The 72,089-nt window shown below is 31.2% G+C and overlaps 3 protein-coding genes across 4 annotated transcripts; 2 read left to right on the forward strand and 1 right to left on the reverse strand.

Moving 5' to 3' along the window:
- Positions 1-21,422: 21,422 nt before the first annotated feature.
- On the reverse strand, positions 21,423-34,433 carry LOC107438505 (astacin-like metalloprotease toxin 5). The gene is made up of 6 exons (XM_043047742.3): positions 34,267-34,433; positions 29,555-29,628; positions 27,680-27,755; positions 25,916-26,030; positions 22,600-22,775; positions 21,423-21,706 (listed from the first exon to the last, which is right to left on the reverse strand). The coding sequence occupies exons 1-6, from the start codon at positions 34,334-34,336 to the stop codon at positions 21,480-21,482; spliced, it is 738 nt and encodes a 245-aa protein (XP_042903676.1). The 5' UTR covers positions 34,337-34,433; the 3' UTR covers positions 21,423-21,479.
- A 4,471-nt stretch (positions 34,434-38,904) lies between these two features.
- Positions 38,905-45,674, forward strand: LOC122273782 (uncharacterized). 2 transcript variants are annotated; one of them, XM_087169411.1, is made up of 4 exons: positions 38,905-39,181; positions 40,797-41,141; positions 42,570-42,778; positions 45,449-45,674. In XM_087169411.1, exons 1-4 carry the CDS (start codon positions 38,989-38,991, stop codon positions 45,659-45,661), a joined length of 960 nt encoding a protein of 319 aa, XP_087025537.1. In that variant the 5' UTR covers positions 38,905-38,988; the 3' UTR covers positions 45,662-45,674. The 2 variants fall into 2 exon arrangements, with proteins under 2 accessions (XP_087025537.1, XP_087025538.1); XM_087169412.1 differs by having other exon boundaries at positions 42,570-42,803; positions 45,449-45,556.
- Positions 45,675-61,014: 15,340 nt separating this feature from the next.
- On the forward strand, positions 61,015-67,230 carry LOC147806542 (uncharacterized). Its single transcript, XM_087169413.1, has one exon. It carries the CDS (start codon positions 65,320-65,322, stop codon positions 67,135-67,137), a length of 1,818 nt encoding a protein of 605 aa, XP_087025539.1. The 5' UTR covers positions 61,015-65,319; the 3' UTR covers positions 67,138-67,230.
- The last annotated feature ends 4,859 nt before the right edge of the window (positions 67,231-72,089 follow it).

Consider the following 72,089-nt stretch of genomic DNA (forward strand, 5'->3'; position numbering starts at 1 on the left):
ATTATTTTTTTAAATTGTGGTGATTATTTACAAAATGCGAAGAAGGAAATAATTTGTGTGACATCCCCTCCCTCCAACAAAATGCGCAAATAACACCCATAATATTAGAATAAAAAATTATTACATGTTTAATTAAAAAAATTATATTTTTTTTGGAAACACAGTTCTTTTGTTATTTTTAAATTACTAACATATATGTTTGTTATATTGAAGTTATCTTACAGAAAGTTATTAGTGCCAGACAGTTTTGTTGCAAATAGCTTGAAAAAATTCTGCCACAGGGGTGGTCATTATATTATCTTTGTGCAATGTGTATGTTTTAAAAAAAATCATAATTCTTAAGCAATATTTCCATACACACTGAAATGATTGCTTGAGTGTTAGGAATTATCATTGTATATATAGTTTTTAATTTTAAAAATGTTTAACTTAGAATTTTTTTCTTTTCATTTTTTATAATATTGTAATTGCTTTATTCATGTATATATATGAAATATGTAAATGTTCAAAAGTATGTTTAATTTTGCATTATATGGATAATGACCAAGTGTATCAAAACAATGTTTCCATGCACAGACATGATTGCTTGAATGCAATGGATTATCATTGTATATATAGCTTTTAATTTAAAAAAATCATAAACTTAGAATTTCTTTATTTTCATTTTTTGTTTTTTTTGAAATTGTAATTGCTGTCTTCGTGTATATATCTGAAATATGTAACTGTTCAAAAGTATTTTTAATTTTGCTTTATATAGATAATGCCGAACAATTTTGCAATTGTTAAGTTTCTATTGACTGATGAGGTTGCAGTTCTGCCAGTGACCTGGTTGTCAACAAAGGGATGTGTGTGGGCCTCCTTTAAAAGCGTATGAAGTAATGAAACTTGTTATGAAGCTAACTAAACCTTCTCCAGATTGGATTTGCCATGAAGCAAAACTTTTGGGTGAATATGGTAATAACTTATTACTTAAAGAATTTTTTTTTTTGTCCAAATGCAAATTTTAACTGGTATGTATACACCAGTTAAGACACGATGTTTGTATATAATTAAATAGGATGTGATGAACTATGTATAATTTTTGTTATTTAATTGCTAATTTGTTCTTCTCAGATACGACCTCAGAGTGCTGCACACTTCACTATTTTATTATTTACTTCCTTGCTCTTTTCTTACTTTTTTCCCCCCTTTGGTTTTTTCCTGTGTTACCCTGAGTGTTCAATATTGTTATTGTTATGAAGTTTTTTAACTCAGAATTTTACAGTGCATCACTGGATCTAGCCCAGATCTAGATGTAAAGTTTGAATATGCATTCATTCAATTTGATACAATTGTTCTTAACCAATTTTGGAATGTTAAAGCCTATTCATATTATCTAAACCTGTTACCAGACCCAATACTAGCCCCAGACCACTGTTAAAACTCCCATTTCTAAACAAAATAATTTGGAAGTTAAAAATAGTATATTTTACAAATCTTTCCCAACAAAATTTTCATTTATTTCATATATTTACCGATTTGATTAAATAAATCAAAATGACATAAGAAGTATAAAACATTTTTATTTATGAGTTGATTTTAATGTGATAAAAAAGAAATATATATATGTGTACATATGCACACATATTTTATAAAAAAATTATAAAATAAGTGAAGAGAAGAAAAAAAATCATAAAATTAAGAAGAAAAAAATAGCTGTCACTTTTTACTATTTGTTTTCTTAAGAAAAAATTGTATTCCTTAAGTAAAATTTTTTATGAGTTAGTATTTAACAATAATTACAAAAGCATATGAGCTATCACTCAAATAATGCGCCCTTATTTACAATGCATCAATTCATAAAAATTTGCTTAATTATTTTGTTCATTGTCTGACTCATGGCATTTGTAGAAGAAAAAAATTTAACTTTTTAAATTTGAAACATAATTATCTGATATATATAAGCAAGCAAGGTATGTAATATAGAATGTGATGAAATCTACCTTCGTTTCCTATCATAACAGGGTGCCTAGCATTTTTAAAAAGTGCTTATTTTTGATTTTCAAATTGTGCCCTTATTTACATCAATTCATAAAAATTTGCTTAATTATTTTGTTCATTGTCTAACTCATGGCATTTGTAGAAGAAGAAAATTTAACTTTTTAAATTTGAAACATAATTATCTGATATATATAAGCAGGCAAGGTATGTAATAAAATGTGATGAAATCTACCTTCGTTTTCTAACATAACAGGGTGCCTAGCATTTTTAAAAAGTGCTTAAAGGTGCTTATTTTTTATTTTCATATTTTAAAAGCCATTTAAGGTGTTTTTATTTTATTGTGGGTTTGTAAAAAGTGCTTAATTTTCTATCTTTTAAAAAGAAATTTTTTAGTGTAGCGATTGTTGTGGTAAATTACAAAAACAAAAAAACGTGATATTCACGATTTTCTTTGCAATATTTAATCGAAACTAGTTTAAGTTTTCAAAAATGTGTCTGTATTTTTTTGGAAAGTGATAAAAAATATTTTTTGAGTGCTCACTTTTTGTTGAAAAATTTGATTATGCATGCTGTATAAATATTATTACTGTATCCTTAAATGATAAAGTACGATTGGATAATTTTAAGAAGCAAAAATATGGAGAACAGTTACAGCAAAAATGTTTAAACTAATATGCCAATAAATTAACCACTGGTCTTTTTATTTTCACCAGCACACATTTTAGAATTTTTTTTTCTTCTTAGCATAAATTAAAAGGATTTTTATGCTCTTTCTGGTAGACTCCTCCATAATTCCTTCTATTTTTATCAATCAAATCAAGCTTTTTGCTTTTAACCAGATTATAAAAAAGATTAATGTGTACTTTATAGTGGCAAAATAGTGCATCATATCATTCTGTATGCAATTAAAAAGTTAACATTTAACTTTTTTACACATTTTTTACTTTAACTCATTTCTGTAAACAAACTAAACTACAGAAACAAAATTTAAAATTTTGACTATTTTTATTTAAAAAAAATTTCTGCTGGAGAATTGAGGGGTAAAAAAAATCTGTTAAGGAAAGAATAGGTAGTTTTCTTGAATGTCATTAATAAATATTTAATTTCAATCATTTCTAAAACTTATGCTATGCCATTGCTCTATTTTTAGGTGCTGTGAGGAGAAATCCTTCGATCCAAGACATAGCAACAGACCATGAACTTGAAAAGTTTATGAAAAACGGCATGCAAAAAGCAAGAAATGTTTCTTCATTAAAAAATTTTAAATTGTAAATTTTACTTTTTTGTAAATAAACTATTTATATATGATTGTTTCGATTTATACCCTTATTTATTAAACATTCTTTTCAATAAGCGTGAAAATGTAAAAAAAATTCAGTTTCAGAAATGATCCTTTTTTTCTAATTTAAATTAAAACTCATAATAATAATTTAAACTTTTCTTAAAGTTAATTTAACTTTTTATTTTTATTTTAGAAAATGAATCATTGATGTTTTACAAATTTTTTTTTCATAATTCAAGAAATTCAGAATCTTGAAATATTTTCATATTATTCCTTCAACCTTCATTTTTCAAATACAACCAGTTCTTTTCTTCCAATAAAAATTTTTATGCCGTAATTGTAATTACGTTTCTAATTTAAAACACTCTTTCTGAATATTACAATCACCTTGGAAAAAAATGTATTTTAATAAAATTTTACTAAATTCAATATTTTATAAAATTTACAACTTTAACAAATTTCTTAAGGCAGCAATCAAAGCAAAAAATTATTTAAAGTATACAAATATTTCAAATTAGAATTCTGAAATAATTTGTCAAATAAAGTTAATCAGATATTATGAGTATATTTTACATATATCCTTACATTTTGCTATTAATATTCTCAAAACTTACGTGAAATACAATCTAAATATACTCATAATATAAGATAAATCAATTTAATAAGAAATTCTCAATTAAAAATTTGTATCGTTTTATAATAAATAATACAAATTTAGTAAATAAGCATTTTTTAAATACTTTAGTAAACAAAAATGAAATATATCTCTCAGACATTCAGGGTTGTCTCTGAGATATCTAAAAGAATATCCTTGGGATATCCAGAAACTAAATATAACAGACATCTGAACGATGTTGGAGAGATATCAATGTTTAATTTAAGATATCCCTTGGATAAATATGATAGGCCAAAGATATCTGTCGGATGTCTCTTGGATGTGCAGCAGACATCAATATCCAAATATCTGCTAGACATCACACAGATGCGACCCCTGGATTTCTGTTGGATATTCAGACGTCTCAGGGATCTCTGATGGATATGGCAATATCCAGTTTCTTTATCCAAGAGATATTTCAAAGATGTGTTGTGGATATTTGTGGCTGTGTGGGTAGCCACCGATATCCAAACACGTCTGTTACCTATCCAAATATCCAGTGGATATTCGGATATGTTCCAGACTTCTTACAGATATCTAAACACATCTAAGTCCATGAATTGGATATTTTAGACGTCTCCGAGATGTCATTTTTGGATATCTGGAGGATAGGGTAATTTGGTTATTATAGAGATATCCAGGCATATCAAAGTCCTAGATATGGACATTTTGGATATTTGATATGGATAAGTTTAAGACATTGATCACTGGATGTCTGTAGAATGCTTAAGAGACGTTTCAAATTGTACTCAATAGCTGAAGCAGATCCAGTTTTCGATATTTCAGTTTTTGGATTTAGATAATCTTTTATTTACAATTCTAAACTCTGATATAATTTTCTTTTTCTGATGCAGATTTTTTATTCTGAATTAAAACGGAATTTTTAATTTTTAAATATTCTTAGATAATTATAATTCTAATCGTACTCAGCAAACATTGAAACCGGATACCAAATACGAAACCGCAGAATTCAGTTTAAGCGTGCGTCTTCTTTTCATTCTACAATCTTTTTTTGATATAAAAATCATTTATTGTTGAAGTAAGTAAGAGTTTTTGTATTGAAATATTTGTTTTCTTCCTATTGCTTATATTGTCATTTTTATTTTTCCTATTTGCATTTTACATATCTCTGAAATGTATGAACTTGGATATAAGTCAGACATTCATGTAAAACTTAGCGACATCCCTTAGATATTCGAATTTCCATGTCAGTTAGCTTACAAATTATTGTGTGTAACATTTCATTCACTGGCAAGTATGCCCAAAATTAAAAAACGTATTCATTCTAAAGTTTACAAGAAAATTAATGCATCATTGAATGATACTGATGTAGCTAGGCCGTCTGAGTCTTCAAAATCGGTCAGTGAATTTCAATCGCCAGCAACACCACTTGAAATAAATAATAAATCTATTTGTGTACTACCTTCATTTAATTCTAATGTAACTGACGCGATCGAAATAGGTTCATCCTCAATAAATTCAACTTTAAATAACATCAATAAAGATAATCAAGAAGATCACCCATCGAATTTAAAAAATTATTTGGCAGTATGGGCTATTGCTGAAAATGTGCCTCAATCTACGATCACGAATTTGTTAAAAGTTTTAAAGAAATATCCTTGTGGTTCAGACTTGCCTTTAGATGCCCGTGCGCTGCTTCAAACACCTCGATGTGTAAGAGTAGAAAATATATCTAATGATGTGTACCATCATTTTGGAATTGAAGTAGGAATTATGTTTATTTTATCTAAGATAAACTCTAAAAATGTATTAGATCCTGATCTAAAACTACTTGTAAACGTTGATGGTTTGCCTTTAGCGAAAAGTTCAGGTAGTCAGTTATGGCCAGTTTTGGGATCATTAAGTTACAACTTGAATGCACCTTGTGTGTTTCCCCATAGGTATATTCAATTCAAATCAGAAACCTGAAAATCCAAATCTGTTTTTAAACAAGTTTGTCGATGAAATGAACAAATTAATTAAGAATGGTATTGTGGATGATGGGAAACATTATAAAATTGATCTGAAGGGAATGATTTGCGATGCCCGACCTTTTATATTGTGCATTAAAGGCCATTCTGGTTATTTCAGCTGCAACAAATGTTTTCAGGAAGGATTATATTTTAAAAAGAAAGTTTGTTGTCCTGAAGTAGATTTTGTTGAAAGGACTGATTCAGATTTCAGAAACAGACTTGCTGGTGATAGCCATCATAAATGTGACTCTGAATTGTTGAATATTGATAAGTTTCTCCCTGTATCTTAAGTCCTATTCGAATACATGCATCTTGTTTGTTTAGGGGTTATGAAAAAGCTCATAAAATTATGGCTAAAATGTGATGTTAAATATCGACTCTCAAACAGTCAGTCAGAGGCAATCTCTGTCAAACTTTTGGGTTTTACTTCAAGCATTAGTAATGATTTTGTTAGAAGGCCAAGGGCGCTAAGAGATTTCGAACGCTGGAAAGCTACGGAACTCAGACAATTTTTGCTTTTCACTGGGTCAATAGTTTTAAAAGGCAGCTTACGAAATGACCTGTACATGCACTTTTTACTATTACATTGTTCGATAAAGGTTTTTATAACTAACTCTAATATTGCCATGATGAATTTCGCTCATTCTTGACTGCTATGTTTCGTTAAAGGTTTTCCATTTTTATATGGAAAAGAGCGCATGTCTTACAATATTCATTGCTTACTCCATCTTTGTAAAGATGTGAAAAACTTTGGCCCTTTAGATCAATTCAGCTCTTTTTAATTTGAAGATTATATGAAAGAGTTTAAAAACATAAGCAGAAAAACCTTTGCAGCAAAAAAATTTGTTTTGTGAACAATCAGGTTACCAAAGAACTATCTAAGTATGATGATAAAATATGTTTAATTAAACAACATTTTAATGGGATAACTTTGATGAATTGTCATGGCTTACAATATGAAGAATTACTGCTTGAAAAATTTTCTTTAAAGATTTCATTTCCTAATAATGTATGCTTATTAAAAGATAAATCTATTTGTTTAATCAAAAATATTATTAAAAAATCAGATGGTAGTGTAAATATTGTAGTCACCAAATTTCTTAGCTGTGTTGATGTTTATGAATATCCTGCTAAATCTTCACAGTTCAATATATTTTTGGCTCAGAATCATTCCTCTTTATTTTATGCGTCTGTGAATCATATTTTATGTAAGTGCCTTGCCTTAAAAGAAAATGATAATTGCGGCATATTTCCTTTGTATTATGAATATTAATTACATTTTAATTAGATTTCAGCTTCTTACCTATATTTCATAATAGGTACATATTTATTATTTTTCATACTTTTTTTTTTATCTTATTGCTAATAAAAGCGGACCGTTTAGTTCTTGTATGAATTCTCACAATGCACTTAATCTTTCTCTTGTGAACACACTTAATGTGAACTAATTTTCCTCTTCTCTCTAAAAGGCTTATTAATATAAATAGCCCCTTTTTCCTAGATTTTGCAGTTCAGATTGACAAGTCTAAATACATAAATTTTTTTCACTCTGTAGAATTGAAAGTTTTAACATAGAATTCCTTTTTTCCTCACAAAATCATTCCTTTAATATTAGAGTTGAATTCTGTTCAATATATATAAATATATTTATTTCAGGCAATTATTATATATATATTGTAATATTAGCAATATATTATAAATATTTTGAGTCATATAATCGTATAATTGAGAATGGAGGGGTAAAAAAATCTGTTAAGAGAATAGGTATTTTTCTTGAATGTCATTAATAAATATTTAATTTTAATCATTTCTAAAACCTATTCTAATGCCATTGCTCTGTTTTTAGGTGCTGTGAGGAGAAATCCTTCTATACAAGATAAAGCAACTGACCATGATATTGAAAAATCTATAAAAAACTGGTTGCGGCATACAAAAGCTAGAAATGTTTCATCATTAAAAAATTTGAAATTGTGAATATTCTTTTTTATAAATAAACTATATTTTTTGTAAATAAACTATTTATATATGATTGTTTAGATATATACCCTTATTTATTTAACATCCTTTTCAAAAAGCGTGAAAATGTAAAAACATTTCAGTATCAGAAATGTTCCTTTTTTTCTAATTTAAATGAAAACTCGTAATACTAATTAAAACATTTCTTAAAGTTCATTTAACTTTTTTTTTTTTAATTTTAGAAAATGAATCATTGATTTCTTACAAATTTTTTTTCATAATTGAAAAAATTCAGAATCTTGAAATATTTTCTTATTATTCCTTCAACTATTCAGTTTTCAAATACAACCAGTTCATATCTTCCAATAAAAATGTTTATGCCGTAATTGTAATTACGTTTCTAATTTAAAACACTCATTCTGAATATTTCAATCACAGTGGAAAAAAAAATTTCGAATAAAATTTTACTAAATTCAGTATTTTATAAAATGTACTGTTTAAACAAATTTCTTAAACTAGCAATCAAAGCAAAAACTAATTTAAAGTATACAAATATTTCAAATTAGAATTCTGAAACAATTTGTCAAATAAATGTATTATGAGTATATTCTACATATATCATAACATTTAGCAATTAATATTCTCAAAATTTACATGATATACAATCTAAATACACTCATAATACAACATAAATTCTATTTAATAAGAAATGCTTAATTAAAAATTTGTATCGTTTAATAATAAATAATACAAATTTAGTAAAGAAGCATTTTTTAAATACTTTACTAAACAAAAATGAAATATGTCTCTCAGACATTCAGGGTTGTCTCTGAGATATCTAAAAGAATATACTTGGGATATCCAGAAACTAAATATAATAGACATCTAAACGATGTGAGAGAGATATCAATGTTTAACTTGGGATATCCCTTGGGTAACTGTGGTAGGTCTTAGATATCTGTCAGATGTCTCTTGGATATGCAGCAGACATCAATATCCAAATATCTGCTAGACATCACACAGATGCGACCCCTGGATTTCTGTTGGATATTTCATGGATATTCAGACGTCTTGGGGATCTCTGATGGATATGGCAATATCCAGTTTTTTTTATCCAAGAGATCTCTAAGATGTGTTGTGGATATTTGTGGTTGTGTGGATCCAAGTGAAACACACCAAATCTTAAAAGTAGCCTAACTTAAGGCGGGGATTTTGTTACTCGTTTCTCTCTCGAGCTTATGATGACGTAGGATCTGTTTATCCAATGAGATTGCTTAAAAAAATAACAATTTAATACTTAGAAAGCCACAAGCAACTTTTTATATAGTATAAGATTACATATTTCTTAAACATCTCAAAACGTGTTTCTGCTGTCAAGGTTATTTTGAAGCATTGAAAACGAGCTCCCAAAAACGACGAGCACCGAATTTTTCTTCAAGAAGAGATTGTTTCGATTATCGAAGAATTAGAAGGAAAACGTGAATTGATTTCGGGGCAATTGGATCGCTGGTGCTCTAAACAGCATGAGTACCAGTGGTTACATTCGTTCTGGGGAGGAAATTAAAAAAAAAGTGGAAAGATTTAAAATCTTTCGCAAAAACAAAAGCTGCTATGATCCAACAGTACAATAACGGCACAGGAGGAGGTCCTCCTAATGGGGAGTTCTTAAATGATCTTGAATTAAGAGTAATTGCTCTGTCGGGGCAGACAACAATACAAGGTGTCGGTTTCGACAGTGCTAGAGAGTTTTAAGCAAAGTCCGTGGTAAGTACCTTGCGTTTTTAAATTAATTTTTACAGAATAATTGTATGTGCCGAGTAACTTTGAAATTATCCAGAAATGTAAGTTATTTAACACTAGAACGCCGGATGGTGTCATTTCGACACCTGACGATTTAAATTTAACCGCAGAATTCGGATTTTCTTGGGTTTCTTTGTGACTTTTACTGATTCTTTATTTAGATTTTGCATGCCTAATTAAAAGTAATTTATTTTAATTAAAAATTATTTATCGATGATTTTACCTAGAACGCCGGCTTGGTGTCAATATGACACGTCAACAGTTTCGATTCGTCTATAGAAAAGGTTCTTTCGTTTTTACTTTTGTTAGTCAACAAATTCAGTGAAACATTTTTTTTTTGGAACGCTGCCAAATTAATTTTGACCTTGATCGCTCAGATCTACTTCGGATTTTGTTCGCGAAGGTAATGTGTCTGTCGTTTCTTGTCCAGAAATTAAGATTCCGTTTTTCATCATCTCTTTTGTTTTTTATCAAATACATTTTATAAAGTCTTTCAAACGGGGACTGACTCATGAAGAAATAACAGCGCTTCTCAGAGAATTATCTGACAATGAATCCGATGGTGGTGAGTTGTCGGATATGGATGAAGAATATGTAATGAAAATTTCGTTCGGCGAGAAGAATTTGACTCTGAAAGCGAAGAGGATATCGATGAAAATTATAATTCTCAAATTAATGACACATTTATTTCCCGCGATGGCTCGCAGTGGAAACAATGCATTCCTGGGAATACAGTAGGCAGATTTTCCCGCCAAAATATTTTGAAGGAGACCAGTGGAACAACAAGCTATGCAAAGAGAAACATTGACAGCGAGTGTGTTTTGAGTGCTTGGCTGCTTTTAGTTGGTCCCTCTCAAGAGAAGAACTTTTAGCATACATTTCCATTTTGTAGAAAACTCGAGGAATCTCAGGAGCTAGAAATCTAGAACTACAATCATTACGTATGGTCCTCCTCATGGGGCTTGAATTTTAGCAAAGAAACGATGCCTAGAGACAGATTTTGGGAAATTTCAAGATATCTAAGATTTGATTTGAAATTGACACGCCGTGATAGATTGGAACAAGATAAATTTGCCATGATCTCGGAAGTTTGGAATCGTTTTATCGAAAACTGTGTTACGTGCTACAAACCAGGTCAGAATATAACGATAGATGAACAATTGTTTCCTAGTAAAACTCGATGACCTTTTACTCAATAAATAGCATCAAAACCTGACAAATATGGGCAAAAATTCTGGCTTGCTGCTGACGTGGGAACTAAATATATTCTAAATGCATTTCCTTACTTGGGAAAGAATGAAGAACGAGATAAAAATCAGAGACTATCTGAATATGTAGTTTTGAAACTTATTGAACCCTTTCAAAATGTGGGACGAAATGTGACTGTTGATAACTTTTTTACGTCTCTGGAATTAGCAAAGAAGCAAAAGGAAAAACGAACTACTTTAGTTGGTACGATGAATAAAGCCAGACGCGAGATTCTAGATTGTATAAAAACTGGAAGGGAAGAGTTATATTCAACAAAAATATTAAAAAAATGAAGAATCTGGATCAACACTTACTGCTTATCAGTGTCATTGTAATGAGTTCTATGCATGCCAGCATTGATATTGCAAATAACTCAAAGAAAACTCCAGAAACCATAAAATTTTATAAAGAAACAAAATATGGCGTAGATATAGTAGATCAGATGTGCAGGCAATATTCAGTCAAAGCTGGGTCAAGGAGATGGCCTGTCCATACTTTTTATAATACTTTAGACTTCGCAGCAATAAATGCCTGGATTATTTTCAAAGATGTAACAGGGAAGAAATTATCGAGACGCAGTTTTATTCAAAGTTTAGCTGAAGAATTAAGAATAGATTGCAATAAAAAACCCATTGAAAGAAAGCGAAAGATTGAAAAAGAATGCGAAGGTGTAATTCCCCCCAAGCGTAAAAAGTGTGAAATAAAAAAATGCAATGGTAATGTTACGAGCAAAATATGTTCCTCTTGTAATAGGATGGTATAGGGAAAATGCACAAAGAACATAACTTATCAGTGCATAGACTGCGATTAAGTAAGTAGTTTAGCTTACAAGATGTGTTATTTGTGGTATCAAGAAGCAAAATTTATATTTTATATAACTGTCAAAACTATTTGTTGCCTTGTTATAAATAATCCATGTTACTGTAATGATTTTTTTCAAATCGAGAATAATAATCTACAAGGTAAATATGTTGGCATTATTAATTTTATATATAAATATTATTACCAAATGAAAAGAGCATTTTATTAAAAAAATATTTTGTTGAATTTCCTCTAGTGTCAAAATGACACCGACCGGTATTCTAGGGGTAGAAGAATAGCCGACGTTCTAGTGTTAAAGTATGTTCGTAGGCACTATGATCGAAATAATATTTTCCCAATAGTATTTAAATAATATTTTTCAAAGTAACTCTTTTTTTTTTCGTTTTCTTTTTCCACATTAAATCTTCAAAGAATAAAAAATTGTTCATTTTGATGGTTTTATTAAATAAACGTTGATAGTTTCACAAAATTTGAAACTACATCAGTGTTTTTATAACAGTATCTCTAGCAGACGCCACAGTTTTAAGAATCATAGTCAATTTAAAATGTACTAATGCTTGTTAACCTTAAATATTATTATTTATTATAAAGTAATTTATGTTAAAAATAATGGTGCAGTAGTTAAATTTTTCTCTGTCGAAGACTTTGTAATAATTAATTTTTTTCTTAATAGGAAAAAGCATCTAAAAAAACAGCAATTGATGTGGCTGGCACATTAATGGACTATGATAATGGATGTAGACGGCAGTAGAGAGCATGGTAATACTATATTTTCATGTTACCTCTAATTTAAGTTTTCAAAACCTTGTTCTTTATTCTTCTGACAAAAATATTCTTAATCTAATTTTTTTTCAATTTATAAGGAACAGTAATTTTAAAAACCAAGGTTTGCTGATTTAAATCAACTGATTTTTTTTTATATATATTGATTAAAAAAGTTAAAAAACAATTCAATTCGTTAGTCAAGGGTTTGTTTTTCAGCAAGATAACGATCCAAAACATTCATCGAAATTGTGTAGAAACTACATTGCATCAAAAGAAAAGTACTGAAATACATGGATTGGCCCCCTCAATCCCTTGATATTAATCCTATTGAGCTATTGTGGGATGAACTCGATAAAAATGTTACAAAAATGAGATGTACCAATCAAAACAAGCTTTGGGAATCTTTACTTAGTTGCTGGAACCAGATATCAGCTAGAAATATACAAAAACTAATAGAAAGAATGCCAAAAATATGTGCTGCTGTGATGAAAGAGGATATTTCGAAGAATACAAGATAGGACGAAATTCATAAGTTATGCATAAAATTATAGTTCTTACCACATAAGCGTACCTACATTTCTCAAAATAAAGTTAATTTAATGTAATTTTCAGTTTAAAAGAAGTCATTTTTAATTGTTATTTGTTTATTTTTAAAAATTCAAGAGTGAGTCTAAACTTTTGACCGGTAGTGTATATATATATAAATGTCAATACCTTAAAATATCTATGCAATTTAGTTATTGATGAAGAAAAAATCGAATTCAAGAGATAAAATGTGTGACTACTTTATTTCTTTTAGATTTAGAAGATGTAGAGAATTTTTCTGATTACCCTAACATACCTCTTTCAAGCAGTTTTGATTTAAATCAGGTATGGTAGGCATAAAATGCATTTGTGTTAAAAATTGTATTGTTTATCTATTGTCTAAAATATTGTAAACATCTTATATTATCCATTTACATTTCATTTAGATTCAAACCATTTTTCTAGAAAGATTGAGAAGGAAAAGAACTTAAATTTAATAATAAAATTTAATCTCCACAAATTTTTTTTAAAATAAAGACAGAAAACTTGTAACCAATTCATGAGTAATCAATTTGGATTTGTAAATTGTTTTCAAAACAAGAGTAATTTTTGGCAGGGGGGGGGGGGACTGTATAACATTGTTTATTAAGTGCATAAAAATAAAGTAATCTATCAAAAAAATATAAGAAATGACTATAAAAAAAATTAAGACTTCTTAGATTTCGAGTGTCACTTATTATTTTTGGTAAATTTTGCATGGATTAAAATAGCTTTCATCATTTATCTGAACAATGAACTATGGAAACATTTTCTTTGGGTGTATTACATTTAATTGTGTTGTTTGCTAAACTTGTTTAGATTTTTATTTTAGATAAGGTAGACAGTTTTATACAATTTTAATATCTTTTAAACAAAATATATTTTTGTTTATTAGTAAAATTTACATAATGCTTTTCAAAAATAAACGTTTCAACTTTACTATTTCCTAATTATTTACTACATATCGTTACAAAAATTATTACAGTATATTATGTATTTCTTTAAGGGAAACTGGGCCCAATCTAGAATAAAAAGTAGCACTCCCAGAGTCATCCAGTACCGGCAACGGAAAAGAAAGCCGCAGGAAGTGCAGGATGATGAGATGTTGAAAATTGGCATAAAATTTCAATCGGAAAATAACCAGCAGTTAGAAAGAATAAACAAGCAGTTGGAGAAAATGCAAAATGAACTGAATCTCAAAAATGTTTTACAACTAAAAAAGTTGCAGCTATTATGTAAGGTGCACACAACATAGATGAAGCTTCATTGAATTTAAGTGTTGAGAAATAATAATAAAAAATTATGAATGTGAGTGCTAGATTGATTTAAATTTTTCTGCACAGTTTATTGTGAGTAATGAGTTTTAATAACATGCATTATACAGTGTTTGGAAAAACATTTTGTTTTGCAACGAATTTGACTCATGAGTTTAAGAAATTGATATATTATAAGCAAAATAATACTTTAACCGCCAAGATTCTACAAATATCTCTTAAGCCAGTTCCTTTCCACACCGCAAAAAGACTACTAAAAATCTCTCTTCGAACAACATTTGAGGCAAAACTCCAAGAAGCAAATAAAAATAAGGACTGGTTGGAACAAGGAATTAAAGATATTCCGTCACGGCCAAGAGAAATATCTGTGGCCCTTTTTCACCTTGCCACTGGCCATGACTGTTTATCAAAACACCTGTATAGAATCAAAATCTTTTCAAGCTTCTTTTGTCCGTTATGTAACCTACAAGAAGAAATGGACGCTAACGATCTGAGACGTTGCCCTGCACTTCCTCCTGGGCCCTAGTGGGAACGTTATTGGCTGGCGAGATGCATTATTACAGACCTATAGACTCTTTCCTTTCGTAGCTCTAGTTCCCGTTTTTTGTTCTTTATGTTGTTCTGAGCTACAAATTTGTCTTTCATGTCTGCCATTGGAAAAAAAAAATAATAATTTAAAGTTTTTTCATGCATAGATATATTTATTAAGTCCCAATTTTTTTCTTCTTCTAAAAAAAAGCTAATATTTGATTGGTTTTTCATGTCAATTTTTTTCTTCCTGATTATGTATAAATTATTCCAATTCTTTCATTCATAAATTATGTTAATAGAATTTATATACTATGAAAATATCATTTTTACAGCTTCTGAACGCAATAAAATTTTTTTGTTTAAACATAAATTTTTATTTATTAAATTAATTCAAATTGATATTACACTATACCATGCATATATTTTTGCACTTTCATTTTGTTAGCTTTTTTGCCCTGTGGCAGAAAGAATTTTCTTTTGACAAGCAAATAAATTTAGTTTTCTTTTCTGCAGAAATTTACATACTATAAAATTTGAATCATGCATTTAGTTAATGACTTTTTGGTGAGCACAATTGTGCACAATTTACGTCAATATTATTGGAAATCGATACATTTCGATTGTATTTTCAGCAGCTATTTATGATTATCAAATAGTTTTTAAATATCAAGTTATATTTATAACAATATAGGAAACTATTTTTTTTACTTTTAGCATAATGTGCAAGCAATGCAAATTATGAATTTTGAAAATTAATCTCAAGTTGGCTAACAGTTATTAACATCTATTTGCTGTGACAGAAAGACCAAAAGTTTAATGGGAAAAACTATTTCTTTTAAAAAAGTTTTAATAATATGTAAATGATAAACAGAATGTAACAGATAAACAGGATTAAAACGTATGCAACCAATAAATAGAATTAGTAAAATTTTCAACTATTTGAAAATTAGATGGTCTTTATAAATCTATCTTCTTTGGAAATTAAATTTATACATGAATCAATTTTTGTCCCATCTTGTTTTTGAAGATTCGAAAAAAAGTTCCTACTTTATTTCACAGTTAGGGACAATAATTAAAGAGCCGTGGAAGCCTTCCTCTCTTCCTTTTTTTTAATCAAATCTTAGAGATCTCGTTTCTTTTTCTACATTTTATCTGTCTTTCAACAACTGTTTAGCCATTAGGATAATTGAAAAGGAAAATCTCTAATTTTGAATAAGCTTTTCAAGGACTTAATTTTGTCATTCCGTCAAACTTATTATTGGAAGTTAATAATCACGTGCATACAATTTTATTATCTTATTGATTCTTATTCCACATCTGCTTTATATTCCAAAATTTATTTATTATCAGTTAATTTATTATTTATCAGTTAATTTATTTAAAAAAAAGTCTATAACGTGACGGAATGACACAAAAAATTTAACTCTTATTTTCTAAATTAAACTTAAGACTATTTTTTAAATGCTTAAATATTGCATTATATGCATAATTTTATCAAAATATTACGAATGAAAGATAAAAAAGAAGAAAAAAAGAAAATAGAAATGTAAGTGTCTTTCAATAAAGCAATTCAGCACAAATGTGAACAATTCACTTGTCAGCCATGTGGTTACTTTAAAATTCTGACAGAATCAAAAAACTATCAAAAATAAAACAGAAACATGTAAACTTTCACTATTTTTGAACATATTTTTAAATTAAAATATGCAATTTTTTTTAAAAAAAATTTCATTTAGAAATTGACAGTTTCACGGAATTGTCCGTCATCCAAGTTTAACTTATCTGCATTCCATTTTCAATGATTTCATTGAAATTGTAAAAATTAAGATTTGCAATTTTTTTTCCATGTATAGTTAAAAAAAAAAAAGGGTAAATCCCTAAACATGGATAAGACTACATTTAAAAATTAAAAGTGTGCACTAATAATACAAGACACTACAAAAACGTTTTTACAAATATTTTTAATCAAATCTAAGGCATGAAAACAAAATAATTTCACAAATTTATAGCGATTCTTTCTCGAATTGCTTCCCCTTTCCTCTTCAAAATTATCCTGGAGTTAGGTGGATCGATCTAGGGGATCAGGAATTTCCAGATCATACGGCTCGTCTGGTAGAGGAACACTATGATCCAAACAAATGTTATGCAACACGCTTCCTGCCATTACTATCTTACAGACTTTTTGTGGTGTGTACTGTAAGATGCCACCACTAAGATCAATGAGTTTAAACCTTCCTTTTAAGCACCCGATAGTCTGTTCCACTACGGATCTATCTTCCATATTTATTCTTTACCATATTCAAATGAAAAATAAATAAAATATCATTCTTGCATTTACTCTCTTCTTAACCTAGAAGTATTAATGTGAAGTATATGATTTGCAATTTAACATTAACAATCAAAAGTCAGGTACTTACACTTTGGATATTCATCGAAAATTTATTATTTCGATTTAAAAAAACATTCCAGTCCGGTTGATTGGGCTTGGTTACGTAAACTTGCGTCCCATCAATAACACCGATAATGTTCGGAATGCCACATTTTTCAAAGAATTTCCTCTTTGCTACAGAAGTTGCTCTGGCACCTTGTGGAAATTTGATGAAATTCTCTACAAGTGTCATCATGGCTGTAATTAAAATCCTCAAATATCCTTGAAACACTGGCCTGAGACATTAAAGTAAATGCACTCTCTGCAATTAAATTTTGGAATCCTCCAGACCCTAAAAGACGCAGAGAGGCAAAAACCTAGCATAGAAAAAGAATAAAATAATACATGTGCCTGCTGTTTGTACGATTAGCTTTAGCTTCGTACTCAGTTCTTAAATTTAGTTGATTAAAAGTAAAAATTCTTAAATTAAAAATATTATCCAGCTTGTTTTAAGCTTTATTTTTTATGAAAACAGTGTAAATAATTTATTTTAAATATACAGGGTTATTCATAATTCCCTCCGCCTGTAAACGCCATTTTTCTTAACTACAACTGGCTTCAGTGGTACATGTTACTGCCATCTACCGGCAACTGCTTAAATTAAAACTTGAATACTTTCGGAATAATTTCATATGTTCTTTTTTGCCATATTCGTCTTCGTTTTTTTACTATGACGCTTCGAAATCCCGGAGGGAATTATGAATAACCCTGTATAATAAACTTGCTTTCATAATGAATTTCCTCACGAGAGCCACTTTATCTTAATAGGATCTTGTAAAATGTAAACTCGAAGCTCGTACACAAATATGGGTAATGATGTCAGACAAACTGACCAAACAGACTAGAAACCTGTTGCATTTTGTGTATAACTTGTGACACCAATTTGAGCAAAGGAACAACTGGTGTAATCAGTTTTTAACTTGGAACAGTTTGTGCAAGTACGAATATTGGACTGTACCCATAAATTAAAAGGTTAGTTGGAAAAAGAGTTTTCTATTTGAATCAAAAACTTTAAATCCGCAAAATCTAAAATCGATATTCTTATTGCATAGACCCTATTGATTATTCTTATTGCAAATATAAATTACTATATACATAAGAAAGTGGAAACAAATAGTGCATAAAATAGTTCAATAAGCAATTTCAAATTTATAATTAAAAAAAATTAATGAAATATTATATATACACACTAATTTAATATGCACCCAAATAAGTAGACTTTAAAGGAACTACATTATAACATCAATACCTACATTAGATTCCCATAATAAAAAATTATTAAGAAGCAATAATAGAGTCGCAACATCAGTCAACACTATAGCTAATAGTACAGATACTATCGTTAACGAATAAACAACTTGGTTATTTTTTTCCCCATTGTTTTTAGCATAATTCTGAAGAGCTAGCATCCAAGTGACACAAAATCGAAGAGCGTCTGAATAAAAATTAGGGAAAATCTTGCAAAATAGTCCGGATGGAAGTCCAATGGAAACTTGAGTAATTTTAATTGGTCCATTAAATAGATCGAGGGAAAAATATGATTCTCACACATAGTAAAACGAAAACACTAAAATGTTAATTCATGCATACTTGAACTAAAAATAGATTAAAAGACAGGATGTGAATATTAAAGTGTGATGAAGCTTTTAATTCCGAATAATAGATTAAGAAGAAGATTTAGATAAAGAAATAATATAAAAATATTAGTTGAAGCTTTTTATGTTGCGCTCACAGACACGTACATATACAGGGTGCGTAGCCAAATTATTCAACAAAAAATAAGCACCTTTTAAGAACTTAAAGAAATATAATTTAATTAGGCAAGGTTAGAAAGTTTTTGACAATTGACGGTTTTATATTGTTTTAAACGTCATGTCATGTCAAAAAAAAAAAACCTTTTGGCATAGTTTTTGAATCATTGTTTTGAAATTAAGAATCATGCAAAACAAATGGCGTTTTCATGCGCTACGGACTGACAAAACGGCGAAATAGATTGGGGTGGAATTAATTGTGAAAACGTTGAATAGAACAATGTGAACTGCGTCTTTTTGCATAATTCGAAGCGAAAATCAACATGGTAAATCTGATATTCAAAAAGAGAAAATTAAGCACTTTTTAAAAACACCCAATGAAAAAAGTATCTTTAAGGGCTTTTAAAAAACGAAAATAAGTACCTTTAAGCACTTTTTAAAAACGCTACGCACCCTGTATTTATATAATATGTGTGTGCGTGTGTATTAGTATACAGGATGATAATGATTGTACTATGAGAAATAAAATCGTCATAACTTCGAAACTGTTTGCCTGATCAAGTTCAAACTTCGTGGGGTTGACCGCAGGGCATGACGGGAATTAGTATGCGCAGGCAACGGCCATTTGCAAGTGGAAATGTCACGATACAGTGTGCCTGAGCGCATATCGCTTGTGAACGAATCGCAAGTTTAGATAACTGGTTGCGTTTGTTATGTCGGCTCAAGAACAAGTCTTAAAACATCGAAAAGACACGAGCTGTGTTTGAAACCAGCCCAATTGATTGATTAAATGTAGGGTTTAATGGCACAAAGTCCAAAGAAGGACATGCTGCGCCAAACAAACGGTTTTAAAATAAAGGTAAATGTATATTAGAAATTTTCCTCATTAAAAGTCACACGGAATTTATAAAACTACATACAACGTGACAGAGGTATTCAAAAGTGAGTAAAATCAGATAAAATGTAAATGTAGTAAAGTATTATAAAACAGTTGCATTTAAAGCTGAATAAAATCAGATAAAATTGTGAATAGGATAAAACAGTTATATACAGTATAAAAGACCAATTGCGCGTAGAAACGCAAAAATGTTAGGATGATGCGAGTCACCTAACAAATCCCGCAGAGTTAAAATAGATAAATCATCTAAAATATAAATACTATAAAACAAGATGAAACAGGTTCAAAACGTGAATAAAATCAGATAAAAGTGTAGATAGGACGAAGCAGTTATATACAGTATAAAATATAATTTGCGCGTATGAACGCAAAAATGTTTGGAGGATTTGTTAGGAGACACCCATCATCCTGAGATAAAATAGAACTAGCAAAAATGGTAAGACGATAAAAGTTAAAACATGGGCAAATATTTAAAATATGATGAGTGAGTGTAGTAAATATTTGGCGCAGGAGCTATATCGCGCCTAAAACTAGGTTTAAAAAATCATATAACTTAGACATCATATCATATAACACCTTATCAAAATCATATAACACCTTATATAACTCCAAACACAAGGTTGAGTTCGATTGGTTGGTTGGTTGGATTTTATTGGCGCAAGAGCCAGAAGGTTGAGTTCGAAGAAACTTGGTTAAAATCAAAACCAAGGTGATTTGGCTAAAATCAATATAACTAGGTGAAAACTGATCAATTTATTAAAATTTGAACGAAGTCGAATTATAAAATCCGATGTCTTTGAGGTAAGGTATTAAGTTAGGATGAGGTGTGATTCCAAGTAAAATTGCTAAAGTTGGGAAGTCACAGTTAAAATACTGTCGTCTTCTAAATTTAAATTTCGAGACTGTAAGATACTCTGGGGAGGTGGCTCTCCCAACAGTAAATATAGATGCGTCAAACGAGTGTGGCCGATTAGGAGACGGGTTAGTTTAACGTCTGCGTGACGCGTACGTAATGCAGGTTAATGGTTAGTATTTGGTTTAACTGAGTGCAGTTTGTTATTGATTTTAAGGTCCTAATGTTGTGAATGAGAAACTGCCGAATGTTATGCTTTATGTATGAGAAAGGTCCGGATACAGTTAAAACAGTGGTGGCAGATCCTACATACAAATCGTTCCCTGGTATAACTACGTGATTCGGTACCCAACAGAATAACCGTTATTGTGGAGAGTAATCAGCAAATGATTAATGAAACATAAAATTATATGAGTATTACTGCCAAAATTTTCCAATTGGCGCAAAACGCTCATACTGACGGAATATATGCTATACTTATGTAGATCGCATAGAAATTAGCAGCAGTGCAAAGAGAATGGCAACAGCTTCAGCAGTGAAGAGGGAACAAATATCTGGAATCTTGTAATTATCATCAGCGATAATGACACCGCTACGTACGGTAAGACCAAAGAGAGTATGACTAATTACAATACATTAAGATACAAGATAGAAATTTATTGCCAACACACATCAAGAACCATTATATTGACAACATAATCAGCACTGATACAATTTAGAGATCCGTAGAATGTCGTCTTTACTCAAGGCAAACTTATCATTGACGTCAACTATTTTTCGACCATCTTTGGCGGTCATGGTCTTTAATCCATCGTAATGGCTCTTGCTGAAGACAGTTTCTCCATATAACATAACAGAATCGAAATCAAATGGAGACAACAGTTGGTTCTGCTTTGGTCTCAATTTAACAAACTGGTCCTCCATTCCTACGGAAGAAAAAAAACCTTAAATTAATAACTTCCAGATATATTATTCAAAAGACAGTTTTTCCAAATAACATAACAGAATGGAAATAAAATAGAGACAACAGTTAGTTCTGCTTGGGTCTCCATTTAACAAACTGATCCTCTATTCCAACGAAAACAACGGTTGCCAGCAATGTTTCACTATGTTAGCATCAAAATGCACGTTAATACCTGAAAGATATTTTGCCCTATCTCTGAACAAGCTGTAATGAGTGATAAAAATGTTTGGCGTAAGGGCGACCATTTAGCTATCCACACCTAAAAATCTTTAGTGATTTTTTCCTAGTTATTTTTATTAAAGACAGAGTTTGAACCTCTTGTGATGCTAAATTTAATCATTCTTAATCTAATGTTAAATAAATTAAACTAATTATTTAATATTTATTACATTTTATAAAGAGGCAAAGATAAATATTTTATTCTCTTCTTAACAATCAATGTAACTGCCAACTTATTAATTTAATACAAATGTATAACTCATTAATGCACTGTCGCGAATAAACCGAACATCCAAATCTATTTACAACCCTTTATTCTTTAAGTTACTTTATTTATCTTACCACAAAAATGTTTCAATTACAGGGCTATATTAATTCTTACACTTTTTTTTTTGATAATTAAGCTATAGTCAAATTATTTCAAATTTAATTGTACACACTTTCGATAAATCGAAAGCTATGGATCTCTTCCCATGTTCTTAGCAGTCCGTTGGGAACAATTCAATCACTTGTAATTTTGAATTCTTAACGTGAGGACTGGGGAGGATTTCACCCCATCGAAATTTACTGAAAACAATTTTTCCTAAGAATTAATTTGCATAAAAAAGGAGAGGGAAGAAAGGTGTAATTTCGAACCTTTTTGAATGTTTTCGTAGTGAATGTTCAAGTAATCGTCTCTATCTGATCGAGAATGTTCATGGAAGAATCCAACTGTGTGACCCATCTCGTGAAGTAGCGTTCCCATCTTGAAACATCCTGCTCCTAAAGACAGAGGCTGTTCACCTAGAGTTTTTCCAACATGAGAGTAGCACCTAAATACAATAAATAAACTTAATTTCCCTTTTTTTTTATAATTCCTACACTATTAGTTCACACTCTCTCTATATATCTTGTTCAAACTTTCAATCGTTAATAAAATACTTTAATTCATCCACTAAAGATCAAATAAATTTTTTTAAAACTTGTAGTGAATGACACTTGATGTTAATACACTTTCTTTAAAATATTAATTCATTAATTAATTTTAATTAATTAATTTTAAATGGAAGAAAATTTTTTGATTATTTCATAAAAAGTAACTAATATAAAATTTTTCTTTGTTGATTTAAGTAGGAATTAACTTTTTTTTTTTTTTATATTGCTTGTTATATATCGTACTGACATAATAAAATTTAAATCAATACATCGACAATGTGTACAAAGTACGAGTTAGTTATTATTTAGGCTATACCGTACTTCCCACCAGGTAAAAGTAATGTAAAAGGGTAAAAGTTGATTTAAATCATTGAGTAAAAAATTATCTATAAGATAAAATGTAACATTTTTGTGAGGAGTATCTTAAATTAAAACCTGTAAATTCATGGTTGAAATACCGTTGTCTAAGTTGATTGTATTTAAAGCACTGGGTCAAAATATATTTCACTGTTAAAATATTTGGGCATCTTGAACATATGGGAATAAATGTTTGTGGGTGAAACGTGTGTCCAATTCGTAATCTATAATTTTCTAGGCGCATTATTGGTTTAAAAGGGACAATTGGTGGTTGATTTTAAACAGTTTATTAATTGCACTTTGCCAGCCATGTTTTAGCTAATATACTATTTATAACATTTTTAATATCTGCATGTCAGTGGTCGGTTTGAAACGTTTAGACAGAAAAAAAAGGCTCTCAATCTTACAGATATATAGAGATATATTCGAAATGTTTAGAGTAAATTTAACGTCCATGACAATTCTGGTCATTGAGCTGGAATTTAACTAGTAATTAAAAGTGAATTCAAAAGTAATTAGTTTTTTTTAAAAATTAATTAGTTTACACAGTATAATTTTAAGTTTAATGATAGGAACTTTGCAACTGTATATTTTTTAAAAAAAATTGTAAATACAATTGTTTAATGTATGATACTTTTGTTATAAATAATGTATAAATTATTATTAGTCTCTCAGGCGTTAAACGTCAGATTAATTTAAAATATTAACAAAAATAAAGTAGTAACATTTAATGCAATCTCCAAATTGCTTTAGAGTCCGATATCCTCCTTTGGATCTTGTTTCATAAGACTTTACATTCAATCAAATTTAGAGTCCGAATAAAAATAAATCATTAAATTCTAGATCAACGGCCCGAATCGAATCGAATGGGACATTAAATTCATGTAATTGTTAAAAAGCGGCGTTTTTATCTTACGTTATTTTTCGTTAAATTTTGACATAGTGAGTTGCTGTTAGTCAAGAATGCCTTTAAGAAGACGAAGAAGCCTTTATCAACAGCTCACTGACTTTGAAGGCGGTCGTGTAATACGGCTTCGAGAAGGTGGATTTTCTTTCCGCAATATTGCAGAATGAGTGGATGGGAGAAACCTCTGTGCATGATTTAATTTTATTTTATAACCGTCGTTGAACACCCGACCAAATTTTTCTGGTTTACGACTACTAATGTTCAACTCAGTAACCTTGTAATTTTGAAGCTAATCCAGAAGACAAGGAAACTCCTGGATCAAGTATTGAAAGAAATTTGCTTTCCTGGAGGAATATTTGATGGAACTAACCAGCAGTGGTCAAGAAAAAGAATTGTTTCAAGATCAGATTTTGGGCGGCCACGTGGCATTACTCACAGGGAAGACCGCGTGGATTTGATATTTGTTCAATGTCAAAAGACAAATCATGTTCACTGCGCAATCATTGTCAAAAGATGAATTGTTTTTTTTATATATATTCTTTACACATATGATTCTCCAATAGACAGACAAGACTACAATAGCATAACTGCTCTCTATGCTGATGAAACCGTTTCATTGCTAAGGAAAATGCATAAGAAATGCTTTAGTTTGCTTAAACGAAGATTACCTTCAAGTTGAATTATGAGTATGTATCAAGCATTATTTCTTACGAAGCGAACTGGAGTGGTCTCGATCTTCACAGTATAAATGCTATGACGTGGATTTGATATTTGCTCTTTGTTCACTGCGCAATCATTGTCAAAAGATGAATTGTTTTTCATATACATTCTTTTTCAATAGACAGACAAGACTATAATTAGGACAGAGAAAGCAAAAATTGCTTTTGAAAAATGCAGTGTTAGTTAAAGTTATTAAACTATGTTAGTGCATCCATCTCAAAATGCAGAATTATCTTTGACGTGCGATTCTTCAGATCGGGCTATTGGATGATTCTAAGCCAGAAAGAGGGCGATGAGTTCAAACCTTTGGCATTTTTTTGGCGTAAGCTTACCCCAAGTTAACAGCGTTATAGTGTGCATGATCGTGAATTATTGGCTATTTACGCGTCTGTTCGGCAATTCGCTTACTTGTTGGAAGGTCGCGAGTTTTCAATTTATACCGATCATAAATCTTTAATTTACCCATTTACTCAAAAGTATGAGAAATGTTCCCAGAATCAAATTCGACATCTTGATTGGATGGGGCAGTTTTCGACGGATGTGCGTTACATAGCGGGTTCACTTAACGTTGCGGCAGATGGTTTATCCAGAGTATCCGAGATAGAAATGCCCACCCTGTTGCTTGTATTTAATGCACTGGGTTAAAATATGTTTCCGTGTGTCCTCTTGAACACACGGAAGCTGGTTCATCAAGTAATAAATGTTTGTGGGTGAAACGAAATTCAACGAAGGATTCTTGAGATGTAGTAAAATGTCTCATGTGCTAAATATTAAAGAGTTGAGAGAATTTACAACAAAGATAGCAACTTACACAACAAGGATTGGTGAATATGATAAAACTCATATTCATCAATCCTTTGGGGGAGTTATGCAACGGGAGAAAGATTGTGAGAACTATGACTCAGAAAAATATCACATAAATCGATAACTGAGAAAAATAATAAATCTATAACTCAGAAAAAAAAAGTGTTACATACTGAAGAGGAGAGTTATTTTTTTTCAGCACATTCCTCAATTACCATACACTAGTAGAATTTCTTATTTATTCCTTACCCTCTTCCGGCGAAAATCTTGACGTATTGTCTCTCGTCAGTTCTTGGAACAAATCGAATACAAGTCTTGTCTGCATAGTGTTTCATGGCTTCTTTAATTTGAGGTTCCTTTTCCTCTGTAAATAAATTAATACATTCCTCCTCTCACAAACAAGACTTAATTGTACACAATTTCCCGGTATTAGTGAAATGTAAGATAAGACTTTCAGCTTATTATGGTAAATTGTTATTGTACCGATCGTGAAACGAGTATATGTTTGAGAAATAAAAGAAACATCGTGACTTTCAGGAGGCAAGTGGGGTTTAATGGCACAAGAGTGTCGCCACAAACCATTGGTTGCAGCAATTATCATCATTTAGTACTTATTTTTACGAGGGAACAGCTTGCCAATTGGCTCCGTTTTAAGGGAAATTTTTTGTATGTATGATTCTTGATGTAGTAAATTTAGTTAAAAGTTATTCATTCCGACACTACGAATAAATAATTCGAAACTTCACATAAAACACATATTATCCTAGTTACCATATTCCGTATTATTTTTGCTTATTTTCGGGGGGCAGTTTTGCTTAACTTCGGTAGTTTACCGAAGCTGCGGTTAGCCACGTGGGAGAAGGGTCCCAATGTTAGATCCCTTAAGTTACCATTGCAGAGATGCCAACTTGCTCCGGACAGCAAATATATACGTATTTTAAAGAGGTAACTTATCAATTGTGATTCTCGGTTTAATAAATTCAATTTAGTAGATTTTTATCCACAAACTATTTATAAATAGCTCGTACGCTTATATATATCACAACTTTATAGTACTTAAGTCATGCTATACTTTTTAAAAGACAAGCAAAAATAGTCAAACATTCGCAAAATTTACTTAGTAGTTATTCACCGTTTTTTTTAATTATTTTGGCGTGTTCGGAGCAGTTGGCATCTCAGCCATTGTTCAGGCGCTGCCTCAATTATAATGCATCGCCCGTCACATGCGTATTAGTCTTAGCCTCGATATTTTGTACATATTTTCTTGTCCTTTATTAACTCTTATGTATATAGTTTTCACGATACCTTGTACATAACCAGTTTTTCATGTCTTATTTTTTAACCGGAATTATCTTAACTGTCTACTTCATGTTCAATTCTATTGGCTGTTTCATTCACGTGACACCTCAGGTTTGGCCTACCTGATCTTTAGGATAGTACTAGCGTACGTCTCCCCATTTTATTTTCTCCTTTACATTTTCATCTCGATTACATATATATTAATATAGCTTTTAATTATCCGACCCATAATACCGGAGAATCGTTAAGTGCCGCCTTTGGCGGCAGAAGCCGAAATCTTCGTGAATCCTAGTTACCTCCTTATGAAAGTACGAATGAGTTTAAGTTAATTAAGTTTGTAAAATTAACAATAATCTTAAACGTTTCAGCATTGAAATCTCGAACCATTTTATGAAATCTTTTACAGAAAGCCGAGCTGTTGGTATTCCTGTATGGGGTATCTTCTTCCTCCAAATCGCCAATCACCAAAAAGGGCTTGCTGCACTCAATCATTAAAAAGTTAATGCGTTTGCTAAAATGACCATAGACATACCTAGTTTCGTAAAAACAATTGTTTCTTACATTTTTGTATTCATATACGCATTCGAGCGAGTCATCGGTTCTCTCTGCCTCTCGCCAATATCTCGACTAAACAAAATATCTCGCCAATATGAAACTAAAGAAAATATTGCGAAAACTGTGTGCTTTTGTTCTAAGAGGAAAAGCTGTACGTACTTAGTGCTGGATCGATGATATAGGGTATTTTTCCATTTGGCCAAACTCTGTGTTTTTCTACGACAGCATTCCTATCCTATGTATTAAAAAAAAAAGCTTTAAACATAAGCTAGTTAGCTTTTATCATCTAAAAATATATTCTTAAATTTGTAAACAATTTGCTCCCCTTAATCTTTCCCTATTTATTTTTTCCTTTACACTTTAAACAAAAATATTATAGGATGAATTTCGATAAACTGTAGTGTTGCTACAACTCTCTTTCCTTTTTATGAGTATCAGTCAGCCTATTTCTGTCCAAACTGTTTGAGATAGCCTCTCTGTGAATAAATTAAGCAGTCTTGGTCTGCCAATTTTTGGGAAGGAGAAGAAACCTGGGAAGAGGGGCAGGGCAGAGGTGAGAAAGACAGGGCTAAGACCTGGTTAGATGAGTGGAAGGTGATCAGAAAAAGAAGAGGTTTTTGGTAGAAATTCTGAAGAAAAATATACATCTATCCTGAAACAATTGCTGCAACTGGACTGAACAATTGATATATGTATCCAGAGAATAATAACCTGATACCTACAAATAGTTTATCAGCTCCTCAAGATTTTAAGCCAAGTCTAGCACATGTGCAAGATAAGTGACTTTAAATTCAATTGACTCCAGCAGTGATTCATTTTCTTTAAATGTTCTTCAAATCTGTTTGTCACATGTTGATTTAGTTTAGTATAATTTGTTATGACCTTATTTTATTATGCCTCATGGTCAAATTTATTTTTATGAGTAAATCTTGATAATTGAGTTAATCATCATTAAAATAGCTTAAGTAAATTATCTCCCTTGTAATCATTATTTCTAGACAGATTTTGTAATCTTACTTTATTTGCATGTGTTGGTGATGATTTGGGATAAGCCTTAGTTGTAAAATGCATTAGTACTAAATTTAGCAATTATCCCACTACACTTTACCCAAATTGTCACCACAAAACACTGCAGTTAGTTCTCGTTTAAAGAACTACAGTATGTCTTTTTTGGTGCTTTATTCATCAGTAAGTCATGCTGTCAAAAATTGCCGTTGGGTTACATTGAAATAAGTCACCACTTCTCTAAAAAATTTCATAATTAAGTTGTTGTTGTTACTAATTCCCATCTGGTTTGACGGAGTCAGACCAGATCAATAAATTCGTTGACATTTAGGAAGTCCGAAACTAAAAGGGGAGAGGAATGAATGTCGTTCCAGTCCAGCCCTAAACAGTTCAAGATATGCTCAGGTGATGCCTGATTTTGTTGGCATTTAGGGCAAAGAGGAAAGATCTTTTGATTGGCAGAAAATGTGAGACTTTTCCGGTGTCCATTGGCCAGTCGGGATAAGCAAGTGTTGCTCTGCCTGTCACCAGGAAGAGATAGAGATAGTCTTGGTCTTTTTGCTTTATACCAGTAGTGGATAGGAGGAAGCAGCCACTTTTGTTTGTTCTGGGCCTTTTGCCTTGCTAAAAGTTCAAGGTATCATAATTAAGTAGAAGAGTTTATCGATATAAGATTCGCAGAAGTATTTACTCGCTTCGTTTTGTTCAAGGACTTCCTGCAACCTAAGAACTTTTCGTAAAAAACATAGTCTTAAAATCGAATATCATATATCAGAGTGTACTAAATATGAATTTAATATAGGAGGATAATCATGCGAGTATATCAGCTCAGTGCGTGAATGCAACTCTTAAAATTAGTGAAAACTAAACAAGTTTTTTAACCACGGATGGCGATAAACAGAAGAGAGAGGAAAATGTCACTGCATTTGAAGTGACAGTCAATTCACAAAGAATTAAAACAAATTTGCATCGCAATACGTAAACGAATAGCAATAAATTGGAGAAAAAAATGTGGATAACTTTACTTACAGTATGAGGGTCGAATCCAGCTATATCGCCTTCAAAAAGATCAGGATTTTGCATAGCTTCATCCCCAGCTACGTCTGAAAGCAATACGCTCGGTAAATTGTGTGCATACAAATAAAATTTATAACGTAACATTAAAATTTAACCGTGTAAACAATAAGGGTTTACATTACAATTAAGAGTAGAAACACATTTTGAGTATTTAAAAAGTTACTAACCATCCCCTATTTTTTTGATGATCTTTATATGAATCATTGAAAAAATGTATTTTATTAATCATAATATAAACGAATCGATTCGAGCCATTGAACCAATTAAGGTCGTTGAATTTCTTGTAACTTAATAATCATTCGAACGTAAGTCGATATTTTTAGAAATTATTTATTGTAGAGTGCGCTAAAAAAATGGATTACCCTGAATAACTTCTGACTTAATGATCAGATCTTCACGTTCTAGGACTCAATCTTAAGGGGGGTCAGGACCCTTAAAACTCTAAAAAAAAAAATCGATTTTTCAAGAATCATTTTTTTTTATTCCTTGCATTATTCTGCGCATTTTCATATCTTACATTTCGAAATCTTTCAATTGGTTCAAAAGTTATAAGGGTTAGAAGACAAGTCACTCACCAACAATTGTTTTAGTGGGCGTGGTCGCGAATTGCTTCATTTTGGGCTTATCTTATAGTTTCTAATAATAATCTGAGATTTAAAGTGTCTACAACTCAACTCTGCTCCAACCCTTTGCAGATTTTATTTGTTTATATTCGAATTGCATGCGTTTTTTAATCTTAGATTAATATTTGTACATTCGTCTATTAGCTTTCATTTTAGTCAAAAATCTAGTTTCGGTTTGATTTATTTATTATAAATAATCATGAATAATCCTCGTAGATCTGGTCAGAGACCAAAAAAGAGAAGATTTCGTGGAAATCAATTTCGGCAAAGTGTAAAAGTTGGCAGTTGCAATGTTTTTATTGAAAAAGAGGATTTTAAAAGTGCTTCTAAGAAAAAGCTTTCGATGTCATGTTCCAGTTTCAAGGATATCGAAACTGAAACTAGAGACTTTTGATGGTTATCGCCTTATTGATGTTGCTTCCTTGATAAGTTTTTTCAATAATGTGGCTGCTTGTGGAATTTGTCATGCTTCCTTGAAAATGACTGAGAAATCCCAGTGTGGATTGTTGTCTTCTTTTGAAATAACATGTCAAGCATGTCAGAAAAGGGATGTTTTTAAAAGCTGCAAACTGATAGGAGTGAATAAGAACATTCCAGAAGTAAACAGAAGATCTGTTTTTGCAATGCGGTGCATTGGTGGTGGACTTTCAAGTCTGCAGACATTTTGTTCTGTGATGTGTTTGCCCAAGCCCATAACTCAGAAATCTTATGATAAAATTAATTCAAAAATATTGGAAGTATCAAAAGAAGTTGCTTTGTCATCCATGGAACAGGCAGTTAACGAGGAAAAGTCTATCAGAAAATCCAAACAGCCTAACCGTCAGTGGAGACGGCACCTGGAAAACCAGAGGTCATACGTCTTTAATAGGCGTAAGTACCCTGGTAGGCGGCGAGACAGGAAAAGCTGTTGACATAGAAGTAATGTCGACATTCTGCAAAGGTTCTGCTTCGTACAAGGGTCCAAAGTTTGGCTTGAGATATCATAAGTGGCTATCTTCTCATAAAACAGTGTGCCAGAAAAATCATGCCGGCTCTTCTGGAAAAATGGAGGTTGACGGCATGAAGAGGATTTTCCAAAGATCTGAAGAAAAATATGACGTCAAGTATGAAACATACATTGGCGATGGTGATTGTAAAACTTTCCAGGCTATTTGTGAGGCAAAGCCATATGGAAAAGATGTTTCGATAACCAAAGTGGAGTGTGTGGGACACATACAGAAGAGAATGGGCACTCGTTTGCGAAAACTCAAAACTTCATATGGCAAAAAAAGGCTTTCAGATGGTAAGACGGTAGGTGGTCGGGGAAGACTGACAGATGTAACAATAAATAGAATTACAAGTTATTATGGCAATGCAATTCGCCAAAACAGCAATAACTCAATCAACATGCGAACAGCGATTTGGGCCATATGGGCTCATACTTGCAGCACGGATAAAGAGCCGATGCACTGGTTTTGTCCGAAAGGCGAAAATAGTTGGTGCAGCTATAATAAAGCTGTGCATAACAACAAAGTGCATGAGTATAAGCACCCAATGCTGGTTGCTAAAGTTGTTATGGAGGCAATAAAGCCAATATTTAAGGATCTGTCTCATCCGTCTCTTTTGAAAAGATGTTTGGGGGGTAAGACCCAAAACCCAAATGAGTCGTTAAACTCACTCATATGGAAGTTTTGCCCTAAATTTGCTAGTGCTGGCAAAAATGTTGCCGAAATAGCTGCATATATGGGTGTTTGTGTTTTTAACGATGGAAAAAAGTCTTTGATGTCTATTATGAAACTGTTGGAGCTACAAATCAACAAAAAAGCAAAGCAAAACTTTCATGCTCAAGATAAACTCCGCATAACAAAAGCTGAAAAGCGAGCTAGTGAACAGTCTATTGTAGCTCGTAGAGTGAAACGACAAAAAAAGATTTGTGAAAATGAGAGAATGAAAAAAAGTGAAGGGGGGGGGGATATGTATATTTCTGGTGGCTTTTAATTTTTAAATGTTTTTTTTTATATTGATTTTATTATAAAATAATAAAATGTAAGAAATTTATTCCTTTATATCTATGTCTTTGAGGTTACTTAGGATTTCTAGATAAACATAAAAATGGATATTGTTATAATAATCAAAATATTGTTATAATATATAATATTTTAAAACATCATCTTTTAGATTTTTATAAATCTCAAAAATCTATCATTTAGGTTGGTTTGGTTTTTGTATCAATCATTTCTAAAGTTTGAAAAGTTGATTACTATTTGACTCGATGCTCGTTATGTGACAAGTCGTTGTGAAATGTTACTTTATTTTGTTTATAAGTCAAATTTAGTTAATGTATTACTGTTTAAGTTGTATGTAGGCATTGTAAAATGATTTATTTTATTTATTTAGGCATTTTTAGAAAAATATATTGAGTGGTATTTGAAAAAAACAAATTTTTAACTTTAAAGTCATTTTTCTCAAAATGTGCAAGTTGAACTTGTGCGCACTGCGTACAAAGAACTAATTGATAGAATTGTACGAAATTTTAGGAAAAGTTTTATGATATGGTTTGCTACAACTGGTACCTACTATAAAAACCATTACTCTCTTAAAATTTTTTTAAATAATTGTGTAATGTGCCAAAAATATAGAAATTTGAAAAACTTAAACTTTTTTAATTTTTAGAAAATTAAAATATATGTATATCAAAATAATATTAGGTAACACAGGTTTAGGGTAATTATAACTTTAATTTAAAATTAGTTTGACATTATTTTGATGATATTTGACTCGTACGCTTTGCGCACAATGAAACTCACTTTTTCGAAAATAAAAAAATTTCACTATATTAAAAAAAGTCTGTAATTTGTTTTATGAATGATTTTTTTGAATTTAGCTATTTAATTATATTGATAATAGTGCTAGTAAATGATAAAAGAAATTTCATAGCTTTAGGATAAATTCAATGATAGTTACAGTGTGTCGAAAATATGGTATTTCATTGTATCGTTTAAGGCGTTAAAGGGTCCTGACCCCCCTTAAGGGCTCGAAGGGGCTAATAATCGAAGGGGCTTCAAATATGCTAATTAATAAAAGAAGACCGCATTTTAAGTTACGAAATCAGACAAAAACGTACTGATCAAACTGGGGACCATATTTCTCAGACGGCGACTACTTCCTTAATTTTAAGGGTCGGAAATCCGAATCCGTGGAAAAAAGGAATGTTTATTCAGGCAAAGTACGTTTTTGTGTCTGATTTCGTAACTTAAAATATCGTCGGCACTTATTATTAGCATATTTGAGGAAATTCCTTCGAGCCGTTAAGATTGAGTCCTTGAACGTGAAGATCTGATGATTAGACCAAATGTTATTTAGGGTGGTTCATTTTTTTTTTTTTTTTTTGCACATTATACCTAGTTTAATTTGAGGTTGAATTAAAGGTACTTTTAATTATAATTATTTATAATAATACTATTATTATAACAAATAATAACAAAATATAATGTATCAATTAAATAAATTTACTATATTCCCTCAGAGGCTTAGTATTTTGACAAAAATATAACCAAAATATAACTAGTTCAAAGTATTATTTATATATTTTAATATCACCATACAATAAGTGTAAATATTGAAATTTGAAAGCAATTTTAGAACTACTTAAGTCTTAATGATTTTGTGAAATAATATGAAGTGGGGAAAGTTTATTTCCTTAAACTTTAAATCAAAACCCTTATATATTAATGAATTTTTTAAAATATAACTAATTTCAATCAAATAATTAAGTTAAACTAAATTCTGGCTCAACGGCATGAATTGAATCAATTAATAAATTCATATAATTACACATGGGCCGTATTTTTTACCTACGCTTAGATAATGTGATACCTTGAAATTTGTGGTAAAACAAATATTTAATTGCACTTCACAAAACAAAATCCAGTAAGTGAGTGAAATCAATATTTGTAATTCAATGATTTAAATGGCTTAATTTCTGATAAAAAAAAGAGAAAGAAAAAATTCCACTGTTCTAATATAAAAGTAAATGCAAGTTTGCTAACTGTAAATATTTACCATCAATACTCCTGCCGTAGCATGTCGAAGCAAGTCCGATAATAAGGAAAATATATTTTAGAACCACCATTGTACACAGAAGAGATTGCCTGAAGATAAACCCCAATATGCACAAAACTAGTCTCAAGACAGAGGCTTTTTATGATTCCCCGTCGTAAAAAATTGCCGATAACAAGGATCCTATCACCTGTTCGGTAACAGAAGTTTTATTTCCCATCATTATCAGTATTAATTTAAATACTTTCTAGACTTGTTTCAGGAATAACTAATAGAACGAAATGGAAAGAATGACGCGACGATAAAAATTTAACGGACGCACTAGACTATGCTCAGATAAATCACAAAAATGTAACGAATTATTCAGCGATTTAATTTTCTGACAGAGAAATATCCAATATATACTCAATTGAAATACTCAATAACTTAAATTACGAAGAAAAATAAATTACTACTTAAAATTGTTTTCTTCTATAATAAACTAAAAACCGTCAGCTACATTGCTAAACATTGTAGAGTATTTATTACCACTGAATTGAATAGAATTGGGTACAGCTATTTTTGGGTGACGCGAAGATAAAAATATACGCGAATTGACGAAAAAGAATGATGCGAAGATAAAAATTCAACTGAAAAAAAACTAGACTATGCTTAGATAAATTACAAAAATGTAAGGAATTATTCAGCGATATAATTTGTTTACAGAGAAATATCCAATTACTCATTAACTTAAATTATGAAGAAAATAAATAAAATAAATAATGACTCTTTAAAATCGTTTTCTTCAATAAATTAAAAATCGTCTGCGACATTACTAAACATTGTAGTGCAGGGATGAGCAATCACGCGGCCCGTTAAACATGTTTATGCGGCCCGTCAAGCATTTCTAAAATTGAATTTATTTTATCGACTTTCTCCAATCGTATTGTTATAAAATTAATTTTAATAAAATGGTAGTACATACTATCCAGAAACAATTTTTTGTGACGAGTTACTCACTTGTCGGCGACTTGTTCAAACATGCAATACGAACGCGCCGTGTCTGCGTGATTTTTTGTGACGAGATACACACTTGTCGGCAACTTGTTCAAACATGCAATACGAACGCACTGCGTCTGTGCTTGTTTGTGTTTGCATCTGTGGCGGCAGCACTTGCAACCACCTCTGTGTTGTAGCGCCACCTATAGACTGGCTTGCCGCAGTTAGAAAGTGAGGCTGAAGAGGAAACACTTGCATGTGAACACTATCAGTTAAAAACACTCAACCGGCCAATTCCTGGCGAGTGACACACGTTGTCATGTCTGAAAGTTGTAAGTCGTTGATATTGCAAATAATGCTAGAAATGTATAATTATAATGTGTAAACCTGTTAATTATAAATAAATGTGTGTTCCGTCATAAATACATTTTATTGATTCATTCGAGACACTCGACACTTCTGTCACACAATCAGTCTGACTGGTAAGCTGTTAACTAGCAATTTTGGCAATTCTTGTGTTTCTTGCAAGGCATGAGTGCAATATTAGTGCAATCTATAATAGCATGTCGGAAAAGCAAACAAAAAAACGGAAGGTTGCGGATGGAGAGATGATAAAAGAATGTCTGACTGCTGTTGCAGAAACAGTATTTCCTGATAAGATAAATATTATCAAGTTTCACCATTGCAAGGAGAATTGAAGACTTGTCCGAGAACATAGCAACAACGCTTCGTGAACGCATTGCAAAATTCGAATACTGTTCTTTTGCGATATTAGCGATCCAGCACAACTGGCAATATTTTTACGTGGTATTGACACCAAATTTAATATTACCGAAGAATTGTGTTCATTCAAAAATTATTGCATTTATTAAAAAATTAAAATTTAGGTTAAATAGGATTACATTTCCATATTTTTTTCCTATTGTTAAATTTCATAAAAGTCCGATTAAATTTAGATTTATAGAGCGTGGTACGAATTGTTATAATTCTGAAATAAGTAAAAGGTTTTTTAGTTTTCTAAAAATTATTTTGCTTAAAATTAAAAAGAGAAAAATATTGTTATACATAGTAATGTTGAAGTTTTGGATTATATTAATAATAATGATACTTCCAGCATTAATACTTTTGATTTCGAAAATTTGTATACAAGTATACCACATGGAAAGATTATTGAGATTTGTGTCGGCACTCACCGGGAATCAGAAATTCCATGATTCTGTTTCTAACAGGAGACTATGAATAATTTCGATTTCGTATCATGGATTATTTGTGAACTATACTGTGTAAGAACAAACTTGATTTCGTAAATATGGAAAAACTTAATAACAAAAAGGGGAGCGTCAGAGCTCAACTAGCTTGTCTCGAAACTTTGTTGGGTAAACCAGATGATGAATATAATGAAATTGACTTGGAACCAAAACTAAATAATATTGAAAAAAATTAAATCATCCGTTTGCATATTATGTGACAACTACTGTGACTTTGTTGAGAATGAAGCTGCAATGGATAAAGTAGAAGATTTGTTGGATATCGACTCCAGAATAGAAACATTAGAAGTAAGAATTAAAAACCTCATTAAAAATTGTAAAACAACTATTGCTATAAATAATACAAAAGATGATAAACAAGCTTCTATGTCAAGTTGCAGTAATTATCGTATTCCTAAAGTGCCTATTCCAACATTTTAAGGTCATTACTTAGAATTCGCAACATTCAAAAATCAATTTAATAGTGTTATTGGAAACAACAATATACATTATCTTTGTGTTTCGCTAAAGGAAGAAGCAAAGCTTTTGGAAACAAAAGATGATACATTTGCGTTCAATGCGTAACCATTTTGGCAGGAAAATGAGTCGGAGATTTTTAACAATTGAAGAGGCTCATGATAATTTAATGCCCTTGAGCAATGAATTTGATGACAGTGACCCTAAAATGGTAATATTGCAGCCTGATCTAGACGTAGTCACTGATGATGAAGACATTCATGACGCCTGCATAGCATTGAATGTGGACATGCTATATTTGATGAAAATGAATGAATGATCTGCTCGTTGGAATGATAATAGAGTAGTATTTGATTAGTACCAATTTTGAAGACACGAGCAGAAAGTATATATACCATGTGTTGTTTCTCATAAGAATGGAGTAGACTTGTTTGACAATCTCATGGAAACACAGTGTTCGTCTCTAGAAGGAAAAAAATGGTATTGGCCATTATGCATAAATGCATTTGAGATATCATTTGCAGCACGGAATCTTTCAAAACTTTTTATGCCTGAACAAACTCTAGAAATCCGCGAATTTCATCGGCACATTACAGTAGCTTACTTAACTTACTTAATATTGAGTGTACCTCGAAATATTGCAGGAAGGGACGGCTTAGAGGTTCAACCAAGAAACCCAGACTACTTGAAATTAGAAAATGAACAAATATTAATAAAAAAATCTTAATGGAAAACACCGTTGTCAGCTTAAAAATTGTACAAAAGAACCTAAAACTCTGTGTCAAAAATGTAATTTAGGACTTAGCGTTGAATGTTTTCTGACATTTCATGTTAACTAAGAGGCTTGATCGCAAAACATTTAGTAGTGGATTGTGTAGCAGTCAGGCACAAGCCTAAGCAGCTAGGCATAAGCCTCACCTTGTCTGGTGAATGAGGTAAAAGCGTCAGTTTTTTTATCTATTCACCAGCATTATCAAGAGGAGAGGTGGTTTTGAAGATGGTACGCTGTGTTCCATGCTGGCTGTCGTTGCATTCTTAATTTAATATTAATTTAACCTTAATCGGAATAAACATGTTGTAAATATAATTTTATCACTCATTGCTTATTTTTATTCAATATAAAATTATGTCGTTAATTTATATATACATACAAGTTTCTCCACACCTTAACAATGGTTAATCGGACAGATTGTACCATCGTCCTATATATAGGGCAGCTTGTAAATATTAAACCATTAAAATTTTGGAGAGTTTTTTGAATGTTATGTTTTACATGATGTTCCATTAGTATGTGATAGAATTTTCTTCAAAATATATATATATATATTTTTAAATGTGGTAAAATATGAGTTAAAAGAAACCGAAAATATTAATGAAATATTAGAGAAATTTTGGAAAAGTGAAACAGTTGATGAGGGAATTAAGGAAACTAAGAAAAAATATGTGAGTAACATTTTGTCAAAAATCATACAAGAACGGATTCAGGCAGCTATAAGGTTAAAATGCCAATGAGAGAAAAAAGTAATTCTCAATTAGGCGAATCTAAAGACAACGCTCCTCGGAGATTAAACTGGCTGTATAAACGTTTAGTGAAAGAACCAACCCATGCAGCAGGAAGGGGCAAATAAACGTTAAAAATGCGTTCGTTTGGTATAAGGTTTTGGACTTAACGTCAAAATTACGTCAATTTCACGTGATGATTTTCACCGTTTCTTCATTCGTTAAAACGTATGCGTTAAAATGACGGTATTTTAAAGCAATCAATTTTCCCTTTAAATATTTCGTTAAAACTTCGTACTAAAAATACGTTATTTTAACGTGCTTATTTTACACATTTTTCGACAGTTTTTTAAAGTCGTTTTATTAACGAAAAATTGAGGTTTTGTTGCATAGCTATATTTACGTTAATTTTTTGGGATAATACACGTAAATGCATAATTAAGTTCCAAGAAAGTTATTTAGTGCACTCAAAATAAAACAGATATGCAAAAGATAATACAAAATTTGTTTTATGTATAAATAGATGTATCACTACGCTGTCGTGGAATTTGAAGATGAGTATTCCACAATGGATATAGTTGCAATTTTTTGGCTAATAGGGGATGGGAAAAGAACCTATTGGCCAAGAAAGGGTTGTTCCATGCATCAAAAGAGAAACACACCTCCCAGTCAGGATTGGGAGGTGTGCAAGGTCAAAAGAGTATTGAGCCGAGCTAGTAAGTCTTACTTTTTCTAGACTGTACTATACATTTTACTTTTATTCTTTGTGTGAAATTCCTTGAAGCCTAAAATTTTAATTAAATTTGTATTTAAATTTTAATTAACTTAAATATTCGTTGTCTGCTATTTCAGGAATTGAATGTTCGGTTAAGCTAGGAATAAAATAAAGATTTTTTTTAAAATCTGTGATGAAAATTTTTAAAAAATCAAGGCAAATTAATCTGAAATGCTTGTAATGGAACCACCATTTCATGAAAAATCATTATAATATTAGATTTTTTTAAAATTTTCTTATAGCCAAAACCTGCAACATATTTGGAGAATAACATTAATTTTTACAATAACAGTTAGTACGCGACATGTCTTGAAAACTAAGTTGATTGATGAAGCATGTATTCCTTACCCTGTATTTGTCACAAGACTTTATTTAACTGCTCAGATAAAATAATATAGTTTATATTAATTATTTAGAGAATGAAGGAAAATGACAATGTGTAAAATCATTCCAAAAGGCTAATAATAATGGTGTTAAATAAACTTTACAAAAAATTATCATTTTATTCCATGATATCAAATTTCAATGGCAGTTACATTAAATTGTCGCATTTAACGAAAATTAATGGTAGATTTTTAGTACATACGCAGAAATCGGAAATGAATATACCTTCCCACAAATTTTCCTTTTTGTTTATTTCAATAATATTCTGATAAACTACATTGTTAAATAGAAAGTGTAAAACTTTAATAATATACCAAAAAATTATTAATAAATAAAAAAGATATACAGCACAAGAAAAAAAATAGAAACAAAGCCTCAAAATATTTCGTAAATAAATATTGAATGAAAAAATCCGTGTTTCGTAAGGTCACTAACTATTAAATTTGGATTTCGATAGAGTGACCGCGGGCATTTCAACATTTAAAGAATTACTTATTACACTAAATTAACTTTAAATATCAGAGAAACAATTAATTCTTTTAAATTTGTTGACTTTAAATAAAAGTTTTCGTTACTTTATCAGCACACACACATATTATATATATATATATATATATATTTATTATAGTTAAGCAGGGTTGAAATATATATTTCAACTCCTATCTAAGCTTCACAATAGAATGAAATATAGTTAATATTCTTACCATTCCAATCTTAAATGTTTGTATCATGTACGACAATTATGACTTCATGATATTTTTTTAAAGCAACTTCTACTTAAATTTTATTTTTAAGAGAAATAAATGGTACCCCTTACATTTTTAGTAATATTAAAACATTTTGCTAAACAAAGATCTTTTCCATTAGTTTGTTTTGACGATAAATCATAATTAAGGAATTGGATACTTCAGTCAAAGCATAAAATATCTTTAAACTCTTGGAATTAAAGCATTATTTTTAAGGTAGTTTACTGTTTTATTTAACTTGATTTCTTTTTTTATTCGGTTTCAAACTTAGTTTAGTGCAGCGTAATAATTGTTAATTTTATTTGCTTATCCAGTTATGAAATACACATATCTTTAGCTTACGATGATAATAAGTCTTAAAACTATGACACTCATTAATTTTGAAGGAATTACTGTAATTGAAAGAATATTTAATTTTATTTGCAGTATCCTATGCGGAAGCTCGGCGTATGCTAATAAAGCTAGAAGAGACCTCAGACTATGTGCCTAGTGAGGAAGGTAGCAGAGGAAAGAAAAAGCGGTGTATCCCAGTTGATTCATCATCTGATGACGAGCTGCCTGCTGGGAAGAGGAGGCAGCAGAATTTGAGGCCGGAAGGCAACTCTCTGCTAGAGTGTATGCCTCCTCGACCTCCTAGCAGGCTCTTTGAGGATGATCCTCAGCTGGATATTTCCGCCACCTCTGCCACATCAGAAGTAATAAACCTAATTCCAGTGACGGAAAATTCAGCATTGTCTGAGTATGCTTTGGTTAGCCGGCAAGAATTCGAAGGTAAGCAAACCGAATTTATTTTCAAATGTTTCTCTTTTTTTTAAATTGAGAGCCCTATGCCATAGCTGCCAACTCTACTGGATTTTCCAGTAGACTACTGGATTTTGCCAGTTTCTTCTGGTCTACTGGTTTAATTGAAATTCTCCTGGTTTTTGTATATTTTTGGAAATTCCCAAAAATTGAGGAAGATTCCTGAAAAAATCCCTATTGAAATAGAATTTTTGTACAGATTATTGCTTGTTTGCTAGAATATATTTAAATAAGTATTACTATAGTAGAATGTCTTTAAATAGTATATTGAAGCGAACCTAATTTATAAAAATCAGTTCGAAATTTTTTTTCGTTCTAAAATGTTCAGTTCTCATATTCAAATTAATTTAAAAAAATTCTTTAAACTATCTTTGAATTAAATGCATATTAATATTAGAAATTATGGGAAAAAATAATGCATAACATTTCAAATATGTTTAATGTCAATCATAACTGGAAAATGTTCCAGATTTTCTATTCCAGATTTTCTATAAAAATCCCCAAAATTTCCCTTGGAAATCAGAATATTAAAAATAAATTATAGTGTACCTTTCAAAATTACCTTTTTACATGTTTCTTTTTCAGTTTTTATATTTAAACATTTGGCTTTCAACTATTTTATGTTTTTTATTTCTAATAACAGATTATGAACAGTTATAGCAGAAAATAAAAAGAAAGAATACCAAGTACAACAAAAAATGCTGAAACAGGAAACAGAGTTCATAAATCTACAGGGTATCTGCGCACCTGGAAAGTCTTGAATTTCAGTATTGAGCAAAATTTGTCATGATTTTAAATATTTAACAAAAAAAAAAAAAAAAATCATGAAAAGTCATGATTTAGGTCACTGAAAATCTTATTTTTAAAATGGAATGTAACCTCCCACCTATTCATCTTTCAGCTATTTTATTATTTCAACTCTTTCATTACTCTGTTTTTGAAATTTAAAATCTATAAATAAAAAGATCCAGAGTATAACAGTTTTGGTTATACCTATTATTTCAATGAATGTTATAATACTTTTTTAAGTTTATTGTTGTTATTTTGTCGGAGAAAATAGTAACTTTGTTCAGTCATGAAAAATTCTTGGAATTAATTTAAAATGGCATTCTTCCAGGACTGTTTTATATGTATATTTGCTGCTTATTGCTAATGCTCTTCAAAAAAAGTATTTCCATTGATGTCCTTTTGAAATTTTTCAAGGTTATAGGATCTAATTAGGAACAGTTAGTTCCCTTTTTGAGATCCGAGAATAATTGTGAATTATGACTAAAAAATTTCGCGATATTATCATTGGTTTTTAAGTTAGGATTACAATAAATTTTCTTGAACACAGTTGCTACATATACTTCATAATTTTTAGTTTTTATCTTGATATGAATCATTTTATTATTCCAGCATTTAAAATGGAGCATTTTTCGATGCTAAATCGGGTTCTTGTTGGCCAACAAAACATCGAGGCAATGCTGACAGACGTTAAACGTCAAACAGGCGCCCCATCTAGAGAGCCACTGCCAGAGGGAGCGCCTCAGTTGCCCCTAAAAACTGAGGCAGAAATATTTGGACTTGAGCAGTGGCTCTTGGATAAAATGAACAGATCCTCTCTCGTAAGTAAATAATTTACCTTACACTGTAAGTTTAATTTGTATAGAGAATTTACATTTTCTACAAGAGTAAATATGCAATTTTTTGTAACATTTATTATGTATTTTTATAGGGTCAGTTAACAAAAGTAAAGGTTAAATAATTTTTTTTCTTCAAAAAAAGAAATTAGAAATTTATTTTAATGAACCATTTGAGTAATTATATATATATATATATATTAGATCCTTATAGAAGTACAGTAAAACCTCGCTGCAACAATATTTTGCGGACCAAATAAGAATATTGTTGTAGAGGGATATATTGTTATATCAAGGGCCCACATAATTCTGGGACGCAATAAGATTTTTTGAAATTTAATGTTATATATTCATTAACTATAAATATATTTACATATTATCGAAAAAATTAACTTGCAAAGTGTTTATTACGGTTAAGCGTTAAAAACAATGTATAAGTTAATGATATACGTGATATTAATGAATTTTTTTACGTTAAAAATAAGTACTATCTCGCTCGGCTTGTCATCTTCTATAGTCTTATCTTGTGGAATTCATGTTGCAAAAATCCTGAGACTACCTTTTAAGTGAATATATTGAAGCCGCAAACTAAATGTAAATAATTCCAGCTTGACATCGTTTTAATAGTGGTTGCCATGAAAATGCAGATGTATATAACTGAAAACTTAAAGTTTGTTAAATTTTCACTTAATTCTTAATTTGCATTCTCAAAAGTCTAAAATAATTTTAAATATCCCAATGTTGCAAATTTTTATTTGCAGAATGCTAATGCAATTTTGCTAATTGAAAAGTATTAATTTTACACATTTCTAAATTTTTGAAATTTTAATTTCTTGAAAAAAAATTATTTGATTTAAATCAATGATTTTTTTATAAAAAATATTAGTTGATCTCGTCGGAGCAGAAATCTTGCAGCATGAAAGATTTATGACCTCCACATATCTGACTTAGCAGATAATGTTTCATTTCTGATTCATAGGAGGAGGAAACAGGATAATCTCCTGAATGAGTGATATGAGACAATTTTTTGTCCTTTTGAAATTTTCTCCTAAAATGTATTGTAAAGACTGCAAATAGGGAAAATTTAATTTACATGTTCATAGATTTTTCTGAGATGCTCAAAAACTAATTCAATTTTTGGTAGCAAACTTTTTTTGTTGGCCTTATGTTTCCAAATTTTGCCTTGTCTATGTCAGTCTTGAAAAAACTCTCCTTACTATCCATCTGTTGCAGTGACTATTTACGAGATTTAATTATTTCGTGTAGAGGTGTGAGGTTACTGCTTGAGACAAGTTTTGACTTTGTCCAGCTAGAGAATGGGAATTAAGGAAGAGAATCCATCTTCTTTGCTGTCCTCTTTGAAAGAAAATAATAAATTTTATTTCCATATCAGTAGTTGGCTTTTGAATTTGTGACAAGGTCAGCTCTTTCTATAGAGAAACTATGGTTAATTTTTTCTGAAATATTCAAAAACTAATCTAATTTTTCTTACAATATTTCTACTACAATAATAGTCTGTGTAGTATGGTATACTACATATTAAGTAAAATCAATTGTTAATTCTAATTTAATTATCTAATCATCTAATTTATTTAATCATCATCATTCATCTAATTTAATAATCATTTGTTAATTGTTAATTTGTTAATAATGTATTAAACGCTTAAATAATTGTAACTGTTAAATTTGTGATAAACTTTTAATTGTATGTTTTTTTAATTTCTTCTTTTTACACTTGTAATTAATGTTATTTATTTATCAGTATTCAATAATTCTTTGCAATGTATTTCATGTAATATTTAAGTTTTAAGCCTCAATTTGTTTTGTAACCTTGGGAAAGTAATCTTTCTCTGCATTTATGTTCTTCCTTTAAAAGAAGATTCCTCCTTTTGTTACTTGCTGACAGCAAGATGTATGTCCAGTCAGCAAACCCCTATTGTTGGATCGAGAAGGAGTGACACCAAGTCCCCTTTCCCACGTTTCGGCTTGCATCAAATGCAAAGCGCCCCGTTTGATCTTATGATGGCACCAAGAATGTTCCAGAACATTCCACAAAATTCTTTACCAGGTGTGTCACCACTTTAGACAACCCCGCTTCATGTTTGGCATGGAGCTTAACAATTAATTTCGCCAGTTGGCCAATATTTGCAGCTCTGTGATTTGCCCCTCTGATCCTTCTCCAACCAACCGAGGCGTTATTCGCAAAAGTTTAATTTTTTTTTGGCGAGAGTTTTCTCCCCTATCTTCATAACGAAGAAATAGTCAGTAGCAGTTGTTTTTCTCTCAATTGTGTTTTTTTTTTGGTTTTCGGCTTAGGCCGATTTTTTGTGTTGGCATGTTTGCCAAGCATTTTTACCTTTTTATAAATGTTATCTTATAAATAAACTATGTTTTTCAGCATCCTTAACTATGAGTCTGGTGAGTAATTTTACAGTATAAGTTGTTTTCTCTTCCTTTTTTTTCAGCATGCTCCATTGTCGCGCTTACCTGAAAATTTGTACCCACTTCCAATGTACGCCATTATCACCATTTCGGCCTTTACATAATTAATATCTAAATTTTATTTAATCTTAAGTTGACTTAATGTTAGTCACCCCCCTTTTTGATTTAGCCACACCACAGTATGTAAAATATATTTGTCAATCTTTATTTCAGATGAGTCATTTGGCCTTGATTGGCGGCAAAGACGTTGAGAAAGCTACACGGAATTTAATGGGGCGCATCTTCTCAAAAGATGTTGCCCCGTTATTAAATTGGGCTGGGAGAGGAGGGAAGATGGCTCTCCTGATTAACCCCTTGGGGACGGGTGATTCAGAAAAGCATTCGTACAAAATCAGAATCAAGTTGCAATTAAATAAAAAACGGTAACTTAAATGTAGTCGTTGCTAATTTGACAGACTTACTTTGCTTTTATTTTAATTATTGTTAGTTTAATCATATATATAATCAATGTTAATTCAAAGCATAACTAAATAGTTTTATTTTGAACAAAGTAATGGTGAATTAAATAAATCAAAAAAGTTATAACTCCGCCCACAAATAAACTGCTAAAGAAATACTTTGATTACCAGTTTTATCTTCTTACCCTGATTGATACGGGTGTTTGCTGTCACATATTTGTGACAGTCGGCGCGAAAGGGTTAAGGATGTTGTTGTTGGTAAGTTCCACTTACGATATTATGTATTGACTTTATATTATAGCTTCGAAAATAGTTGTTGGGGGCTTATTTTGTTTTTATTTAATTTATAAAAGATAATTTTGATAATTCATTATATCTAGATATATATTCAGATTTTAATAGACTATCTCATTTTATGAAGGCTCTTCCGTGTTGTTTTTTTTTTACATGACATGGAAAATCTGTCAAAAATTGTCGTCATCTAGGAAAAGTTCTTTTTTTTTTTTTTCATTGGAACACGTTAAATATTCAATCATGTACAACATTTGGATTATATAGTACTATATTTACTAATACTAATGAATAAAAATCTAACAAAAATAATTGAAACTATTAATTGGTTTTTCAACAAGGTACTCTTAGTATTTAGAGAACAATACTATATTAACTACTTAGTTTATATTGCTGGTAAGTCTGTACTCTTTTATGCCACAATTGAGACGGATTTTTTTGATTAACTAAAACTGTCACCTCATATAATAGTATTTTTTATTCAAGGTTAGGCAGCCCTTAGAAGATTTTTGATCTAAAAAATTCCTACAAAATTTTTGTGTTAAAGGAGTTACTTTACAAAATTTTTCCTTGTTAAAAATATTTTGTTTGTCAACTTATTTATTTATTTGTTTGAATTTCCTTAGTTTGTAAGTAGGAACTTAAATTTAATTATTACTATTTAAATATATTTTGATTTCTATTATTTAAACAGACATGCTCATTCATTCAACAGTTGTGTAAAATGAAATAATTTTCTTTTGTTTTAATGGTTAACAATTTAATTTATAGATTTTGCCCATCACTTATAAATGATTTTTAAAAAGCTATAGGATGATTCAAATACTTGATAGCCTTGCTATTAAATCCAAATAGTAAATTTTGTATAAATTAATTTTTTTTATTGCTTTAGTTCTCAAGCACTTTAAAAACTATTTTGCCCAATCCACAAATGTTATGGGATATGCATGTGTGTATGAATACTCTCTCTCACACTCTTGATGTCTCTAAAACCTGTTATAATGAATTCTTTTTGAAATAAATATTTTTTTGGGAAAAATTGCAATGTATGATTATTGTAAACCAAAAATTTTCTATTTAATGCATAATTATTTTTGTATTACTTTTGGAAATCAAATTATCATTGTTGTACTTAGAGTCATTATAATTACATATATATTTGTTAGAAGTTATTCTTTATATTTTAAAACTATTATTTTTAGGGTAGTATGTTAGAATATATTTTTATTTGTTTTAGAACATATTTCGTTCTAAACTTGTTCTCTCAAACGCTTTATCGTCCCTTCAAATTTGATATATCAAGAGTATATTGCAAATATACTCTTGATATGTATGAGTCTTTTTAACGATATGAGTATGAAATTTTTAGCATGTTTTACATCTAAAAAGAGCCGGCCGAGCGGTTAGCTTGCCTTACTGCGAAGCCAATGGCTGCAGGTTCGAATCCCGCTCTGGGCATGGATGTTTCTCTCTCTGAGTTGTCTTCTGATGTATGAATGTGGCCCACCCTATGAACGGGTATTTGTGGCAGTGTGGCGTGGGTAATGTTGCTCGCTTCCATGACTTTGGTTCATAGGTGCCCACTGGGTAACAATAAATGAGCAACACTTCAGGCATCTTAGGCAAAGAACGAAAGTTCAGTGCCTGTTGTTATCTAAAAAAAAAAAAAAAAAAAACTAATTGTTTAGTAAGATAAAATAATGGGGATAAGTAGTAAGTTTCCCTTTTGGATGAGATCTTTGTGTCCTTGGCATGTATGTTTGTGTCTTGATTTTCAAACAGGTTTTAAAAAAAAAAAAAAAATTAAGCTTTGAAACTAAATGGATCTCAGAACTGCATTAAACATAGTGCTTATAGAAATGTTAAGAGAAAAATTTTTAATAATGTAAATGTAAAAAACTTATTGCATGACGAGTCATCTTAATAATCATAAGAATCATTAAAAAACTCCTCAAAATGATATAGCGATTGAATCTAAAATTATAAGTGCCTATAAAGTCCATAGAATTGGCTAGTTTTTTTTAAATAATATCTAAGTGTTTTGAGCATTTTGATTTTTTTCCAGGTGCTGCTCTGCATTACAGTGCTAAGGAGCAGGCCAACACAATCAGCAGGGTGGAAGAAGCCATCAAGATATGGTTGAAGACGGCCAAATGTAGACTGCCAAAAACTAATGATGTATATAAAATGCAAAATAATGATGTAAATAAAATGTATAAATAAAAAATGTATATAAAAATTATTTTGTTTATATTAATAGAGTAATTCTTATGTAAGATTTATTTCAGTATTTAAAAAAGTCTTAGTTGATGGACTGCTTAACTAGTTGTGAGAACTTTTTTATTTTTAAACCTTAAATCAAGGTAAATCTGAAATTTTTTTTTATTATAAACATTTAAAATTCTCTTGGTACCTAAGCAAAACATGGTGAAAGTAGCAACATAGCTGTAAACTGCCGAATTGAGTAAAATGAAGACTTGCATCAAATGAAATATATACTTTTTTCTTTTAGTTTAATATTTTTAATTGGTATGAATGATAAACATTAAATTATAACTCTGTAGGAGTCTATAAAATCAAAATTGAGTGGTTTTTCTGCATAACAAATGCTAAATGCTGCAAATTTTTTGATGTGAAGTAATTTAATTAAGTTACCCTGGAAGCACTTTAAGGAATTAGTTATTCAGTTTAAAATATTGTGAATTTTCCAATTTTAGTAGTGTGTAAAGAGAAAACTACGTAAACTAATGTAAAGAGAAAACTATGGGCATATTATCATGTGACGTAGAGAAAATTTATTAATTTTCTGGAATTTCTTTTGTAGGTACAAAAACAAATAAAATGTATATGCGATACAAATGGAAATGTGATTGATATTAGCAACAGTAAGTAAAAAATATATGATTGATGTTAGCAGCAGTAAGTGAAAAATGTTTATATAATGGTAATTACTTATCATTTATAATGGTAACTACTGATAATTTAATATTACCTGCTACATGGTATAAATCTCCATGTAGCAGGTAGTATTAAAATGATATAAATCTCCATCGTTAAGAAAGCGTTAAAACCACGTTTAGCTTCATGGAACTAAAACGTAAATAAATCGTCAATAATATGTAATGAAATTTACGATGGTAATAATAAACGTTAAAAAAACGTGAATATTCATGGTGAAAAAGACGGATCTTATAAAACTGAAAATTCACGTTAAAAACTTAGTTAAAATAGCGTAAAAAATACGATAAAAAAGAAACAAACTTCGCTAAATTAACGTCAAAGATTGGTATCAAAAATCACCATAGTCAAACTAGAGGCATAAAAAAGGGTCATTTTTGCGTTAAAAATAACCCAAATTTTAACGTTTATTTAACGGATTCGAGACTACCACTTGAAACGTAAATAAAACGTTCGGTGGAAACGTTTTTTTGCTTTTAACCTTGTGGCATTATAACGTTATTTTCACGCAATTAATACTTATCTCTGTTGCATGGGAATTATGTTAGAACTGTATAAAAACTTTATGGCTGAGTATTAAGGTATCTGATCACATTTTTCGTCGCAAAAATCGACAAAAATATCGATGTTCTCTTTTTTGCATTTTCATATGAAGTCAACTTTTAGCTTTCGAAATCCATTTGAATTTTGTTTCTATCTTCAATAGAACCGAAGTTACGGCTGTTTTACGAAACCTTTCAGGTGAAATATTAAAACCGGAAGTAAGATTTTACTGACCAGAAGTTCATTACTTCATCTGGTTTCGTTTTGGTTTCTGTCTGACACAGCCGAGATTTACGTATAATTGAATACTATCTTCTTTAAATAAGACTTGTTTATTACTTTTTTAAGGAATGGCAACTTATTTATTTAGTATTTATAAGAATTAAATCTGGCAACGGAAGAATAATCAATTAATCAGATCCTTGTTTATCTTTATACTTGCGATTGCGTTTCAATTTTTCCTCGACATATTTTTATCGTTCGTCTATCATTTTTCTCTCCAATTATGGGAAAATCAGTTGCAAGAAAACGGAAACGTCAATTTCGTGGAAACCAGTTCACAAAACAAAAGGAGGAAGTGTCCAATCTTGAAAACTCCGTAAGTTATGAAAAAATAAGTAAAAATCTGGCTGATCATAATGCTGAAGAAAATAAAATTATCGGCAATAGAATAATTGATCTTGAAATTTTGAACAATGTGTTCAATGAGATTTGCTGCCCTGAGTGTTTTTCTTCAGGACTCTATTTCGCCGAAGACTCTAGGTATGGACTGTGTTCCCATTTTGCTTTGAAATGACAAGAATGTGCATTTGTGAAAGTGTTTATTTCTTCCAAAAAATCTGTATCTGCTAAAGAGATAAACAGCAGACTGGCATATGGAAGGATTGCAATCTGCTAAAAAATTGTGTGCAACTTTAAACATACCTCCACCTCTCCATCGCAATGCATATTTGATGCAACAACAAGAACTACATGATGCTGTTGCAATAGTTACACAGCGTTCAATGTCAAATGCTGCAAAAGAAGTGGACTCTGACTCCGCAGTTCCATTATTTGAGTGTGGAATCTCTGTTGACGGAACGTGGCACAAACGAGGCTATTCTTCGCTAAATGGACGCGTCAGTGCTTTGTCAATAACAACCGGCAGGGTTGTTGACGTTGAAGTAACGTCTTCCTATTGTAGAACGTGTAAAAAAATGGAAGAGATGCCCCAAAATTTAGTTTTGGAAACCATGGAAGCTGATCACATATGCCAACAAAATTATTCTGGATCAGCTTCAAATATGGAAGCTGCTGGGGCTCAGTGAATTTTTAAACGCTCAGAAAGCTTGAGGAGTCTCAAATATATTGAGTATTATGGGGATGGGGACTCCAAAGGCTTTCTGCAGGTAAAAGACGTTTATGGACCTGGTACGGTTACAAAAATGGAATGCATCGGTCATGTCCAGAAGCGAGAGGGCTCAAGTCTGCAGAGGATGAAAAGCAAGACTTCCGAACTATCCGGTCGAGGAAAGTTAACAGACAGCTTCATTGACAGGCTGCAAAACTATTACGGAATAGCTATCCGAAGCAATGTTGGAAACCTTAATAGCATGCAGCAAAATGTTATTGCTGCACTATTTCACTGTGCATCGAGCAAAGACAAGCCGATGCATGGTCAATGTCCTAAGGGCGAGGATAGTTGGTGTTTTCACCAAAGAGCACTCCATGAAGGTAAACAACCAAAAGAAAGGTATGCTGGTCTTCCCCAAAATGTACTGAATACAGTAAAGCCAGTATACTTGGATCTTTGTAAAAGAGAACTTTTAAAGAAGTGCCTTCATGGAAAGACTCAAAATGCCAACGAATCTTTTAACGACATGATTTGGCAGCGAGTGCCTAAAGAAGTGTTTGTGGGCCTAAAAACTTTCCGCATCGGTGTTTACGATGCAGTTATTCAATTCAACGAAAGGTTTTCAGGCTGCAGTCAAGTTCTCAAAGAGTTGAATGTTGAAGACGTTGGGACATTCACCAGGCAAAGGTATCAGCATCTTGCTAGAACCAGAATATCGTCTTCTGTTCGCCAATCTGTTGGCAGTGTTAAACAGCGGGGTAAAATTTTAAGAGCAAAAAGGAAGAGAAAGTTTGCTTCTTCCGAAAGCAAAGAATGGGGTTACTTATAAATGAGGAGCATTTTAAAGCTTTTGACTTTTTGAACATTTATCTTTTTATATAAATTTTTATTTATAGTATTCTGATGGATTTTGTTGATATGTATATTTTGCGTATGTTTAGGTGCTGTTTAACTTTTTTTCCACATATTAAATCATATTGAATGCACTTGACATACATATTACAACGCTAACATTACCTGTATATATTTTATTCTTTCTTTCTTTCAAAGGAATGTTATTATTATTTATGTTTTTGTGTTCTCGTGATGCTTATTTTATTATGAGGAGAAGAATTATTCTAAAATTATTATTGTGATACGGGATTCAGAATCATTTCACGTTAAAACTATTAAAAAAACATCAATTTGTCTTTGAGTTGCAATGTTTTTTAAAGAGGCCTCTAATTCTGTCAAATTTTTGTCGTTAGTAACAAATTTGAAAGCTACATTAAAAAATTTTTGAAAGGTTGTATTAAGAAAAAAAAATGATATTCCAAGTAGTAAAAAAGTTTTAATTTTGATAACTAAGCAGTTTAATCTAATTTCTTTCTATGAAATAGTAAAAATGTTCAAGTAAAATATGTTTTTGTGTTTTTCTCAAATTGGCTTTTACAGATTTTTCAACCGTCGCATAACCTAAAAAACTTTTCAATCAATTCTCTTGAAATTTTTATTATATACTCAAGTAGAATGGTTTCAGGCAATGATCCTTGCTTATGGATGTGGATTGATTTTTTGGAATTTTATTAGAAGTATCGTAAAAATTAGTTTAAATTTGCAACGTTTTCACCCGATGCTTTGTTAAAATTACTGAAATTTTTTAAAATATTAATTTGCAGACTTGTGACTGTGTCATTCCCTGCAGTAATGGTTTCTAAACATTTTAAAGTTTACAGAATTGAAATACATCAATTTACTTTTGAGTTGTGATGTTTTGCATACACATGAAATTTTGGCACTTTTTCACTTTTAAATTCAAAAATTATCATCAGAATAATAATTTTCGCAATTTATTATAAGTCTTAAAAGCTATTGCATTAAATAAGCCAAAAAAAGTTTACTTCAATTGAAAATTCCAAAAAATTTGTGTCGAAGGCTATCAGATACCTTAAAGTTAGGTCTCATGGAAGAAGTGATCGAATCTGAAGAGCCAAAAATGACCCACTACATTCCCCATCAAGGTGTGTACCGTCCTGAGAAGAGCTCAACTGCTCTCCGAGTTGTGTTTGATGCCTCGTCAGCGATTCTAGGAAAAAAAGGTACCGGAAAAAAAAGGTACGGAAAAAAGGTACCTGGAGAAAGGTACGGAAAAAAAGGTCCCTGTGTAGGGAAAATTCTGTAGGGGAAAATATTTGAAATGAGAAGATTAGATTGAAGCGCTTTTTGCTGTTCCGTGCATGGTTTTTTTTTTGTCTTCGTGTCGCGCGTTTTCAAAGTCAATAAACATCCAACACATAAATCCTAGCAACTTCCCCGATTGGCTACTTTAAGCCTCACATTAGCAACTTCTTCACAAAATATAATTTAAAATAGAAAATAACACATTTTTCACTTAAAAAAAAAGTAAAACATTATTGAAAAATTTAAATAGTATCTTCCCGCTTTAAAAAATAATCAAAGAAGAATAAATAAAATTTTAAAAAAAAGCGTAATACAACCAGCCCATAAGTCCCCCCCCCCCCTACCTCAATGATCTAATCTGAATTATTACAGATAAAAAGAATATTCGTTAAAAAAGCGAGAAGCATTCATGCTGCCCAGAGAGCGAGAGGGGGAATATCCCTACAGATTTTCCCTATGGAGGTACCTTTTTTTCCGTCTACCCTCGTCAGCTACTTCAACTGGATATTCTTCAAACTCTCAGCTTTCGTACGGTGGAATTGTTCAAGAAGAACAATTTTCAATTTTATGTCGTTTTCGAACTTATCGATTCGTTGTATAGCGGATATTAAGTAGATGTATAGACAAATTTTAGTGGATGAATCACAACCAGATCTTTTGATAAATTCAAGGAAAAATAGTGTAGATGATCCTGTTAAAGTTTACAAACTGAAAACTGTCACACATGGTACAAGTTTTGCTCCATTCCTGGCAACACAAACTTTAACACGTTCAAGGCCAGGTTAACCCACCGGAGTAAAAACTGGTAACAATAAATTTCATTTTATAGTTTTTTTCCGGGAATAATAAAAATCCATAACTTATAACATATTGTTTTTAATGGATGCAATTTTTATATTGAATTGATTCTTCGTCGTGATAAATTTCCTTACAGTGAATTGTTATTGTTGAGAATAGATTAACTCCTCCCGAATATTATCTAATATTGAAATAGTTCTTCTACCAGTATTTTCTCTTTTCCCAGCGTGAACGTGTTAAAGTTTAACCCATGCCACAAGTCAGAACTATTATCTTATCAACTAGATGAAGAAGTGAGATGCCCGCTCCGCGGGCAGGTACTTTGCTTAAACTCCTATCAAGTCAAGTCCAGTGAACGTGTTAAAGCAACTGGTCAATGACGAAGGTGAAAAATTCCCTGTAACAGCACCTGTCGTGATGTCCGACTATCTATATATATATATATATATATATATATATATATATATATATATATATATATATATATATATATATATATATATATATATATATATATATATATATATAAAAAGTAATTTGGAAACTTGTAGTTCCAATTTTTTTAATGTATTTGTATATAATAATTTGTTTTATATCTATTGTTTTATATTTAACATAAATGATATTTTTATAATACTTATAACTGAGATTTGAAAGAAATTCACTAAGCGTTTTTATTATAAGGAATCCAGAAAAAAAGAAATTCTTTTCAGGAGTATAAACTTTTTGCAATTGTATTTGTTCTTAAAATTTCAATTAACAAAATTACAGTTTTATTTAGAATTTAGCGAACTTCTGGAATGGCATTTTAAAAAAAACTGAGGCTTACGTATTCTTCAGGATGTAGATATAAGAGTATTTGTATGCTTAATATATTTATTTCCAGATTGCGGCTACCCCCATATATTGGGGGTCAGAAATCCGAATCCACTGTAAAAAGGTATGTTAATTCAGGGAAAACACGTTTTTGTGTCTGATTTCATAACTTAAAATATCGTCTGCACCGATTAATTAGCATATTTGATGTATCCCTCCCACCCCCCCTCAGACCATTAAGATTGAGTCCCAGAACGTTAAGATCCGATCATTAGATCAAAAGTTATTCAGGGTGATCCGTTCATTTATTAATTTTCTTTTCTTTTTTGAGAACTATACAACAATTAAGAGCCATTACTTCGAAAAATCTAACAAAAATCTGAAATTTTGATAGCTGTAATTTTTACTGGCTTGATATTTTTTTCCATATTGAAGTAGGTTAATGAAAAATGAATATTGTGCAAGTTTGAGCTCCAAATTTCTTTTCCTTTTGTAGAGAATTTCAAAGTCACTTTTTTTAAATCGAACTTGCTCAAGACATTTACCAGATCTCTGCTTTAACTTTTTTTTATTTTTAGAAAAAAGTGTACTTATTTTCGAAATATCAGTATTTTTTGTCTTTTCTTCATTGGATCGGATTTAGATATTCTTAGAAGATGGTGTGACATTTTTCGCTTAGAAATGATAAACATAACTTGCTTTTCAGTTATGCGACTATTGCTTCATCATACATGGCAGTTTACAGAAATTCACACAAATAAGATGAAACTATTGCCATCAGAGCCGTTTCTAGGGATGGGCCCAAGGCCCCGAGTTGCCATGGCTCCGATAAGTCAAAAGTCTCAATAATTTTTTTTTTCTTTTTTTAAATTCGAAAAGTTTTTGTGCCGTCTTTTAACAACTACTAGCAATGCATTTAGTTCTAAAAGTTGCTTAAACGATTTGTAATATTTTATTGCACTTTATGCATTTTAGAACATGAAAATATGTTTGGGCACAAACACGCTTCAATGATTTAATTAAAAAAAAAAAGAATGCTTAATAGATAGAATTTTAACTAATTAGACGAACAACCAAATCAATTATTGAAAAGAAGTATTCAGCAGAATTGTAGAAGTAATAAAGTTTTTAGCATCACGAAGTCTTGCATTCCGTGGAGACGATCAAACAATTGGATCACAGGCATAATGGAAATTATTTGGGAACTTTGGAATTACTGAATAAATTGATCCTTTTCTTGCTGGACATTCTATTTATCAACTTGCAATCAATCTAAGCTGTATCGATTGTTGGATATAAAGTACAATATATAACAAAATAACTGCAGAACGCAATATTTTTCAGTAAGTATTGATTCAACACCAGACATTTTCCACCTAAATTAGCTCACATTTGCTATCCGATATGTGAACGACGGATTTCCAGTGGAACGTTTTTTGGATTTTATTCCAATTGTAAGGCATAAATCTGAGTGCTTGTCTGATACTATTGTATCTTTTCTAATGACCAAAGCATAAATATAAGTCATTGTCGAGGACAAATATAAGATAACGAACCAAATATGGCAAGCAAATACTCATGTTTACAAGCAAGGTTGTAAAGATAAATGTCCCGCCGCAATTTTTTTTACCATGCCTAGATATAGCTTCTCTATAGCTTAAACTTAATTGATGCACAAGTCGCGAGATGAGTCTTAGAGAGTTATTTCTAATTTTTACAGAAATTTGGCTCCTTTTTCTCCAGTTCTACCCATTGGTGGAATACCTTTACAGAATGCTTAGAATCTGGATTAGTTGTAAAGCGTCCTTCGGATATTAGGTGGTCCACCCATTTAGACGCTGTAACGGGCACCGCAATAAAGTTACGGAAAAATACGGCCGTTCTTCAAATTTTAGAAAAGAACAAAGATCAGGTCTAGATCCTAAAAACTAGACCCGATGGTTGTGGTCCTCAAAAGAAATTGAAGGAAAGAATTGTATGGACAGAGTTTTGTGGTGATATGTTATCAAGAATAAATCAGACTTCAATAAGCATACGGAAGAAAGGTCTTCCTTTCGATTATGAATTTAATCTGAAATTGATTGAATTAGTGATTGCTCCTGTGAGTGAACAGAGAGAAAATTCTCTACTTATGAAACAATTTCCAAGGAAAATTTACCTAATTTTAAATATGAAGATGAGACGAAGCGTACTTCACCAAGAATTTCTCGTTTGACAATTGAAGATGAAGTTCTATGTTTATTATTTAAAATTTATCTCCCAATAATTGACTCATTGATTAGTCAATTAAAAACTTTAAAGCCAATAACTGATTTGTCCGGATTTTTTTTTCAAATTTAAATTCTTTAAAGTTCAAGGAGTTCCTTCACTATTATAATTTTTTAAGCTTTTATGCAAACAAAATGAAGGAAAAAGATGTAGCTCTATAATTAGAATATTTCAAGCATTATTTGGCCTAGGAGTATAAGTTAGACCAATTAAGAATAGATGAGATGTATACATTTCCATACATTGAAATTTTTTTATAACTCATGATTACTAAAAGTAATGACGCATGTTCATTCTCCAGACTAGGTCTTTAATTGAGATGCCCATTCTAGTGGATTCATCGACATTGTATCGTGCTTTGGGAATGTTTGCCCATTTTTGTCGATGGATCCCAGGTTTTTCAGGAAAGTAACGTCCGCTCCTTGGAAAGAAACAGTGTACTGGTAAAGTTCCGTTACAGTTTTTTTTTATTAATCTTTGTGCCAAAAGGTGGCAGCATGAGACTTAAAATTTTTTACTAATGACAGTGAGAATAAACCTTTTTTCTAAATTTTAAATATAAATGTAATAATTAATTTTATTGCTCAATATTATAATTTTAACTAAGACTAAGTATAACGTAAGCCTTTAATTTTATATATTTCACTTTTTAGTTATAAATTTTATTTGTACTTTTTGTAATTACTTATACTGTATGGTGGCAACCCACTGGTTTAGATGATTGAAAATGATATATGTTGAGGCATTCTGTTGGTGTTCATGTGATAAGTAGGTTGGTTGAAAAACGGATGAAAGAATGTGTACTAACCTAAGTGGTTGATATATAATTTAAAAATGCACGTTAGTTGATGGTGAACATCGTTTGCGTTTTTTGTAAGGCATATTTTTTTATGTATGCAAGAAGATCTAGAATGTGTGCTCGCTTATTAAGCTGTTACCTGAGGGAACCACACGTGGGCTGGTGTTCTATTGGTGGTAAATATTTTATGAGGTAACCTGTTGGCTCAATGAATATGAATCCTTTCTGTAGAGAAATATCTGTACCCGAAAGGATTGTGCGATGTCTGGTATGTTACATATGTTTATAAGGGGCATGATGTTAGCCCGTGGTAATCGATGATTTTCGTCGTTCATGTTTGATGCCAGTCCTTTCGGACAACTTTTTTTATTTTTTACTCGTAATAAATTTGTTATTTTTTCTTATTTTAAAAATGTGTTTTTAATGTTTTACCTTGACATAATAAATAAGTAAATATCCCATGTAATCAAAGTCAAAATTGAAAGGTAAAATGATAACACAACGCAAATGTATTTTAGGCTAAATCAAAAGTATCATAACTGTACAAGAAGCAGCGTCAGCACCTAATTTGCTCAAACACGATGTCGCAAAGGCTACCTTAGCTGCAATTGAAGATGACATTCCCTTTAAAGTAGAAACGGACTCATCAGACTCTGAATTTAAGCACTTATCTCCCGAAAAAGAGCCATTGGAGGCTTCATTGATAGGCTGCAAAAGAGCCAATGCCTCCAATGGCTCTTTTCGCCATTGGAGGCATTTCTAGATGGGAAAACATTTTGCAGTGTTCACTGATCAACAAGCTGTCTCATATGTATTTTCTCATTTGAAATGCTGCACAAATTGAATTAGAATCTCCTGATACTCGTATTCCATGAGTTTCAGTGGAGGAGCCAATAAATGTTCCCAGCGATTTGGCTGACAATTCTGAAAAATCTTTGTCTGAAAAACTGAGACTTCGGTCAGTTACGAATAGAGTGAATCACAAGCAACTCAGAAATCTTTTGAGTTTATTAAAAGAGTATCACCCAGAATTGCTTCAAGATAGTAGAACTATTTTAAAAAATGCTAGAACGACAAATATTCAAAAGTTTGCCAAGTCAGAATTTAATTATTATGGGATTGGGAAGAACCTTTGTAATATAAATTTGGAAAAAATTTCTCCCAATAGAGAAATTCAACTACAAGTAAATGTGGACGGCTTGCCTTCAGCCAAAAGCTTGAGAAGACAGTTCTGGCCAATTTCAGGGCTCTAAAGTTAAAGTTGTTCCTTTTTTTAATAGCTTGCCACAATGGGCTAGCCAAGCCTGAATGTTTAAATGGGTTTTTTTAACGATTTCGTTCGATGAGTAAAGCAATTATCATCTGAAGGAATCGTACAAAACTAAGTACATAATTCATTTTGTATCGTACAATTCAATTGCGATGCCCCTACACGGTCGTTTATTATAGCCATTAAGAATCACAATTCATATTGGGGCTGTGAGAAATGCACTCAAAAATGAAAATCCATTGATGGCCATGTCAAATTTTTAAAAATGACCAGCACTAAGAGAAATGATAGAGATTTCTCTGACTTTCTGCAATTTCAGCATCATGTTGGTAGATGTCCATTGTTGGATTTGAATATCGGCATGATCAGTCAGTGTCCTTTGGATCCCATGCACCTGGTAGACCTGGGTGCGGTAAGGAAACTGCTGATATATTGGATTTAAAATGGCATTAAAAAAAAAGAAAACAGTACCAGAATCAGTGCCAAACAAGTTGAAGAAATATCAGACACGCTCCTTTTCACAATGAATGCCTTCAGAATTCAGTCGCCCATCTAGGTCTTTAAAAGACATTGACAGGTGGAAAGCGACTGAATTCTGTCAATTTTTATTGTACCTTGGGCCTATTGTATTGAAAGACATATTACCGACTTGTCTTTATGATCATTTTTTGAGTCTTCATGTGGCAATTTCAACGTTAGGTAACCCATCTTTATCATCTGATAAATATATAAAAAAAATTTCTGAGCAGATACTCTTATCTTTTGTTGAAGACATTAGTATTTTTTATGGTAAAAAAGCTATGGTCTATGGTGTACATAATCTTTTACAAGCAGCTGATGCTCGTCTTCAAGGATGCCTTTCTGAAGACACATGCTACACTTTTGAGAACTTACTTGGTGAAATAAAACAACTATTAAGGACGCGGTCACATCATCTTGCCCAGGTATCCAAAAGAATTTCAGAAAGGTATGTTGAATCAACTTCCCCAGTAGAAAAATGTAAATGGCTTAATCCCATTAAAATCATTCAAAATAATGAGTTGTTTGTAAGAGAATTTGCCAGTGTGGTGGTTAACGCATAAGAAATTCAACAGCTAAAAGGGACAACTGTTTTCTTTCAAATGGTGGAAAATTTTATTTAATTGAACATGTAATCAACTGTTCAAGTGAAGAATGTGTTTTTCTCTGTAATGAGATAACTGTCGAAAGATCTTATTTTGAGTGGCATAGTTAAAGTGAAACTTAGGGAAGTTAAAGCCAAATGTGTGCTAAATTGTAACTTTAAAAGTTCGTATGGCTTTAAATCACTCATTGTAAAAGTGTCTTTAATTATACATATGTAAAATTGTCAGTGAACAATATTATATACAGGGTATCAAGGTAATTGGAAAATCATGATTTGCAGTATGGCGCCAGGTATGGTGCGTAGTCGCCAAGGGAGAGAAGCTGGGTGACATACGCAGGATCGGCAACCTCGTACCCTTCTTCAGTATTTAAGAAGCTTCGAACATTACTCTGTGCACGCATACTTAATTTTACTTTTCTGTTTTTTAGCTTGTTATGTTTCAGTTGAATTTTACATATACGTTTTTAAGCTACAACGAAGTTTTTTTAATGGTTTTAGTCCCCTAGAAAGCAGTATTTAGACCAGCTTCTCAAGACAGATTCCGCAGAAAAACTGGTCTTATCGTTATGAGCTCAAGCTTGGTTTGGAAAGAATTCCGATATTGAGTCCAGTTTCGCCTTTACCCAGGTTTATAGGTGCTCTTCTTATCTCCGCTTGTTACGTTTCAGTTGTTAATAAATGCTTAGTTGATTTTTGTCATAGTTGTCTTCAACTTAATATGAGAGAGTTCCTCCCCCTCAGCAGTAAAAAGGGCTATAAGTGAAAATTCATATTGAATTAATTTTGCACTCAATTTCATAAATTCTTTAACTGCTTAAAAATCTTATTTTTCTTAATGTTGTTTGAAATGAGTTATGACTATTTTACATATTCATTAATTGTTATGATTGGGAGCTATTTGTTGCAGGGAAACATTATGGTCACTTCTCAATTAATTTCACCTGAAAAAAGAGTTTTTTTTTTTTTTTTTTGGTCAGTTTATGAAAGACTTAGAATAACAGTTCATAAACACGGAGCAAATTTGTCTTATTTTATTTGTAAATTTATTACAAGATAGAAGTGGAAAGGTCAGAGTACGAAGGTTTCGTACTCTTAATAGGATAAATTCGTTAAATAGAATAAATTCGACTCTTAACAATAAAAGTCAACTTATAAGGGTTTCACTGTATTTGAATTTATTGGGGCTGTGAGAAATGCACTCAAAAATGAAATCCATCGAGGGCCATGTTAAATGTTTAAAAAATGACCAGTACTAAGAGAACTGATAGAGATTTCTCTGACTTTCTGCATCATGTTGGTAGATCTCCATTGTTGGATTTGAATATCGGCATGATCAGTCAGTTTCCTTTGGATCCCATGCACCTGGTAGACCTGGTGAGGTAAGGAAACTGATGCTATATTGGATTAGAAATGGCATTAAAAAAAAGAAAACAGCACCAGAATCAGTGCCAAACAAGTTGAAGAAATATCAGACAGGCTCCTTTTCACAATGTATGCCTTCAGAATTCAGTCGCCCATCTAGGTCTTTAAAAGACATTGACAGGTGGAAAGCGACTGAATTCCGACAATTTTTATTGTACCTTGGGCCTGTTGTATTAAAAGACATATAACCGACTTGTCTTTAGGATCATTTTTTAAGCCTTCGTGTGGCAATTTCAACGCTAAGTAACCCATCTTTATCTTCTGATGAAGAATATACAAAGCTTTCTGAACAGATGTTCTTATCTTTTGTTGAAGATATTAGTATTTTTATGGTAAAAAAGCCATGGTCTACAATGTGCATAATCTTTTACACAGATGATGTTCGTCTTCATGGATGCCTTTCTTCCATGTTACCCTTTTGAGAACTTACTTAGTGAAATAAAACAACTATTAAGAACGCGGTCACATCATCTCGCCCAGGTATCCAAAAGAATTTCTGAAAGGTATGTTGAATGAACTTCCCCAGTAGAAAAATGTAAATGGCTTAATCCCATTAAAATCATTCTAAATAATGAGTTGTTTGAAAGAGAATTTGCCAGTGTGGTGGTTAACGGCATAAGATAATCAACGGTTAAGAGACAACTGTTTTCTTTCAAATGGTGGAAAATTTTACTTAATTGAACATGTAATCAACTGTTCAAGTGAAGAATGTGTTTTTCTCTGTAATGAGATAACTGTCGAAAGATCTTATTTTAATAGGCCGTGTTCCTCAGAAATAACTTACACTTTCTTATACAATAAGATTTTGAGTGGCATAGTTAAAGTGAAACTTAGGGAAGTTAAAGCCAAATGTGTGCCAAATTGTAACTTTAAAAGTTCGTATGGCTTTAAATCACTCATAGTAAAAGTGTCTTTAATTATACATATGTAAAATTGTGATACATTTTGAAATGCTTACTCAATTATTATTTTTCTTAGATTAATTATTTTGAAACAATTTCCAATGGGAAAAGCATCTACGCGTTTTTTGCTGAATTTATGCAGAAGGCTTATCACCATGGAATTGGCTATGACGTACAGCAGATTTGGGCGCAAAGGAAAAAAGTGTTTTGAAAACCTATCTGCCATTACGCACACCATCTTGGGTAATTTTATAGAATATTAAAATTTGTATTAATACTTTTTAAAGAGTCATTGTCTTGCACTAAAATGGATCAGCTGATCCATGGTTAAAAAAACCTGTCAATTATTTATTTTTATTTCATAAAGAATCTAGTTATGCTGTTCTGAAAGGAAAAAAAAAAAACGAAAGCAAAATTTATTGATCTAGGTTATCCAGTAGATAGAAAATAACTGCCTTCTTTCCCTAATTATAGTTAAATTCTTTTGTAAGCATTTAATTTATTTGCTATCATATTGTTGATTCCAGTTGCCTTGCAGCTCCAGTTAGTAGTCCATTGGTATACTTTTTGCATTTGTTTTCAAGCTAAAAGCAATTCTATTCTCCATGAAAGAATTGTCAAACTGGAGATGAGTTCAAACACTGCTAGTAGTATTTGCTTCATGTAATGTTTTCAGTATAACTATTTTTCTTTTAATTTAAAAGTATTAATCATAGTTCATGTCTTATTTTTTTCAGCTGCAACCTTAAAATGCTTCAAGGAAGCAAGCCGACGAAGACATAGCCGAAAAGTTTGGCAAAGTTCTCGCTACTGCCAGCGATTGGGAGGGGAGAAAGACGACAAAGGCTTCAACTAGCACAGAGTCTTTATTTTCAGAAACTATTGAATGCATCAAAGAGTATAATAAATTGTAGAAAATTAGTATGTTACTCCTTACTGTTTAATAAAAATATACTTCATTTATACATTTGACAATCATAGTGGCCTTAAGAGATATTTTGACACCTTTTTCTCGACAAGTGCCAAAAGTAAAAGAGATCTTAGCTAACTTAACGCTTAAATACGCCATCTGGGAAGAAGGCCGGATGCATGGCTTTGGCACTTCCCTCTCCTCCTGTTTTCAGTTGTATAAGAATGTACTATGCTATTTTAAAATATTTTTGATCTATTTGAAAATCAAGACAGAAACTAAGAATCTTCCTTCTGCTATGACTCTCCACTCGCTAATGGTGAACGCATGCAAAGTATCGACGTAGGTAGAGTTCTGCTCTTAATCGCCTGTAGCCCATTTCAATTGACCATGTTATAACTAAATAATTTTCAACCTTTAAGTCAGAAAATTTCACTACTGTTATTTTATTGTGATAATTTGAGTGTAAATATTACATTTTTAAATCAGATTTCTGAAAATCGAACCTGATGCTGTGAAGATTAGGAGTTTTGTTTTCCAAACATGCTATATTAGTTAAATACAGATTATACAATACTAAAGATTTTTAAACGTCCCAACAAAAAAAGTTTATTAATCTAAATGAAAACATATTGTAATTTTAATCTACAAAGTAAAAATATAGATGCTATAAAAAATTATTGCTCAAATCACTAAAAAAGATTAAAATTACTTCATAGTATAAATGTCTGCTTGTACCCGGAAAAAGAGAAGAAAACATGTAACAAAACTATTTAATTTCTAGCTTATTTTCTAGAATAATAGTAACACCAAAATTTATTAAATGTTATACGCATGACTTTCCCGAGGAAAAGTAGATAGCTTATAGAAAAGAAATGAAAAAGAAAAATTAAGCTACAAACTTTAAAATTCTGAAAATTTTGGTAATATAATTTTAAACAAGCTAGCACGGTTTTGTCATCAACTTTTCTCGGGTCACAAACAGGCACGAATAATTTCAAAAATAACGTAATTTTGGTGATTGTCGGCATTCCACAGCATTCGTTTTTTGAATATCGTGTTGACGATGTCGATCGGCAATGTATAACGTTTGTAACTGTTGAGAGATATCGATCGACATTCCGCAACGTCTCTTACAATATCTTTTTTTCGATATTGAAAATACGTTGTAAAGGTGTTCATTTTATATTGTTAATAAAAACTACGTTCACAGGCTTTTCTCTTTATCTTAGTAATTATTTAGTGTTTAATGTTGAAATTCTATCTCAACGGTTTTTGGGCAAGGCTTTTTTCGTTCTTATCGATAACTTATATTTATTCAAATTTTAAAATATATTTTATCTTTATAATTGATTTTTTTTTCTTCACTGGGGGGATAAATTTAATCTAGACGCTCTTTTACTTATGTGAACTCATTACCAGAGTTAAATAAAATGCTAACTGATTCTTCTAAAAGGGTACATTTTATCTAGAAAGAGAAACATTTTTTAGTTAAAAAATAAGCCTGAAATAAACTTATATATTTTATTTTCTACAAGTTAAGGCGGCACAGTACTTAATTTTCGACCAAAATTTCGATATTTTTTTTATTGCATTTTTTGAAAGATTGAACATTTTTAAGTATGTGTACAAAATTTCAGAGCGATACTTTGATTTTAAAAGAAGTTATGACATTTTTTAATTGTTATTGTCACTAATCAGCTGTCAAAGGGGGCGTGGCTCAATGTAAACAAACATTCAATGCGTGCGTTTTTAGCAACAAAAATATGCCATGAATCAATTTTTATTTTAGTAGATAAAAGCTGTAAGCTAAAGCAAGTTACCAAGTGATATTTTTCATATGCTGTGTTCACATCTAATTGATTATTTTGTTTTTTAGAGTGCTTCTAGCTGGTTATCAACGTTTTTTTACAACAACGGTCTTTTTCAAGGCCATATTTAAATACTTTTTTGTTATCGTTTCGTTATTTTTTTTGTTGAATAGTTAGTTATATTTTTATTTGTTGCTTTTTGTTATATATTTTTTTAAAATGCCACGCAGAAAGCGAGCATGCACTGCACATCAACAGAGTGCTCTGAAACGTTGGAGCAAAGGGCAAAGCGATGATTTGTTGAATTCTGCTGCTGTAAATGCTGAAAAAAACACTTCCCTGAGACTTTCAAATGCAGATAGTGTGGTACGTTCTGCAAATTATGATGAGAATATTCCAAATTCTCCTCATTATATACTTGTTGACATAAATCAAGTTAGTGGATTATTTGATACCCTTTTGTGTGATATGTGCCACAAATCCTCTTTGAAGCTTGTTTTGGGTAAACAAAGTGGATTTTCACATGAACTGAGAGTAGTTTGTGAAGCTTGCAATAATGTAAACAGAATCAACAGCTCTAAAAAAGTCTGTGAGAACACTCACATCAAACAAGTTGCCAAAAACTCAGCCAATTCCTATGATATCAATATTAGAATTGTGCAAGGAATTTTGAGCCTTGGACTTGGATTTTCTGCTCTAGAAACTCTTTGCATGCATATGAATATGAATATAATGTCTAGCAGAACATTTTGTGTAATTAAAACACAACTGGGTAATACTATTTGTAATTTTACAAATAGTTTGTTGAAAAATATACACATTGATGTACGAAATGAGTATGGATGTGAAAATACTGATGATATTGTGGATATCGCTGTCTCATATGATGGAAGTTGGTTGACCAGAGGTCACTCATCTCAAATTGGAGTTGGATGTGTGATAGACCTTCTTACAGGATATGTTATAGACTTTGAAGTCATGTCCAAAAAATGTTATCAGTGTGAACATTCAAAGACAACTTTGGGAGAGAATTCTGCAGAATTCCACATGTGGTACATTGGGCACAAAGCCACTTGTAGCATTAATCACCGTGGATCATCTGGCTCGATGGAGGTAGCAGCAGCTTTAAAAATATGGCAGCGTTCTGAGGAGAGAGGTTTCCGGTATACGACAGTCTTATCCGATGGTGATTCAAAAGCATACAAGGAGCTGTGTAGCAACAATATATATGGTGATAGCATTCCAATAATTAAAGAAGAATGCATTAATCACGTAAGCAAAAGACTTGGCACAGCTTTGAGAAATGCAGTTAAGGAATGGCGGGCAAAAGGAGTGACCTTAGGAGGGAAGAAATACGGAAGCTTGAAGGAGGAAACTATTAAAAAACTTACTCGCTATTATAGTAATGCCATTCGAAGCAATAAGGGAAATTTGCCCGAGATGAAAACAGCAATATATGCTACTCTTTTTCATAACTCATCAACAGACAATAAGCCACAACATCAAAAATGTCCAAAAGGAGAAAATTCTTGGTGTTTTTACCAGGCAGCACTTGCTAAAGGTAAAACGCCAGGATCTCATGCACAATACATAAAAACACCTATCAGCCCGATACATTTGGAGAAAATAGTGCCAATATATCAGCGCTTGGCATCTGATGAACTCTTAAAAAGATGCATTAGATGCTCTACGCAAAATCAAAATGAAACTTTCCATAGCATGATATGGAAGAAATGTTCAAAGGACTATTCAGCCTCCCTTGAACGTGTAAGAATAGCAGTGTGTGAAGCGATTTGCGAATGTAATGTTGGGACTTTAAACACTTACAAAGAGTTATCTAATGTCAACAATGTACCAATGAATAAGTCTGCCATATCTTTGGCAAATTTTAAAGACTATAGACGGTCTTATTTCCGAAAAAAGAAAAGAAGTGCAGCATATGTGATGGCGCAACAAAAAATAAAACGTGCCCGCATTCAAAGAGAAAAGACCATAAGGAAAACAGAAGGAGTTTCTTACAAAGCGGGCCAATTCTGAACAATTTATTAAAAAAAAAAGATTATTTGTAATATATAATGCTGAAAATAATTTTGTTAATTTTTTTTTTTTTTAGAAAAACTGTCGGGATCTATTCACCAATTTGTGTTTTATTTATTCATTTTTATGAATGGAATTAAAAATAATAACATACTTTAATTGTTGACAAATCTAAAAATATTTTTTAATAATTAGATTATATAAAATTTTCATTGCTAGTTCATATTTTTTTCTGGATAAAGCAACATAGATATTTATGTGAATTGTGTGAATATCTGATTTTATTTTAGTATTATTTTTCAGACACATTAAACTTATTTAAAAATTAAAATTTTTAGTTTTATTATATTTGATTTAAAACATTGAATTTTTGCTCACAACTGATAACAAGTATAATCTATAAAAATTTGAGAAAAAATATGTTAAATAGTTTTCGTGTTTGTAATGAAGTAATATCATTTTTTCGACTCTTAATTTTATGGTACTATATTGTATGCAAAAACTACTAAAACTTTATTATAAATAGACTCTAAGCTTTCAAATTTGTTTTTGGTACTCATAAATATATGGTAAATAATTATTTGCATACAAGTTGTGCATGTGATTTCTCTAAATAAATTTTTTTCTAGTTTCAGAACTTTAAATGACTTTTTCTCAGCTTTCTATTTTGGGGTATTTCAATGCATTCAAAATGCTAAGGCTTTTTTAAAAAGCGACTCAGAGCTCTAAAATTTTTTGTGAGTGTTTTGAGATATATGTTGTTTAAAAATTTGCATGGAATAAGCTTTGTGATTAAAAGAATTTTCTTAAATGATTCTTAAAGTCAAAAAATGTTACTTTTTGGCGTTTTTTTGGAACTAAATTGAAAAAAAAATTCTAATTAAATAACTATCACATATATTTACTATTCCATGCAAATTTTTATGTTAAAATGTTTAATTAACATTTTCAAAAAAAAATTTTTTAAATAAGTCTATTTTTAAAAAAGCCTTAGGGTTTTTAAAAAGTTTAAAAAAATTCAATTTTTTTGAAATATTGAACAAACTACTGATTTTTAAAAAGAATTTCTCCTCAAAAAGTTTTATTTCATGTTATTTCTTTCTTTCATTATCTTTTGTATTTTAAACTTTTTAATTTAAAATAACAGTTATTTATTTTTTAGTACCGTGCCGCCTTAAGGATATATACTTTTTAGGTATGAATGTTGCAGCTATGCAGTTGCAGTCGCAGAATTCATTGAATAACACAAATCTGAGAACATTTTCATAACAACTTTCACGACAGCATGGGCTAGGTTAATGATTTAACAAGAAATAGATGAATTAGGAGATTCTGTCCTTATCATGATACAGACTCAATTATATGTGCAAGGAACGGAGACAATAGGGAGATTTCGCACTTTTATGTTAGTTTCCGTGAGCTCTCGTATGTAAGATTGAAGCAACTGCGCATGCTCGCTTTTATTTTTGATCCTATGTATCTTCGACGCTACGTTTACGTTACAAAGACAGAGCTACTAGCACGCTGTTCATAGCTGTTAAATGCTATTTTCTGTTTCAGCCTACCTTCGAACTAAAACCAAGGACATGAAATGCGAATTTGAGAAATGCATTGATTAAATTTAGAAATGAATAGTGTGATCTTTCAACCATTGGTTCATTCAATAAAAAAATAATTTATTCGTTTCTGTTATGATAAAATCAAAAAGTAATCTTAATCGTTTTTTATCTATTTGTCTTCTCTTGTTTTCAACGCCAGCAACTCAGTGTGTGCTTACATTCTCTGTGGTCACGCTGCTGTGTGCAGCTGTTTTATGTTCACGTCCTTTTTTTTTGTAACTCATGTTTCATAATTAAAAAATAATCTTCTAATAAGTATTTCTTTATCTATGTTATTTTATTTAATACTTAGTACACTTCATTCAAGAGGTTATGGGCCCAGCGATTAATCTGCTATTATAAAATATTCTTCGCGAACCGATATCGTTGTTAGGCCTAACTTAGAGATAAACATTGACTCTGTGTATTTTGTTGAGTTTTGGTTATGAAGCTTAAAACTCATATAGAAAAATTAAAAGGTTCAGTGCACTGGTCTAAGTGGAAACGGCAAGTTGATTTGTTATTACGTCATAATGACGTGTTGGATATCGTAAATGGAAGTAGGAAATTAACTGAAAGTGCTACGAGTGAGGAAAGAACTGTATATGAAAAGCAAGAAAGAACTTTTTCCAAAGATGATGCCTTAGCCCAGTTAATTTTGGTTGGTAATATGGATGATAGCAATGAAGAATCAACTTCTACATGTGACAATTCTAAAGTCACTTGGGAGAAACTGCTGCCAGTTTATGAACAGAGTTCAGGTCAAAGACTTGATAGATTAATGGAAAACTTTTTTGCAGTAAAAGATATGGATGACACATTGCTAAACTACAATGAAATTTTACCGAGCTTAATGATGAGCTAAATAGAGTTGCTAAAAAAGGTGTTGATTGTTCCGTTCCCCTTCTTGATGCCTGCTAGAACTAATGCTCGAAAAATCTTGGTGACTTGTAGATACAACCATTGTATTGAATCATATACCCTTTACACCGGCCCAATTTTTATTTCCTGGGTAGGAAATTTTTAGCTACCCTGTGCATTTTGCAGAAATTTTCAGTAACGAACCTTCTACTAAAGAAAATTTAACTCGACGTAAACTTTATCAAACTAGACTTTTACGTCAAATTTGGACAAAATGGAAAAATAACTATTTGATGCAGTTACGAAATGCACCTAAATTCGTTAACCCTTTGCAAGAAAAGATCTGAAAGTGGGAGATGTGGTGTTGCTTGAAGGAACCACTAAATCTAAATTTTTATGGCATCTTGGTACTATTGAAGAAGTCATTATTGGTCGAGATGGTCGTATAAGATCGTGTAGAGTCAAAACATCTAGGGGAACTAAAGTTTTATGCTATTAACTTATTGGTAGTTCATATAGAGTTACTTACATTTGTCATAAAAGTGCTATATTTTGTCCTCAAGGCTATTGTAGGTTGTTTTTTCTAGTTTAATTAAATTTAATTTTTCCTTCAGGAAGCTCTTTTCTTGCTAACGTTTTCAACACTTTTGCAAAAACATACGAAGATGCACGGAAGGACCTCTCTATAACTGAAGAAAGGTCGGATTTGGAATCCGATGCTGAGAAAGGCAAAAGGCGTAAAATCGATAAGAAACTAAATATTGGATCGTCATCAGATGAAGATGTGCCCGTACCTACATTTCTAAGCAATTCACTCACATTTTCTGAATCAACGGGTATAGTAGCCCCGACTGTTCCTGTAGATTTCTTTCTTGAAAGTCGGCCACAGGAGCAACAGTTGCCAGAAGGCAGTGGTGTTATTGCTGCTAATGATGAGAGACCGGATCTTATCTTCCTGCTGGTAAATTAATGTACTTTAAGAAACTGGCCACTAGATGGAGCATAAAACTTTCTTTTAGATTTCTTTTTTTTTTCCTGAAGAGAAGTGGCAGTCGAGATTAAAAAAGATGGATGACGGTTTTCGATAAATATTATGTCTTTGTTAATATTTGTCTGGGATGTATCAATAATGTCTGTGATATGCATCTATAGCTTTTGAATAAATTAATTCAAGATGCAGGCGACTCGTCTTTATGAGAAAATTTAAAAGTCTTTACAGTACCTTATTGGCTCAAATTGTTTATAGCTGTATTAATATTACGACTTATACTACTTGTTATTTTTCTAGATGATGATACATCTCATATTCCCAGTGAGGATTTATCAGGATCATCCACGCCCACCACTGGTAAGTTGATAATTAATTGTTTTATATGGTAAGTTGATAATTAATTGTTATGACTCGTAATACTTTCAACATTGATTTTTGGTATTTTTTTTCGACAATCAGGTTCTGATGAAACAAATGATGCTTATGGACGAAAAATTGAAGCTGATTCTACAGAATCAGCAAACATTATATAATATGTTACAAGGTAATGCTTCTTGTAAATGAAAATTTCAGAAAGAAATTTTAACTTCCAAAGAGATTTAAAGATGTCGCAGGTACTGCTATTTTAATTTTTTTTATGTACAATTATATGATATCAGGAAAAATAATCTCAAAGAAAATTATTTTATGTTTAAGGCAAAGATGACCTATGGACCCGCTGGCCAAAATTTATGAATTGTCTGGGCCTGCTCTCTAACTTAGGAGAAAAAATAGGGTAATATGAGGAAGGATTAGGGAAAAGGGGGAAATGCACTTTCTTTACTGAGAGTGGGATTTTTTCGAATGTTGTTTTGATTGCCATTTTTGATTACCTTTGCTCAATTTGTTGAAATTGCTTTGTTATTATGTCCGATGATTTTTATAAGAAACGGCCCTCTTTATATTAATACTTTTGACGACTTGGAACGGAATTTGGATAATGATTTTTTGGATGTGGACAAATCTATGGTTTCTTAAATTGATGCTGACAACATGGAACGGAATACGGACGATGATTTTTTGGGTACGGACAGGCCCATTGCTTCGCAAAATGATGCTGAGGATATTGAACAAATCAGGATCCAGAGAAAGCTATAAGCAGTCTCGAATATAGTTCCTGTAGAAAGATGTTTAAAAATCTTTGCGAAAACATGTGTGTAAATTTCATTCGGCTGAAATTCAATCACTGTGTCCTTCTTTAAACAAGGTAAAGTTTTTCAATTTCCTTGTAATATGTGTTCAAAACATATAATGATATTTTCAATCTATGCCTTCACGAAAAAACTGCTTATGGTATTATTGATATAAAGTCTGATGATTGCCCCGAGTGTAATTTTAAGGGATCAAAGAAGGATTTAAAAATACATTTTGAAGCAGATCACGACATTGACATTGAAGAGGAAACTCTTCAATTCGAAAGTGAAAACTACTTTGTAGCATGGAAAGCAAAACTGGAGAGTGAT

The sequence above is a fragment of the Parasteatoda tepidariorum genome, chromosome 8, assembly GCF_982258835.1.
Source record: "Parasteatoda tepidariorum strain Cologne lab strain chromosome 8, Ptep-v5.0, whole genome shotgun sequence".
In the NCBI taxonomy this organism is placed as follows: Eukaryota; Metazoa; Arthropoda; class Arachnida; order Araneae; family Theridiidae; genus Parasteatoda; species Parasteatoda tepidariorum.

What these genes read in the sequence shown, in the direction of transcription:
- LOC147806542 (XM_087169413.1), top strand. Translation starts at nt 65,320, where the DNA reads ATGCCACGCAGAAAGCGAGCATGCACTGCACATCAACAGAGTGCTCTG.
- LOC107438505 (XM_043047742.3), bottom strand. Translation starts at nt 34,336, where the DNA reads ATGGTGGTTCTAAAATATATTTTCCTTATTATCGGACTTGCTTCGACA. An exon ending in CTGGATTCGACCCTCATACT is followed by an intron (nt 27,756 to 29,554) that starts GTAAGTAAAGTT and finishes TTTAATACATAG; the next exon opens with GATAGGAATGCTGTCGTAGA. An exon ending in AAGATTTTCGCCGGAAGAGG is followed by an intron (nt 22,776 to 25,915) that starts GTAAGGAATAAA and finishes TATTGTATTTAG; the next exon opens with GTGCTACTCTCATGTTGGAA.
- LOC122273782 (XM_087169411.1), top strand. Translation starts at nt 38,989, where the DNA reads ATGTATCACTACGCTGTCGTGGAATTTGAAGATGAGTATTCCACAATG. An exon ending in AAGAGTATTGAGCCGAGCTA is followed by an intron (nt 39,182 to 40,796) that starts GTAAGTCTTACT and finishes TTTTATTTGCAG; the next exon opens with TATCCTATGCGGAAGCTCGG. An exon ending in TAGCCGGCAAGAATTCGAAG is followed by an intron (nt 41,142 to 42,569) that starts GTAAGCAAACCG and finishes TTATTATTCCAG; the next exon opens with CATTTAAAATGGAGCATTTT.